Raw genomic sequence first — 72,089 nt, 5'->3', positions numbered from 1 at the left:
TTAGAGTGGCGCGCCACTCTAAGTGAACCTAGATCAACCCAACTTTTTGGATATCTCTCTCACTATGACTCTGTTTGTGTGTCGTGTCTGTGCCTGTCTCGTCTCTATGTGTGTGTGTGTGTCATCTCGGTGGGGGTGGTGTCTAAAAAACCAGTCTGGTTGAAAACGTGGAGGTCTCGTACTGCTCACGTTTCGCAATGTGTAGGAAACAGTGGGGAAGCCCCGCTCATTTTGGAAAGGTGCCAAGGAAAGGCATGCAAATAGCATGTAGTTTCGAAACGTGTTTAATCACGTTTCTTGAATGAAGTATCTGTACTGTATATTCAAGAGGTGAAATCAATAAAGAGATTGTTACTTACTTACAAATACCTTCATAATTTCTTGAATGAAACTTCCGTATTGTGTATCTAAGAGTTGACTTCAAGAAAGAAAATGTTAATTAATTAGAATTTTTTCATAATTTCTTGAATTAAATTTCTACATCATGTAGCTAAGTGAAAATTGTGTGTGATAAAGAGAAAAAAATTTACTTACTTGCGATTTTTTAATAATTTCTTGAATGAAGTATCTGTACTGTATATCCAAGAGGTGGAATCAATAAAGAGTTTGTTACTTACTTACAAATATTTTCATAATTTCTTGAATGAAATTTCCGTACTGTGTATCCGACAGTTGACTTCAAGAAAGAAATGGTTACTTACTGAGAAGTTTTTCATAATTTCTTGAAATTAATTTCTACATCGTTTATCTAACTAGTGAAAACAATAAAGAGTTTGTTAATTACTGATAATTTTGTCATAATTTCTTGATCGAAATGTCTTTTTTTTTATACAACAGGTGAATTAAAGAATAATTTCTTGAATGAAGTATCTGTACTGTATATCCAAGAGGTGGAATCAATAAAGAGTTTGTTACTTACTTACAAATATTTTCATAATTTCTTGAATGAAATTTCCGTACTGTGTATCCAAAAGTTGACTTCAAAAAAAAAATGGTTACTTACTGAGAATTTTTTCATAATTTCTCGAAATTAATTTATATATCGTTTATATAACTCGTGAAAACAATAAAGAGTTTTTTACTTACTTAGAATTTTATCATAATTTCTTGAAAGAAATTGTTTGTTTATTGATCCAACAGGTGAATTCAAGAAAGAATTTGCTACATAGACTGAGAATTTTTTCATAATTTCTTGAATGAAATTTCTTCATCGTATATCTAACTCGTGAAAACAATAAAGATTTTTTTACTTACTTAGAATTTTTTCATAATTTCTTGAATTAAATTTCTCTACATCGTATATCTAACTAGTGAAAACAATAGAGAATTTGTTACTTACTTAGAATTTTGTAATAATTTCTTGAACGAAATGTCTTTTTGTTTATCTAACAGGTGGATTCAAGAAAGAATTTGCTACTGAGACTGATAATTTTTTCGTAATTTCTTTAATTTAATTTATACATCGTATATCTAACTCGTGGAAACAATAAAGAGTTTGTTACTTATTTAGAATTTTGTCATAATTTCTTGAATGAAATTTCTTTTTGTTTATTCAACAAGTGAATTCAAGAAAGAATTTGTCACTTAGTTACAATTTTTTCATAATTGCTTGAATGAAATTCCCGTATTGTGTATCCAGGAGTTGACTTCAAGAAAGAAATTGTTACTTACTGAGAATTTTTTTTCATAATTTCTTGAATTAAATTTCTACACAAGAGTTGACTTCAAGAAGGAAATTGTTACTTGCTGAGAATTTTTTCATAATTTCTCGAATTAAATTTCTACATCGTGTATCTAAGTCATGAAAACAATAAAGAGTTTGTTACTTACTTGGACTTTTGTCATAGTTTCTTGAACTATATGTCTTTTTTGTTTATCCAGCAGGTGATTTCTTAAATGAAATTTCTGCATTGTGTATCCATGAGGTAACTTCAAGTAAGAGTTTGTTACTTACTTAGAATTTTGTCATAATTTCTTGAACGAAATGTCTTTTTGCTTATCCGGCTGGTGAATTCAAGAAAGAATTTGCTATTTACTTACAATTTTTTATAATTTCTTAAATGAAATTTCTGCTTTGTGTATCCATGAGGTAACTTCAAGAAAGTATTTGTTACTTATTTAGAATTTTTTCATAATTTCTTGAATGAAATGACTTTTTTTTGATTATCCAAGAGGCGAATTCAAGAAAGAATTTGCTACTTACTTAAAATTTTTTGATAATTTCTTAAATGAAGTTTCTGCATTGTGTATCCGAGAGGTGACTTCAGGAAAGGGTTCGCGCCACTCTAAGTGAACCTAGATCAACCCAACTTTTTGGATATCTCTCTCACTATGACTCTGTTTGTGTGTCGTGTCTGTGCATGTCTCGTCTCTATGTGTGTGTGTGTCATCTCTGTGGGTGTGTTGTCTAAAAAACCAGTCTGGTTGAAAACGTGGAGTTCTCGTACTGCTCACTTTTCGCAATGTGTAGGAAACAGTTGGGAAGCCCCGCTCATTTTGGAAAAGGTGCCAAGGAAAGGCATGCAAATAGCATGTAGTTTCGAAACGTGTTTAATCACGTTTCTTGAATGAAGTATCTGTACTGTATATTCAAGAGGTGAAATCAATAAAGAGATTGTTACTTACTTACAAATACCTTCATAATTTCTTGAATGAAACTTCCGTATTGTGTATCTAAGAGTTGACTTCAAGAAAGAAATTTTTAATTACTGAGAATGTTTTCATAATTTCTTGAATTGAATTTTTACTTCATGTAGATAAGTGATAAGTGTTTTTGATAAAGAGAAAAAAATTAACTTAAGGGCGATTTTTTTCATAATTTATTTATTGAAGGATATGCACTGTATATCAAAGAGATGGACTCAATACAGAGTTTGTTACTTAATTACAAATATGTTAATAATTTCTTTAATGAAATTTCCGTACTGTGTATCCAACAGTTGACTTCAAGAAAGAAATGGTTACTTACTGAGAAGTTTTTCATAATTTCTTGAAATTAATTTCTACATCGTTTATATAACTCGTGAAAACAATAAAGAGTTTGTTACTTAATTATAATTTTGTCATAATTTCTTGAAAGAATTGTCTTTTTGTTTATACAACAGGTGAATTAAAGAATAATTTCTTGAATGAAGTATCTGTACTGTATATCCAAGAGGTGGAATCAATATAGAGTTTGTTACTTACTTACAAATATTTTCATAATTTATTGAATTAAATTTCCGTACTGTGTATCCAACAGTTGACTTCAAGAAAGAAATGGTTAATTACTGAGAATTTTTTCATAATTTCTTGAAATTAATTTCTATATCTTTTATCTATCTCTTGAAAAAAATAAATAGTTTTTTACTTACTTATAATTTTGTCATAATTTCTTTAAATAAATGTATTTTTTAAAAATAAACAATTTTAATAAAATAATTAATTTTATAAAACTAATTATAATTATTAAATAATTTATTTAATTAAAGTTATAAATAGTATATCTAACTCGTGAAAACAATAAAGAGTTTGTTACTTACTTAGAATATTTTAAGTATGTCTATTATTTTCTATATCTACCTAGATTATATAACTAGATAAAAAAATAAGTTTATTTCTACGTCCTGTGAAGTGTTAAATATTTTCATTCCCGAAAGTTATTAGTTATTATCACACAGGTGAATTAAATTAAGTCTTTAAAAATTAGACTGGGACTTTTTTCATAATTTATTGTATTTAATTTATTTTCAATAAATAAATGGACTTAATTTTCTCCTATGAAACAACAAATTGTATTTTCCATAATTTTCTTACAAAAAAACTAGAGTTTACGGTCAAAAACCCTTATTAGCTTAGATTTTTCACTAGCAACTTGCCATCCACTATAACTTCGCTAATACATCCTTCTGCCAATCAACCCATCTCCTCCAAAACACTTTTCAGACATTTCTTGTTAAAATTTTTTATTTCAACTCATCCACACGGGTTTTTCGCTAGCAACTCGGCCTCCACTATAACTTCGCTAATACATCCTTCTGCCAATTAACCCATCTCCTCCAAAACACTTTTCAGTCATTTCTTGTTAAAAAAATTTCTATTTTAACTCAGTCACACGGGTTTTTCCACATTTGAACCAGAGAATGGATCTAAGTTTCACATTTGAACGAGAGAATTGTATTTTGCATAATTTTCTTACAGGAAACTAGAGTTTATGATCAAAAACCCTTATTATCTCAGATTCTACAGAAAAAGTTTATTTTTTGATCCATACCTGGACTTAAGTTTCACCTATGAACCAACGAATTGTATTTTCCATAATTTTCTTACAGAAAACTAGAGTTTACGGTCAAAAACCCCTATTAGCTTAGATTTTTTTCACTAGCAACTCGCCCTCCACTTTAAATTCGCTAATACATCCTTCTGCCAATCAACCCGTCTCCCCCAAAACACTTTTCAGCCATTTCTTGTTAAAATTTTTTATTTCAACTCATCCACACGGGGTTTTCGCTAGCAACTTTTTTAATGGGCAACAAGTAAAGAAAAATCACACGGAATCAGACAACCGAGTCTCTCAAACCCCGTAAAGCTCTTTTAAAAGATACAAGAATTACTTATTTAACACAAAAATTTCGTTTTTAATGAGCACTAAGTAAAGAAAAATCAAACGGAATCAGGCAACAGAGAGTCTCAAACCCCGTAAAGCTCTTTTAAAAGATATAAGAACTACTGATTTAAAAAAAAAAGTTAGTTTTTAATGTGTACCAAGTAAAGAAAATCCACACGGAAAAAGCCCTTATAATAGCATAGGAAGGAACAGAAGTTCCTGGAATAGCATAGGAAGGGGGGCAGAAACTCTTCTAATCGCATGGGGGGGGGGACATAAGCCCTGAAAAGAGCTTGGGAATTCCTATACATGCAAGCAAATAACCTTGGAATTCCTATACATGCAAGCAAATAACATGGGAATTCCTATACACGCAAGCAAATAACATGGGAATTCCTATACATGCAAGCAAATAACATGGGAATTCCTATACATGCAAGCAAATAACAAGGGAATTCCTATACATGCAAGCACATAACATAGGAATTCCTATACACGCAAGCAAATAACATCGGAATTCCTATACAAGCAATCAAATACCATGGGAATTCCTATACAAGCCAGCAAATAACAAGGGAATTCCTATACAAGCAAGCAAAGAACAAGTGAATTCCTATACAAGCAAGCACATAACATGGGAATTCCTATACAAGCAAGCAAATAACATGTGAATTCCTATACATGCAAGCAAATAACATGGGAATTCCTATACATTCAAGCAAATAACCTGGGACTTCCTATACAAGCAAGTAAATAACATGGGAATTCCTATACACGCAAGCAAATAACATCGGAATTCCTATACATGCAAGCAAATAACCTGGGAATTCCTCTACAAGCAAGCCAATAACATGGGAATTCCTATACACGCAAGCAAATAACATGGGACTTCCTATACATGCAAGCAAATAACAAGGGAATTCCTATACATGCAAGTAAATAACTTGGGAATTCCTATACATGCAAGCAAATAACATGGGAATTCCTATACATGCAAGCAAATAACATGGGAATTCCTATACACGCAAGCAAATAACATAGGAATTCCTATAAAAGCAAGCAAATAACCTTGGATTTCCTATACAAGCAAGCAAATAACATGGGAAGTCCTATACATGCAAGCAAATAACATGGGAATTCCTATACATGCAAGCAAATAACATGGGAATTCCTATACACACAAGCAAATAACTGAGTTATTTTTACGTCACAATTTTTCAACTTAAAATCATTCTAATTATAGCATCCCATTCCTAATACTTTAATTACATGTTACGCTTTCTTAACCATCGGAAGTTTAACCAACGTAAATTAAGTTATAGACAATACTGGTTTTTAGAAAAACTGGAATAAAATAATTGATATAGTTTAAATTGCACGCTACCTTTGAATAGGCAATGTGATTATACCCACCTAACCAGATTGTACCTACCAAACCAGATTATACTTACCAGAAAACAAATCTCTTAAAAGAGCTGGTTTTTTGGGCTTATCACCAAAAAGGCAGTGAACTTTGAAACTGCGTCATTCCTCTTGGCAAAGAGTGTGATGACCCGTAACTACTAGAAAAACCTGTTTGTACGGAGGGGCCATAGAATTCAAAAGACCTAATCTACTTATATGGCTTATATACCTCTGTTAGCGTCACTCTTATTAACACCGGATTACAAAAGACAAATTTATTAATCATTTCTTATATTTGGAAAAAGTATCAAAAAACTCAAATGTCCCTTAATTGGCTTACTTTATGGGAATTAGAGAGACTGAAAAAAAATTTCTAGCCAGAGTGTTAATTTGTAAATTTTAGAGGGAGAATCTGTCTGCTTTTTAATTTTTTCAATGAATACTTTTGCAGTAGGTGCTATTCAAGCAGTAGGGAAGAAAAAATAACTATTTAACAAACACGCTTCTTGCTGAATTTATAAACATTACGCAATATATAATAAACAATAAACACACAGTAAAAGTTTTTAAATATAAGTGCTGGTGCTTTGCTTTCATTTGCTCGTAATTTTGAATAGGTTTTGCCTTTGTCAGATTTAGTTTGTTGTACAAAACTTTCAATATATATGATTTATTGATATATTACTTATCATTTTTTATTAAAGCGGTTTGTTTGTGGGTTTGCTGATTTATTAGGCACTGGTGCATTATATCTACCCACCGCTATACACGAAAGAAGTCAAGTTTGGTTAATACTAATAAAATAAAATAGGATGAAAATGTAATAGTTTAGAAACAAATTTAGGCTATATATTTGCACATTAAAGAGGTGGGGGCATAGCATAACATATATTAAATACGTCAACTATCCTAGATGCCTTTCCCCCCGCCCTAAACCCCAAAAAACAACAGTTTAAATATTGCAAACGCGATAAGAAACCACGCTTTGCCATCGATTTAGATAGCAAATTTCCGTTTGACGGGTTTCAATGTCTGGTTTCCTTGTACAGTCTATAGTGCTGGGTTAGAAATAATACAACAGTACCATTTATTTTAATAAAAAACATTGATATCAGCGGGCCTCAAAGCCCAGACAAAAACCATAGGCAGCGCAATTGTGCTGTCTAAGTAAAGACACAGGATAACTCAAAGCAATACCACAGATTGTGTAAAAGGATTTAGTGACACCTTCCCCACACTTAAATAGCAACCATATTTCAAATTTGAAATTAATCGAAAAATAAAGTTAGAATTATTAACTTATCCATTGGGCATTGTATGGGAAAGAATATCCAGAAAATCTGGACAATTCTTGGCAGCATTGCAGCAGAAACATTAAGTTAATTAAAAATTGCCAGGGATACCAATTGGAACAGAAAATTGACTCTTATAATTTGAAATTTACCCTCCCCTTTGTATCTTTAAAAAAAAAAGAATTCTATAGAAATTACACAAACTTCTAGTTGCGCAGACAAGCCTAGGTCTCAAGGGCGTATCCAGGAGAGTGGTTAGGGAGTTTAACCTCTTCCTCCCAAAATGCTTGTCCGACTCTGTTTGTAAAAACGTAGTAAAAATGCAAATAAGCGCTTTGATGCGTTTTTTTTAACATCCCCCCGAACAAAAATACTGGATATGGACTTGCTAGGCCTTTATGCCCTTCCCTCACTTGAGGGTAAATATATTAGCGGACTATTTATGATTCAAGAGATAAGTTGGTTTCGAGGCTATCATTCAATTCTGACTAAAGAGGTAAGTTTGAACTTTATTCCCATCCCCCACTGTGCAAATATATACCCTGAATTGGGGTATAAATATATAGGGGTGGGGTAAAGATGATTTCCGACACATATAAATGTTAAATTTGCATTCAGGATGCGATACCGACAATAAAGGTGAGTTTATTTCTTAGCTACCTGAACAGTTCGTTAATATAAACATTACCTGGCCTGTGTAACAAAATGGCAGAGATAATACGAATGTCTTTTTTCACTATTCACTTACCTTAAATTTTTCCAAATATCTTCAGAATAGCCTCACAAACAATATAGATTTCCTTTATGAAACAAGTTCACAAATGAATTGTCCGAGACTTGTTTTCGTCTTCTCTTGGTTGAAGAAACGGCAAAACCAGTTTTTTCAGTTTTTCAAAACCATTTCCTTTTGCGTTTCTGAGAAGGGGTTAATTTACAAGAATCTTTAATTTACCTCAATAGACTATAAAATTTATAATTTACATGAATTTACCTGACTTATAAATGTCAATAGACATTTATATGATCTAGCTAGGGAGAAAGTGAATAATCACTTTTTGCCTTTTTACACTCTTTCCAAATTCAATAATTTTTCTGGAACAAATTCTATTTTGAGCCCTTAAATTGACTCAAAACAGTCCATAGTAACCAAAAGTTTAAAAATCTGTTTCCAAAAATAACTGTCTTGCAAAAAAAATTGTCATTCATAGCTGATACAGGATTGATATTATTATTTCTATTAGTCTTGATATTAAAATGTTATTTCAAAACACATTTACAGGAATTTCTTAAAAAGAGCCCGAAACCCAAGGCCGTATCACGGAGAGGCTTTTGGGTTTGAAACCTCCATCCTCGAAATTTTTTCCAACTCGTAATAGAACAGCAAATATTAAGGGGGGAGAAGGATAGTTCTTTAAATGGAAATGAATATTAGATTTGGATTCAGGATGAAAATCTGATTCTAAAGGAAATTGTATGATGAAGTCTAAAATATGACAAAAATTGTTTATTTCGAATTTAGGGTTTTCAGTCTTTAATTGGCTCTATTTTTTGAAAATGTAGTTCCCATTATTTTAGAAGGATATTAATCCATAAGAAGAATTTTCCCTAAATTTGAGAAATAGATTATCAAATCTATAAACTCTTATTGTTCTTGATTGAGCAAAGGTATAAGGCTCAAAGCACTTCCTGTGAATTTATTTTGACAGTGCCAGATATAGGGCTATTGAAGCGATTGGGTCCCCGTGCTGCCATCAAAATGAACAATGAATTGGTTTTCGAAATTGTGAAATGTTCTTAGCAATGCCAGTAAGCTTTGCTTCTAGAGAGAGATCATTTTCCAGGCTAAAACCATTAAAAAAAAATACATGATATCAAAAATAATCAGAACAGACTAAATTGTTAAGCAATTATGTTGATTAAAAGTGAGGAAACGAGGAAAATATATTTTAAAACCGTTTTAGGAGCATTTGTAGAACAAAAATTTAGAAATATATACATTCGCGTGCCTATATTCGGTGATGTAAATTTCACATGTGTTCATTGTTCTCGATATCCACTATGAATGACGACAGAACATGCACGGTAGTGTTCTGATGACAAAGAGACGAAATTACGAACCTATTTTTAGTGGGGGGCTAGGACTATGGAGGGGTCATATCATCACTAAAACCATGGATATTGGACCAATAAACTATGATGAACAAACTGGCTATCTAAAACTGTTAATTGGGGGACTTTGGGGGGCGGGGGCCGGCAGGGACGGGGGCTAGTTGCCCTCCAATCTCTATGGTTTTCCACCATGCTGATTGCAATAGTACACTTTTCAGTTTGATCCGATGCCATTTTGGAGGGGTTTCAGACTTTTTTTCGAAATCACCATAAATTTCTTTTGGCAATAAACTTTAACTTTTAAGACAAACCGTCTCCATTCTTGAATCAGTGCCAGATGACAATTTTTTTCACTAAGTAGCTTTTTTCTAAACGCAGCTTTTAACTTTTAGTTACTATAGGCTAACCTGTGGTTCCCTCTTTACTAAGTTGCAGCTCCCGCTGCAACCATGATTTGGAACTTGCTAATGGTGAAATCTATAGGAAGGAAGGACGTATATATGTGCAATATCTTTTATATGAGCTACTAAAAATGATGATACCAAAACACCACATAACAATACGCCCATACCGATACGCGTGATATCGATATTTCAGATACCAAAACAGCAGTAGAGATGACCCTATAACTCCGATAGGGGCACCAAATATGGGCAAAGCCTCCCTAGGGAGAACACGTGGTTAATGGGGTCAATGACCTCTTTCTCCATAGTCTCTTTCTCCAGGTGTGTTTTGGCACGCTCTCAGCGAATGTTATGATTCAGCAATAGTATTTGTTGTTATTTCCGAGTCATATGTCAAGGTCAATGTTGTTGTTGTTGTTGTAAGTGCACGCTCTCAGCGAATGTTATGATCCAGAAATAACATTGTTGTTTCCGATGCAAATCTTATGAGTTTCCAGGAAACCGTTAGATCACGTGTCTCCTTCTCAGCCAATCAGAGGGCTTGCTTAAATAACAATTTGACCTTGGGATTTTGTATTTAACTGACATGCAATGTGATTAAATTATCAGAAAGTATTTTGACACAGTTGATACAACAATGGATAAATTTGATGAATTAGAAGCCTTGGCAACTTCAATTTACCATGTAAGTGCATTTTTTATTTTCAAAATAAAATTATTTTCCTTGGTCACCCTCCAGTATATTTAGGTAAGTACCCCCCCCCCCCCTCAAACCTAACCACCTTGCAATCTTTATACTCGATGGAAAACGTAAAATATATTCTTTTACCCTCAAAACCTAACCCCACCCCATTGTTTTACAATCAAAATCTCGCAAATAGAATTAATTATCTTTTCGTTAAATTTCTGTTTTTTTATTTTCCTTGGTCACCCTCCAGTATATTCACGTAAATCCCCCCCCCCCAAACAATACAAACATCACTATACAATCTTTATACTCGACGAAAAACGTAAATATATTCTTTTTACCCTCAAAACCTAACCCCCCCCCCCATTTTTTTACAATCAAATTCTCGCAAATAGAATTAATTATCCATTCGTTAAATTCCTGTTTTTTATTTTCAAATAAAATTATTTTCCTTGGTCACCCTCCAGTATATTCAGGTAAATCCCCCCCCCCATACAATACAAACATCACTATACAATCTTTATACTCGATGGAAAACATAAAATATATTCTTTTTACCCTCAAAACCTAACCCCCCCTTACTGTTTTACAACAAAAATTATTGCAAATAGAAATAATTTTCGTTTCGTTAAATTTTAGACTTTCTCTAATGTGATTTAAAGTGTCTTCTGACTTCTATCAATTTTTAAAGAAAATGCCGCTCTGTTTTGACACAAGGTTCCAGCACGAAGCTAAAATTAGCTGTCATCCCTTTTCCTGTTTGTAATTATTAGCTGGCTTTAGGCAAAGGAACTGTTCTTCAGTCAAAATTAAAACGCTATGATGCAATAATTAAGCACAGACGTGATGTTATATTTTGGAGAAGTAAAACAGATTATTTTCAAATTAAGTTCTAACAAAATATTTAGGACATTATGTAAAAGGGGGGAAAGGGGGAAACGCCTTGCTTCTAACAGCTTCATTGTAAGTAAATTATGTAAAAGGGAGGGGGCATTGCCTTCAATTCTACCGCCATCAGTTTAAAATGAAAACAAACTGTGCAGGGCTAGAAGGGTCTTTAAGAGTTGCATGAAGCTTATATTATGTGTAAATTGAATAGCATTTTAACCTATGTTTGCAAATTTAGGTCTATAGGCCGCTGGGTTAACGATCTAATTTAAAGCCTATAGACTGGAACATTTAATATTTTTCTAAATGGTAGAAATAGAAACAATAAATTCCTATCCTATGGCTATAAACTACTGATTGTCTAATAAAAATATTTGATTTCAAAGCCTAATATATTTCTCGCGAAATTTTTACTTTTTGAGCTACTGAAATGAGATAAATGATTTTCTCAACAAAATTATATGGATGATGATACTAATTTTCTTTCTGTAAAAAGGGGAAAATTATTTTGATACTAATTTTTTCTCTTCTTTTTAAGGCAAATTATGAAGAATTTGCAGCCCCTCTAGCTGTAAAGAGAGCTATAGGTACCGCAAATAGCGAAGAATGTACCCCACCTCCATCAAAGAAAGCGAGAGATGACAAGGCCACCCAATCAGTGCCCACCCCAATGCAGTCTGGGCATAAACCGAAAAGACAGTGGGCCACAAAGGGTGGAGAACCCCGCTATACAAGCTAGCGACATCGATACTGCATCTATGCAAGCCCCTCTGAATCGAGCCTCAATGCCACCTCGTCAAGTGCAGCCATCTGTGCCAGCCCTTGGCTCGACTGCACAAGTCACAGGTCCTGTACAAGTCGCAGCCCAACCTGCGCAAGAAATTAATGACATCGCTTGCACATCCGCTCTCCTTGGACCTCTAATAGCTGACCCATCAACCCTAGGTCAGGAGGTTGCCCTCCAACATGTCATGTCAGATCCATCCGATACCAAAGCCCAGACGGACTATGCAAATGTAAGCATTTTTCCCTCACACTATCTCTTTCTTCCAATGTTTTTTCTTTTTCACTATTTTTCAATCAAAATATAAACTTATCGCAGCGATATATTAGCCCCCCCCACCACTATTACATATCTAAATGTAATTTTTTTTGCAAAGAAACCGCTCTTCTTTTTTCTAATCATTGCTATTTTCTCTATTGCCATCGCTTCGATATCTCATAAGTGAATATTTTTATGTAATTTCTAGTCAATTAATAATCACTGCCCTTGAAACTCAAAATGCTATTTTCTATGCTTCTATCTCTTCGTCGCCATCTCATATAGTTTTAGGTACCTTTGAAACTCTGCGAATGCTTTTTTTTCACATAATTTTAAGAGAGCTATTTTTCAATCTGTCACATATCAGCGTCCTAATTTTCACTGAGCCTTACATCGTGCCAAAGATTTCAGCGAGGGGAATTCAAGTTAACGATTCTCGGCATTTTGAAGTTCAGTCTTGGAAATTGGAACACTCACGACGGCTTACAATAATTAAACTCGTGAGTTCACTGAACCTGTATGGAATTAGAGAAAAATAGTTCAACTTTTGACGGGCATTATGTAAAGGGGGCCGGGAAAGCACCGCGGGAATGCGCCGCGGGCCAGGAAAGCGCCACAGGATGCGCTGTGGGCCCGAAAAGTACCGCAAAAAAAGAAAAAAAAAGCATGGTTGATTTGAAAATAAACGAGCAAATTTCCGCCTTCTATGTAAAGCGATGTTTTAGATTGTAAATATCTTAAGTTGGAACTTTCAGTTGAATTAACCAAATGCTATTAAGCAATAATAATCCAAATTTTAACAGTAGGGATGATTTGAACACATTGAAAATAAGCTATTTTTCATTTATAGGTTGGTGCATTGGTCACTTACTCACCATCGAGCGATGAAGAGGAAGAACTCATTGAAGGGGCAATGGAGTTTCAGGATAATGAAAAATGGAACGAAATCATTAACTCTGATGAAATACCTTTTAATATTGATTAGTTTCTATGTAACTATTTCAATGTAGAACCTAGCACATTTGATCAAGGTAATATTCCTGAGATGGACTTGAGTCCAAATACTTTACAAATTTTTGAAGATTTTACAAACGAATTAACTGGGAACCCTCCTCCCACTGATTACCTACTTCAAACAACTGAAGTGGCGCATAGCCCAAATAGTGTTGAACAACTTGGGGGAGGGGGTAATATACAAGAGGAGGTTACAAATTTTTCCGATTTTTAATTGTCCAATACAATTTTAAATACTATAGTTGTTTTCACTATAACGCCTGGGGATCCCTTTAATACTCTAATGGGGGGAAATTTTGTGTTTGATCCTGTAGAGATTGTGTATGCATATGTAGATAAAATTCATGCACTACTGGGGAGCCAAATTCAGTTGTGGGGGGAAGGGATTCAATTAAGGTTTCTATTGTTGTAAAGGTTTTTTATTTGAATGAGGGGAAAAGTGAAGCTTATTATCATTATATACATTCCGAGATGCGCGTAATTTATCCAAATTTAGAAAATTTTGAGGGTGTTTTTAGAGAGTGGGTAGGACAAATTATAGCACATCTCGAGAACTATAACGAAAACGGGAGTGGGTCTGTAGTTTTATTTATTGAAAATTTAAGCGTTAATATCGGTAAATTTAAGAAAGATTTTATTTTAAGAGGGGGGCAGAGGGACACGGGTATAGTTTTAAAATATAATCCAGACCTAGTAGGTTGTCAAGGTGTCCAGAAGATCTGTTTTGAAACAGATCAAAAATGTTTCAGGTATGCTTTCCTCATATCAGCTTTCCGACCATTGAAAGATGAAGCCACCAAAACGAATTTAGATAACTGGGCTCTACATGCGAAGGAATGGTCTAATTTCCCAATTGTAGATTTCTCTTGCTTAGAAGGAAAATACCCAGTAACGCTACGATCTATTGAAATTTTTGAAAGGGCTAATGTCCATTTAAATATCGGCGTTACTGTGGTACAGTACGAAACTGAATTTGAAGATGGGACTCGTTCTAAAAAGAAAGGGGTGGTCTTCCCAGTAAGGGGCCCGTCAATTGATTTGGTTAAACACTGGGTTTGGTTGTTATACACACCACCTAGTGAACCTAATGCAATTGGCAATTTTAACCCGCTCACTTACTTTTGTAGAGTTCGGGGGGAGGTTCAAAGGGGGCGGGGGGTACGTTTCTACTGTCCGATATGCCTCTCTAGATTTCGGACTGAATTAAAGTTGCGAAATCACATGAAACACTGTAGCCGGCATGGATATCAGACAGTTGAAACGTTTTCAGGGGATAGGGCCATTCTACGTTTTAAAAATTTCCAGAATACCCTCCTCCAATGCAAAAAATATCTTTGGACTGTGAAGCTAAGCTGGTGGAGGTGAACGATCCTCAATATCCAAACTGTATCAAAGAACACCAAGGCATTGCAGTGTCCTATGCCCCGGCACAAAGGGACAGTTCTAACACCATGCGGTTGTTAGAAATAGTTGAGACATTGGATGAGAACGAGTTCATGGTCAAGGCTTGACTAAACTAATTGGCACGGCTAATGGCGCTATTTCTCGTTTGAGAAATACCCATTATCCAATGGTGCTGTCTGCAGAGGATCGTCTCGCGATTAAAAATCAAAAAATATGTTGGGTTTGTAAGGGGGAGTTTGTAGAGGAGGATACGGGGACTAAAGGGAAAAGAGGGGGAGGGGGAAAGTCAGAGACCATGATCACTTGTGGCAGGAAATATCATCTGGGGGTAGTATTTTTAGGGGGGTAGTGCATCAATCGTGTAATTTAAATGTTAGCCAACAGTTTTTTATCCCTGTTTTTATTCACAACTCAAATTATGAGTTAAAATTTATTTTACCGCCCCTGGCACGTATGCACAGGGAGGGAGGGGGAGTAGACAGTCTATGGGTAAATAATTCATTTACGTATAACATTATTCCCAAATCGGCCGAGAAGTTATTGCTTCTCGAACTGAAATGGCAGGTAGTGGATAATAGACGTACGTGCTGGAATAGAATTAGGTTTTTAGATTCTTTTAGTTTTTTTCCTAAGGCATTGAGTAACATTATTCAAGTGCAGAAAAGCGACAATATTGATACCTTTCCCTTGCTTAAACAGCACTTTCCAGACAGTGAAATGTATGACCTATTAACCAGCGAAGGGGTATATGCATACGATTACTACTGTTCTGGCGCTCGCTTAAGCGAGGTGAAACTACCTCCAATTGAAGCTTTTTACAATTCACTGACCAATAGTGAATGCACAGCCGAGGAGTATGAGTTTGCCAAGAAGGTGTGGTCCAAGGGGAATTGTAAAAATGGGTGGGATTTTTGTAGACTGTACTTGGCCAGTGACGTTTTTACTCTGTTGGATATAGTCTGTAAGAACACAGACCAAATCTATTCAGTGATCAGGTTAGATATTAGATATTATTTTTCTACACCCCATTTAGTGATGGATTTAATTTTAAAAATTAGCAGGAAGGAAATAGGCCTAATCACAGATGTAGATCAACACCTTTTTGTAGAGCGTTCAATGAGGGGAGGGTATGTTTTTCACGGGGACCGCGTCTTATCAACCGATCCGAGCGGACAAAGCACCGGTGTAAAGTCAAATGCAGTGTTCTTGGACATGAACTTGTTATACCCCTCGGCAATGTCCCACTACTCTTTGCCGTGTGGGAACTATAAATGGCTTGAGAATCCTTGTGAGTTCCCCGACATTAACACCGTCGAGGACAACGGGCCGCAAGGAGGGTTTTTTGAAATTGATGGTCACATTCCGCTGGCGCTTCACGACTCAGTCAAAGATTTTGTTTTTCCCTGTATCAATCGACCAGTGACCAGGGACTCGCTGAGCCCCTACAATCGATCATTGGTTGAGGATATGGGGATGCATTGGACTCCCTCTAAACAGAAACTGATTGCTGATTTGGACCCTAAGGAGAATATCGTTGTTCACCATGTGCTTTTGCACTGGATGGTGAAAAATGGATTCAAGATCACCAAAATACATAGGGTCCTGCAGTTCAATCAGAAACCTTATTTGAAAACGTTTATCGATACTTTTGTTGATAAACGTTCTGGTGCTAACTCTAAGGTAGAGAAGGAATTGTACAAACTTATTCTAAATTCAGTGTTTGGCAAAATGTGTGAAAGCGTACGTAACAGATCTCGCTGCAACGTCGTGACTGACCCTCTAGAGTGTGCACGAATTATTGCCGATCCTAATTTTACATCATTCACGAGCATAGAGGCTAGCATGGTTCTTCTACATAGGAAAAAGCGAAATGTGGTACTGAACAAGAATATATCAGGAGGTAGTTCAGTACTAGAAATCTCAAAAAAACTCATGTTGTCGTTCTTTTACAATGTGTGCAAGGTGCAATGGCCACGGGAGGGGGAGGTTCAAGTTTACTATGGGGATACAGATTCTCTGCTGTTAAAGGTAAATGGGACTGAAGATTTATTGGGTGATTTAGAAAATGGGGTACACATCAGCTCGCGGATGGATTTCGCCAATTGGAATCCGTCCTTCTATCCCGAGATGGTGAAATGTCAAGCCCCCAAACAACTATTAATGTTAAAATCAGAGACGGGGAGTGATTTGATATCCAGAGGGTGTTCCCGGGTCCCAAAGTTTATTGCGTTAAAACACACAGTGGGGATGAAAAGAAGACATGTAAAGGGATGCCTACACATTTTGTAAAGAGTAATTTCAACTTGAGCGTGTACAGAGACTGTGTAGAAAGTTGCCTAGTGCCGAGAGAACAGGTTCTTGCAATTATCTCTCTACAGTATAGAAATTATACTGTGAGAGTGGAAAAAAATGCAATGTCATGTATATCTGACAAAGTCTATGTGCTCGAGAATGGTGTGAGTGTCCTGCCTCATGGCCACTATCGTCTTTCAGACCGAGTTGAATGCATAGACTATCGCAATCAACTTGGTCTGGATAAACTAACCTAACTAACCAACTAATCACCACCACTGACCCAACTAACCCAACCACTAACCTGTAGCAGTGAAGACAACTATTGTTTTTCCAACGCGGCTCCCGGGGGGGTGGGGGACCATTCCCGCGGCCGGTTCCCGGGGGTTGGGGGGCCACCAATCACTGTAATGTTCAACTGTGCTAGTTCATGTTCCAAGTGTTTTTTGTTGTATAGAAAAGTGTTGGTGTACAAAAAGTGCTGTAGATGGACAAAAGTGTTGTACAGAAAAGTGTTTTTTTGTACAGAAAAGTGTTGATGTACAATATAGATGGACAAAAGTGTTGTACAGAAAAGTGTCATCAATGTTCATGTTGAACAAATAGAGTTTTCATGTTGACCATGAAATTTTGTCAGGTTCTTGTTGAACAAGTGTTCATGTTGAACAAATATTTGTTTTCATGTTGCCGTAATAAATGCTGCCATGAAATATTGTTTTTTGTTGTTCTTGAATAGATAGATCTATGGAAAAATTACTACTTATTCATTGGACACATATGATTTACAGTTAGTCATAGTCCGACTGTTGTCAACAGCATGTATCAATTTAAAACACCCTTCAGATCGTTTCTGTGTGGGCCCTCAATGTCGGGGAAAACAACACTTTTAACTAGAATCATTCAAAATTGCGATAAAATGTTTTTGGAAAAACCGAAAAAAATCTACTATTCCTATAGTATTTGGCAGGAGTCCTATGATGAAATAAAAGCTATTGCTAAGACCATACAAATACAATTCATAAGGGGCCTTGATGTTTTCAATAGTATTGAACCGAACTCGTGGCTGATTATTGACGATTTTGGCTGAATCCATTGAACAGTTCTCACAGGAAATGCTACAGCAGCTCACTGTTCGCTCCCACCATGAACACATTTCCATAACCCTAGTTCTACACAATCTGTTTCATCAGAGCAAATGTATGCGAACCCTTGCTTTGAATTGCACTATCTATATTATCTATCGAGTTGTTCGTGATTCTAGCTCACTCATAACTCTCAATAAAAAGATATACCCCGGCGCCCCTAAATTTCTGTTGTCAGCGTACACTCAGGCGACTAACAATCCCAACAGTTACATTTTGCTGGATCTTAATCAGAGCACGCCCGAGGATCTACGTGTAGTCACCGACATTTTCGACAATGAAATTACAGTATATCTTCCGGTGAACAGTAGAAAAGGCTATTAGTTGCCATTATGACACTGAAGAAACTACACGAACAACGGCATTTATTTTCCGTTTTAAGCACTTCAAAACCATAACTAAAAATAAACTAACTAAAACTAAACTAAAATCTAAACTAGAACATTAAAATAAAACTAAACTAAAACTCCAAACTAAACTCTAGCTAAAATTCTAAAGTAAAACGAAAACTCTTAACTGAAAAAACTAAAAGTAAACTAAAACTCAAACTCAAACTCTAGCTAAACTAAAACTTTAATCTAAAACTAAACTAACTAAAACTAAACTAAAAAAAATTCTAAACTCTAAACTACTAAACTATAACTCTAACTAAAACTAAACACTAATCTAAAACTAGGCTAAACTAACTAAAATCTAAACTAAAACTAAACACTAATCTAAAACTAAACTAAAATTAAACTAAAACTGAACTAAGCTGCTAAATTAAAACTCTATATAAACTAAAACTATAATATAAAACTAAACTAACTAAAACTAAACTAAAAATAAATTCTAATCTCTAAACTACTAAACTATAACTCTAACTAAAACTAAACACTAATCTAAAACTAAACTAAACTAACTAAAACTCTAAACTAAGCTGCTAAATTAAAACTCTAACTAAACTAAAACTTTAATCTAAAACTAAACTAACTAAAACTAAACTAAATATAAATTCTAATCTCTAAACTACTAAACTATAACTCTAACTAAAACTAAACACTAATCTAAAACTAAACTAAACTAACTAAAACTCTAAACTAAAACTAAACACTAATCTAAAACTAAACTGTAATTAAACTAAAACTCTTATGTAAAACTCTAGCTAAACTAGAACTCTAATCTAAAACTAAACTAGAACTACACTAAAAATAAAGGTAATGAATAAACTTAAAATAAACTAAAAATCTAAACTAAATAACTAATAAAATAATAAACTAAAAATCTAAACTAAATAACTAATAAAATAATAAACTAAAAATCTAGACTAAACTAAACTAACTAAAATCTAAACTAAAAAACTAAACTACTAAACTAACTAAAATCTAAACTACTAAACTAAAAATCTAAACTACTAAACTAACTAAGATCTAAACTTTTAAACTAGCTAAAATTCTAAACTAAAACTAAACACTCATCTAAAACTAAAATAAATTAAACTGAAAATCTAACTAAAAATCTAAAAGAAAACTAAACATTAAACTAAAACTAAACTAAAATCTAAACTACTAAACTAACTAAAATCTAAACTTTTAAACTAACTAAAATTCTAAACTAAAACTGAACACTAACCTAAAACAAAACTAAATTAAACTGAAAATCTAACTAAAACTGTAAAATAAAACTAAACTTTAAACTATAACTAACTACTAAACTAACTAAAATCTAAACTACTAAACTAACAAAAAATTCTACACTAAAACTAAACACTAATCTAAAACTAAACTAAATTAAACTGAAAATCTAACTAAAACTCTAAAGTAAAAATAAACTTTAAACTAAAACTAAACTTAACTACTAAACTAAAACTAAAACTAAACTAAACTACTAAATTCAAACTTTAACTAAAACTAAACAAAATCTAAACTAAACTAAAACTACACTAAAAATAAACTAAAAAACTAAACTACTAAACTAACTAAAACTCTATACTGTCTAACTAAACTAAAAATATAAGCTACTAAACTAACTAAAAATCTAAACTATAACTCTAGCTAAAATTCTTAACTACTAAACTAACTAAAACTTTAAAATAAAACTAAACATTAATATAAAACTAAACTAAACTAAAACCAAACTAAACTACTAAATTAGAACTCTAACTAAAACTCTTTAGCAAACTGTAGCTAAACTAAAACTCTAATCTAAAACTAAACTAACTAAAACTAAACTAAAAAACTAAACTACTAAATTAACTAAAATCTAAACTACTAAAGTAAAAATCTACACTTCTAAGCTAACTAAGATCTAAACTTTTAAACTAGCTAGAATTCTAAACTAAAACTAAAACTAATCTAAAACTAAAATAAATTAAACTGAAAATCTAAATAGAAAATCTAAAAGAAAACTAAACATTAAACTAAAACTAAACTAAAATCTAAACTACTAAACTAACTAAAATCTAAACTTTTAAACTAACTAAAATTCTAAACTAAAACTGAACACTAACCTAAAACAAAACTAAATTAAACTGAAAATCTAACCGAAACTCTAAAATAAAACTAAACTTTAAACTATAACTAACTACTAAACTAACTAAAATCTAAACTACTAAACTAACAAAAAATTCTACACTAAAACTAAACACTAATCTAAAACTAAACTAAATTAAACTGAAAATCTAACTAAAACTCTAAAATAAAACTAAACGTTAAACTAAAACTAAACTTAACTACTAAACTAAAACTAAACTAAGCTACTAAATTAAAACTCTAACTAAAACTAATCAAAATATAAATTATAACACTAAACTAAAACTAAACTAGAACTAAACTAAAAATCTAAACTATAACTCTAACTAAAACTCTTAACTACTAAACTAACTAAAACTCTAAACTAAAACTAAACATTAATATAAAACTAAATTAAACTAAAACCAAACTAAGCTACTAAATTAAAACTCTAACTAAAACTCTTTAGCAAACTGTTGCTAAACTAAAACTATAATCTAAAGCTAAACTAACTAGAAATAAAATAAAAAAAACTAGACTACTAAACTAACTAAAATCTAAACTACTAAAATAAAAATCTAAACTACTAAACTAACTAAGATCTAAACTTTTGAACTAACTAAAATTCTAAACTAAAACTAAACACTATTCTAAAACTAAAATAAATTAAACTGAAAATCTAACTAAAAATCTAAAAGAAAACTAAATATTAAACTAAAACTAAACTAAAAATCTAAACTACTAAACTAACTAAAATCTAAACTTTTAAACTAACTAAAATTCTAAACTAAAACTGAACACTAACCTAAAACAAAACTAAATTAAACTGAAAATCTTACTAAAAATCTAAATTAAAACTAAACTTTAAACTAAAACTAAACTAAAAATCTAAACTAAACTAAACTAAAACTAAACTAAACTGCTAAATTAAAACTCTAACTAAAAATCTAAACTACTAAACTAACTAAGATCTAAACTTTTAAACTATCTAAAATTCTAAACTAAAACTAAACACTAATCTAAAACTAAAATAAATTAAACTGAAAATCTAACTAAAAATCTAAAAGAAAACTAAACATTAAACTAAAACTACACTAAAAATCTAAAACTACTAAACTAACTAAAATCTAAACTAAACTAAAATTCTAAACTAAACTGCTAAATTAAAACTCTAACTAAAACTCTTTAGTAAAACTCTAGCTAAACTAAAACTCTAAACTAAAACCAAGCTAAAACTAAACTAAAAATAAAGGTAATAAATAAACTTAAAATAAACTAAAAATCTAAACTAAAACTAAACACTAAAATAAAAATAAAATAAAATCTAAACTAAACTAAACTAAAACTAAACTAAACTGCTAAATTAAAACTCTAAATAAAACTATTTATTAAAAATCTAGCTAAACTAAAACTCTAAACTAAAACTAAACTAAAACTAAACTAAAAATAAAGTTAATAAATAAACTTAAAATAGACTAAAAATCTAAACTAACTAAAACTAAACTAAAAATAAACTAAAATCTAAACTAAACTAAACTAAAACTAAACTAAACTTTAGCTAAAATTCTAAAGTAAAACTCTAGCTAAACTAAAACTCTAAACTATAAGTAAACTAGCTAAGACTAAACTAGAAATAAAGGTAATAAATAAACTTAAAATAAACTAAAAATCTAAACTAAAACTCTAAAATAAAATTAAACATTAAACTAAAACTAAACTAAAAATCTAAACCAAACTAAAACTAAACTAAATAACTAATAAAAAAATAAACTAAAAATCTAAACTAAATAGGTAATAAAATAATAAACTAAAAATCTAAACTAACCCAACCTGCAATCCTCTTTTTCTAATATTTCCGCCCCCCTGATTGACTTAGAAGGAGATGTAAACAAGCATTCTGATTGGCTGAGAAGGAAACACGTGATCTAGCTGTTTCCTGGAAACTCATAACATTTGCCTCGGAAACAACAACAAATATTATTTCTGGATCATAACATTCGCTGAGAGCTTGCACTTACAACAACAACAACAACATTAACGTTGACATTTGCCTCGGAAACAACAACAAATACTATTTCTGGATCATAACATTCGCTGAGAGCGTGCCAAAACACACCTGGAGAAAGAGACTATGGAGAAAGAGGTCATTGACCCCATTAACCACGTGTTCTCCCTAGGGAGGCTATGCCCATATTTGGTGCCCCCATCGGAGTTATAGGGTCATCTCTACTAACAGCATACAAACCTTTCCCTAGGGGCTATGGAGGGTCATATCATCACTAAAACCATAGATATTTGACCTTTAAACTATGTTGAACAAAATGGCTATCTCGAATTTTTCTCGAATTTTTGATTGGATGACTTTGGGGGATAGGGGGTCTGTAGGGAGGGGGGGCTAGTTGCCCTCCAATCTTTTTGGTCACGAAAAAAAGGCACTTACAAATTTAATTCCCTTTCAAAGAGCTATTACACATCTCTCTATGATGCTATGGCCACCCCCTAGCCCTGCTAGAAAAAAGAAAAGAAAAAAAGGTAGACAGAACAGGGCTACCGATGCAAAAAGCGATTTTCTTTGTTGTTCAAGAAGGGGGACTATAATTTCACTGTCTAAGGTTTTAGACCATGCTGATTTTAATGGTGCACTTTTCAAGGGGTTTCAGACTTTTTTTTTAAATCACCATAAATTTCTTTTCGCAATTAACTTTTACTTATTGGACGAACCGAAATAATAGTTACTATTCCTGAGTAAGTGTCAGATGGCCATTTTTGTTCATAAGGCAGTTTTTTTCAAAACACGTTTTTCAATTTTTGGTTACTTTGGGCTGTGGTTCATTCTTTTCTAGGTTTCAGCTATCGCTGCAACCATGATACCTTGCCGGGACATGCTTTAAAAATGAGCAAAATGACTGAAAAAAACAACAGCGGATACAAATACCGATATTTCCGATACGATACTTGCGACACTAATACGCGCGATACCGATACGCGCGATATCGATACGCCCGATACCACATACAGCCCTTCCCCAGGGACTATGGAGGGCCATATCATCATCAAAACCATATATATTGAACCTTTGAACTATGTTAAACAAAATGGCTATCTCAAATTTTTTATAGGACTAGTTGGGGGAGAGGGGGCCTGTAGGGAGGGGGGCTAGTTGCCCTCTAATATTTTTGGTCACTTAAAAAGGGCACTTACAAATTTGATTCCCTATCAAATGAGCTATTACACACCCTTTTATGATGCTCTGGCCACCCCCTAGCCCTTCTAGAAAAAAAAAGAAAAAAGGGAGACAGATCAGTGCTACCCATGCAAAAAAGTCATTTTCCTTGGTGTTCAAGGTGGGGGACTGTAATTATCCTAAAAAATGTTTTGTAACATGCTGATTCCAATGGTGCACTTTTTTTCGATTTGACGCTATTTTCAAGGGGTTTCAGGCTCTTTTTCGATTTCATCATAAGTTTCTTTTCACAATAAACTTTTACTTCTAAGATTAACCGAAACAATAGTTACTATTCCTGATTCAGTGTCAGATGCAATTTTTCTTCACTTGACAGTTTTTTTGAAAACACGTTTTTCAACTTTTGATTACCATGGTCTGTGGTTTGCTCTTTACTAGGTTGCAGCTGCCGCTGCAATCATGACTCTTCATTATTCGATTCAACATTGGCTATTATGCAGTAGGGTACTTTCAATTGTTTAACTATATTTTTAAATTCAATTTTAGATCCTGGTTTTGGCATAATGATGTCGGGATCTTCACATTTTTTTGTCATGCTTTTCAATTTTTTCTTGTTTATTAAAGCGTCTCCCACAGAATGTACATAGATGAATTTTTCATTTAGAATATTACAGAATGTACATAGATGAAATTTCCATTTAGTTTATGAAACTTGAAACGAACAGAAACCATACAAAAAACTAAGGGAGCCACTTTCTGCTCAATACCTTACTCTCCACGTCAAAATTTTTTAGTAAATTAAAAAAAAAATTATCTACACAAACGGCCTTCGTATTCCAGAAATCGTTCTGAGAAGCTTTAGACGAAACATAAAACCTTAACGTACAAGGCAAGGTATTGAAAAGAGGAAAGCTGCCCTCATGAATGGAATAATTCCTGTTCTGGATAAGTTTTAATGTTACTCCTTCATTTGTATTGAAAATTATGTTGTTTTTTAAAATTTAATTTTTAATCGCTTATCAAATAATGCCGTGGAATCCACCTGCCCTCACCATGAAAGATTCCCCCCAGAGTTGAAGTGTAGAATAAGAGTTCGCTGAAAATAACAACTTTAATACAAGGAATAACATTTAGCAGTTTGCGGTAACGAACTGTAAGTAAGTAAGTATGAACTGTAAGTAAGTAACGACTTGGCTCAATAGTAACTACAACTACTATAAAACACAGGATTTTGGCAACATTAGATATATCACAAGAATTGATATTTTGTGCTGATTAAAACATTATAAAGATCACTAAGTTTAATGTTTCTCAACGAAACCAAGAGATTGAGGGGAATTGCCTGATTTTCGACAAAGAGGGGAAACACACCCAAAGAGTAATCTTAGCGAAAATCATACCATCAGATTTGGTATATTGGAGAAAACTAATGTCGAGGTTTCAAGCTTCTATCTGCAAAAATAAGGAATTTTGCATTTTTTTGGTAGGAGAAAGATTACAGATGTGTATTTAGTAATTTCTTCCCCATGGGGATACAATCCCTAAGGGTGATGGTATCAGACGAATGATAACATTGGTAGGACCCATCAACAACTAGGTGAACGTTTGCATGAGCACAAAATTTCAATAGATAAGTCCCTGAGATTAAAAAATAACAATGACAACTTTGATTCGGCATTGGCTTCGCATATATTCGTAAATCCGACCCATCTAGTTCTGTTTGACGAGGCAACCTTGATATCATCTGTGAATGGCGTACCACAAACTTTTAAAGAGGTAATTGAGATAAAAAATATATCATCAAAAATTTAGCAATAAATAGAGATACTGGAGATATTTCATTAAGCCCAATTTACGACAGTTTAATCTTGAAGGACTCAATCAATATTTTCACCCGAAATAACGTAAAAAAGGCTATGTGCATATCTAATGAAAAACGAAACTGTAGACCAGCTAAAACTATTGCAAGACGAAAGAGTCTTGCCCAATCATCTTGGTAAATTCATTTTCATTGATTCCTGCCTGGTTTTTATCCAGTGTCTGTTCTGTTTTTGTAGGGTAAACTTCGAAAGGTTAGATTTTCGTGTTTTTTTTCTTTTTTGTTTAGCACTGAGGAAGACTTGGCGAAGGTCCTTGTCGAAATATTTGACTGTATTTTGTCATTTTTATGATTCGCCACTGGCTGACAAAATCCTCGTTTTTTCACCCTTTTTGATTTTATTTTTCATTTTGTTACTTTCTCTCCTCTCTGAGTTTCATTTGTCAGACGAATGATATAAAAATTTGGGGGAGTAGAAAGGCCTCATGAGCTCGTGACAGCACACCATATATGGGCATAGAGTCCCTAAGGAGAACACCTGTGCTGTCAGTCCGACGGGGGCACCCTATATGGGCAAGGAATCCCTAGGGGAATGGATTTCCGATAAATTGATTGCGTAACCTAACATAGCCTCATGAGCTCGTGACGGGGCAGCATATATGGGCATAGCCTCCCTAGGGGAAATGGATTTCTGAGAAATTGATTGCGTAATCGATTGGGAATTTTATTGAACCGATAACGGGAAACAAATCACGTGTCTCCTTCTAAGCCAATCAGAGGGCTGGTTACATATAAGCGGGAGAGGATTGGAGAGAATATAAGGAAAGGATTTTTGCTATAGTTTTTTTATTAGTCTGTGAATAGAATTCAAAGGAGTGAGAAATCACTAAGTTCTTAGTTAGCAGTGTGATAACATGACTGAACAAGTTGAGTTAGAAATATCCTTTTATTGCAATTGTTCTATTTGTAAAGGTCATTTTCATGGTTTTGAACATTCTCTTGAACCTACTGTTTGTTCAGACAGCATAGAGGCAGAGATAGATGAGAAGAATCTAGAGGGAATGAGAAGAAAAATTACTTGTGATATGGAGAGAAATTTATATCGATTGCAAGTAATGAGTTTTATATTATAATCATACAATAAATTTGATTGTACTATATTAATTTTCACATATTAATTATATATATATATATATATATATATATATATATATATATATATATATATATATATATATATATATATATATATATATATATATATATATATATATATATATATATATATATATATATATATATATATATATATATATATATATATATATATATATATATATATATATATATATATATATATATATATATATATATATATATATATATATATATATATATATATATATATATATATATATATGATATATAGAATAAGGAAGTCATCAGAGACTTCTGTGCATGAATAGTTCAGATTGAATAGATCAGCCTTTAGAATGATATCGATCATCAATCAAGTTTTCTATCAAAGATAAAAATAAATCATTCTTCAAATATTTATTCTTTTGCTATATCAATATTTATTACAGTTTTCAAGTATATTATCTCAGGTTCAATTATTTGAACCTCGTCTTCTTCCTCCACTACCACAATATCTATGAGAGAGGGTGTCTCCTGAGATTGAGTGTATACCACCTCCTCAAATAAATCGTCACGTACTCGAAGTGTCGGTAAACTGGTTCTCAGTTGCCCGACATCTTCGACCTGACAAATTTGATTTGAAGGACCACTCCTCAAAAGATCCTCTGATATACATGTGCAGAGAAGCTGATCCTCCTCCTCAAGTGTAATCTCACTTGCATCAATTTCAGTACACGTAGCTAGAAGCTCCTCTTCCTCCTCAAGAGTGAGTCCCCACACACGCCATACATCCTAAAAAAGATTGAGAATACTATGATGGAAATATAAATTAAAATTTAAACAATGTTGCGGGAAAATGGTTCTTGGAAATTTTCAGCGTGTTTCAATTTCTGGAAAATATTTCAACGGAAGAGAGATTTCAAGAGTGACCTGAAAAACGATTAGAAATTTAAGTCTTTTTTCAAATTGAAGAAATTAAATAAAAATAAATTATTTCAGCTGAAAGTAAGGAGTTGCATTAAATTTCAAAACGAACAAAAATTGAGGAAGGGAGCTATTTCTTCATATATTGAATAATATGTGTCCGTTTCAAAATTTTAAACTTATGTCTAATGATAAACTTGTTAGAGTGACAAAAACTTTTTTTTTCACAAGAGAGCATTTTTCAACTAAAACTAAAGAGCTGTTAAACTAAATCAAAGATGAGCAGAAATAATAACGAATAATTGTTCAAACTTAAATTTTCTGTAAACTTATATCTAGTGATAAACATGTTAGAGTGACAAAAACTTTTTTTTCCACAAGAGGACATTTTTCAACTAGAAGTGAAGAGCAGCTAGACTAAATCAAGGACGACCAGAAATAATAACGAATAATTGTTCAAACTTAAATTTTCTGTAAACTTATGTCTAATGATAAACTTGTTAGGGTGACAAAAACTTTTTTTTTCCACAAGAAAGCATTTTTCAACTAAAAGTAAAGAGCTGTTAGACTAAATCAAAGACGAGCAGAAATAATAACGAATAATTTTTCAAACTTAAATATTCTGTAAACTTATGTCTAGCTATAAACTTGATAGAGTGACAAAAACTTTTTGTTTTCCACAGGAGGGCATTTTTTTCAACTAAAAGTAAAGTGATACTATAATAAATCAAAGACGACCAGAAATAATAATGAATAATTGTTCAAACTTAAATTTTCTGTAAACTTATATCTAGTGATAAACTTGTTAGAGTGACAAAAACTTTTTTTCCACAAGAGGTCATTTTTCAACTAAAAGTAAATAGCTATTAGACTAAATCAAAGACGACCAGAAATAATAACGAATAATTTTTAAAACTTAAATTTTCTGTAAACATATGTCCAGTGATAAACTTGTTAGAGTGACAAAAACTTTTTTTTTCCACAAGAGACCATTTTTAAAATAAAATTGAAGTACAGATAGACTAAATCACGGACGAGCAGAAATAATAACGAATAACTTTTAAAAATTAAATTTTTAGTTAAATTGTGTCTTGTTATAAAATTTTTAGAATGAAAAAAACTTTTTTTTCCACAAGAGGGTATTTTTCAAATAAAATTAAAGAGCTTTTAGACTGAATAAAGGACGATCAAAAACAATAACAAATAACTGTTAGAACTTAAATTTTCTGTAAACTTATATCTAGTGATAAACTTGTTAGAGTGACAAAAACTTTTTTTCCACAAGAGGGCATTTTTCAATTAAAAGTAATGAGCAGCTAGACTAAATCAAGGACGACCAGGAATAATAAGGAATAATTGTTCAAACTTAAATTTTCTGTAAACTTATATCCAGTGATAAACTTGTTAGAGTGACAAAAACTTTTTTTTCCACAAGAGGGCATTTTTCAACTAAAAGTAAAGAGCAGCTAGACTAAATCAAGAACAACCAGAAATAATAACGAATAATTGTTCAAACTTAAATTTTCTGTAAAATTGTGTCTTGTGATATAATTGTTATAGTAACAAAAACTTTTTTTTCTACAAGAGAGCATTTTTCAAAGAGAGTTAAAGAGTTGCTAGACAGAACAAAGGACAACCAAAAACAATAACAAATAACTTTTCAAACTTAAATATTATTTAAACTTATGTCCTGATATAAACTTGTTAGAGTGAAAAAAGCTTTTTTCAAAAAAAGGTCATTTTTCATCTAAAATTAAAGAGCTGTTAGACTAAATCAAGGACGATCAGAAACAATTACGAATAATTGTTCAAACTTAAATTTTCTGTAAACTTATATCTAGTGATAAACTTGTTAGAGTGACAAAAACTTTTTTTTTCCACAAGAGGGCATTTTTCAACTAAAAGTAAAGAACAGCTAGACTAAATCAAGGACGACCAGAAATAATAACGAAAAATTGTTCAAACTCAAATTTTAAGTAAATTTATATCTAGTTATAAACTTTTTAGAATGAAAAAAACTTTTTTTTTCCACAAGATGGTATTTTTCAAATAAAATCAAAGAGATTATAGACTGAATAAAGCATGACCAAAAACAATTACAAATAACTATTCGAACTTAAATTTTTTGTAAACTTATGTCTTGGGATAAACTTGTTAGAATGACAAAACTTTTTTTCCACAAGATAGCATTTTTTTCAACTAAAAGCAAAGAGCTGTTAGACTAAATCAAGGACGACCAGAAATAATAACGAATAATTGTTCAAACTTAAATTTTCTGTAAACTTATATCTAGTTATAAACTTGTTAGAGTGACAAAACTTTTTTTTCCACAAGAGGGTATTTTTCAACTAAAAGTAAAGAGCTTTTAGACTAAATCAAGCACGAACAGAAATAATAACGAATAATTGTTCTAACTCATATTTTTAGTAAACTTGTGTCTAGGTATAATCTTTCTAGTGAAAAAAACTTTTTTTTTCCACAAGAGAGTATTTTCCATATAAAATAGAAGAGCATCTAGACTGAATAAAACATAAGCAGAAATAATAGTAAATAATTTTTCGAACTTAAATTTCCTGTAAACTTATGTCTAGAGATAAACTTGTTAGAGTGACAAAACTTTTTTTTCCACAAGAGGGCATTTTTCAACTAAAAGTAAAGAGCAGCTAGACTAAATCAAGGACGACCAGAAATAATAACGAATAATTGTTCAAACTTAAATTTTCTGTAAACTTATATCTAGTGTTAAACTTGATAGTGATAAAAACTTTTTTTCCACACGAGGGCATTTTTCAACTAAAAGTAAAGAGCAGCTATACTAAATCATGGACGACCAGAAATAATAACGAATAATTGTTGAAACTTAAATTTTCTGTAAACTTATATGTAGTGATAAACTTGTTAGAGTGACGAAAACTTTTTTTTTCCACAAGAGGTCATTTTTCAACTAAAAGTAAAGAGCAGCTAGACTAAATCAAGGACGACCAGAAATAATAACGAATAATTGTTCAAAGTTAAATTTTCTGTAAACTTATATCTAGTGATAAACTTGATAGAGTGACAAAAACTTTTTTTCCACAAGAAAAAAAGTGGTTAGAGTGACCTCCGAGCATTCACGCAGAGAGGTTCTCCGTGCCAAGTGAATGAATTCGTATTAAAAAAAATCGCAGTGTTATAGTGAAAGGATACTATACCGAAATTTAACAGTGTTATACTGAAAGGATACTGCAAGCTGGTTTTTGGAGAATTTTCTTTTTGACGAAAGTGGGCCCCGAGTGATAACTGGATTTATTACATAAAAGGGGCCCTTGCGTGTAAGTATCACTCAATGCCTTTCTAGTTTTATTTAGGCAGTGCGGTATTAATTGGTAGCAATATGTCAGTGACGAAAGACCATTTTGACCGCCGTATGGACGAGCTTCAAAGTTTGATTTCAAAGCTTCAAAATGAAAATAAAGTACTGAGAGCAGAAAATAAACTGCTAAGGACTGAGCTGGTTCATGTCAAGACTACTGCCCTGCAATCGGAGATGTACGCTTGAAGAAACAACATTCTTATTCACGGTGTTGAAGCTCCGCAAGGAACAGAAAATCTCCGAGGAACTGTAGTGACATTTTGTCAGTCTAAGCTTGGAATTACAGATGCTGATCAGCTAAGTATGGGTACATTGTATCGTATTTCTAAGAAGACAGCTCCCTCCCAATCTGGAACTGGGCCGAGCCTTCGAATTAATTCACAAAAGCAGAAAGCTATCGAGCCTATCTTTATTAGCCTCTCAGACACTGAACGCTCAGCTATTATGAAAGAATGTGGAAAGCTGAAAAAAACGGGTTTCAGTGTGTCAACAGATTTGCCAGCTGACACCAGTAAACAAAGAAAAGAATTACAAGCGCTCGGGTACAAGCTGAAAAGTTCTAAATTGACAGCAGAAAAGGTTGCAGAAACTCGTGTTGTTCAGCGAGGAATAATAATGTGGTTAGAGGTAAAAAAGACGCGAAATTTACAATGGACCAAATCTCAAGATGACTGCTTTGATCCGCTAAAGTTGGCAGTACCCGCCGAACCGGACGATACCGACTTTGATGCTTCAAATGATTTTAGTGTGATTTGTTTGTTGATGTCTGATAGTTCCGCCTGCTGTAGTCGAAGAGATGAAGGAAAAATATGATAAAATTAGTTAAGATTTTTTTTTTATTTATTTTTTTTTTACTATTTGTTATTGGGGCTACAGCAGCGGAAACGTGAAAGATTGTCATTGATGAATTAGTTTTTTTTTGACGCTTGCCGAAATCAGTGATTTGTTTTCCAGAAATGTTTCATTTTCCAATTTTCTGTGTTTCTTGTGTTAATCCACGTTTGTTTACATCAGTTTTTTGTTGCAGTTTCAATGAAGTTCATTTGGATGTGTACATTTCTCACGGCTCTCCGCTTTGCTCCAAGATGCGACAACAGTCCCTAGAGAGTTTTGGGTAAGTTTTGGGTTCCTTGACTTCATCCCCGATGCCAACTACCTTGCCAGTAGGTCAAAAAAAGTTTGAACAGTTAGAAAAGTCGTTTTTAAATTTGGAAGAAATTTTTGATAGTGTAATTAGTAATGAAAATAATTGTTCTTTTTTTAGTGAAATTTAATTTCCTCGAAGTAAATATATTCAGTTAATGAGTATGCCCCAGGGATGCTCTGAATCTCAGCTCAGTATAGTTCAGCTCAACTGCCAAGGATTATGTTTGTCAGTGACAGATGTAATGACCATGTGCCGACAATTACGACCTGACGTTCTTGGACTGTGTGAAACATTCCTGTCGAGGCAGACTGACATCCTGGTAGATATCCCCGGGTATACATCGAATTTTGTACACAGACAAGAGTCAGCACGAGGAAGATTGGCAATCTACACAAAGAGCGAATACCCAGTCTGTGTTAATGGCAAACTGACTCGAAATATAGAAGGTATTTTTGAGTCACTTTTTCTTGATATGTCCCTTCCTTCACAACGGAAGGTAATCGTTGGAGAAATTTATCGATCACCGTCAGGTTCTGTTTCTTCGTTTACGGAATATTTATTGGAAACACACCAAATGATTGAAAAACAGAATCATGATGTGGTCATCATGGGTGATTTCAACATCAACCTAGCCTATCCCCTAACTAATAGCGCTAATGATATTCTCACTCTTATGTCTGGATTTAATCTTTACCCGTCAACAACTATCCCAACGAGAGTAACTGGGAGTACTCATTCACTAATAGAAAATATTTTTTCTACTCTACCTCCACTCTCGGCTTCAGTAATCCTCAGTGACATGTCAGACCACTTCCCCTTATGTACCGTTTTCAAAACATCAAAGTCAACAAGGTCATTTTCAAAAACTAGAGATGATAGTCCGGTTGTAGATCTGAGTGAAGAAAACTTACGGTTACTTAACGAGGAATTGGAAAAAATGACCTGGAATAGCGTTATGGATAAAGAAGATCTGAATGAAGGATTTGAAAATTTCCACAGTACATTTACAACACTATATGAGGCATGTTGTTTTAAAGAAAAAATAAAGAAACGAGGAAGAAAAAACGCACCAATTTGCCCGTGGGTTACAGAAAGTTTACTCAGGTGCATCAATAAAAAGAATAATCTTTGGGCGAAATACCGTAATCTACCAAATATAGCTAGCCTGCGGAGTTATGAAATTTATAAGAAATGCCTACGGTCTGTTCTCAGAAAAGCTAAAAGGGATTACTTTAATCAAAGGCTAGCCGAAAGTGGGAAGGATGGAAGAAAAATATAGAACACAGTCAATTCAGTTTTATGACAAAAAAACCAACAGCCTGAACTACGATACAAAATTATAGTTGATGGAAGAACCTGGATTGGACCAGCAAAATTTGCTAAAGTTCTGTGTTCCTTCCTCACCAAAGTTGGAAAAGAAAGGCTAACACAGCGCTACCCCCCAGAAAGTCCTACAGGGACTTTTTGGGCCCAGCGTGTGTCAAGTCGATGGCACTCATTCCTGTAACTTCGACGGATGTTTCTATGATTGTCAAAGGCTTGAGGGGAGCATCTGCCTCTGGATTTGACCGCGTCCATACTAAAGTGTTGAAGGCAGTATTGCCCCCCGTAGTAGAACCTTTAACACATTTGGTAAACCTCTCCTTGGAGATGGGCGTGCTTCCATCACTTTTCAATAAGGCAAGAATAATTCCCCTCCACAAAGATGGCCCTCAGGACGACCCGTCTAACTTTCGACCCATCTCTATTCTTTCGGTGTTTTCCAAAGTGTTCGAAAAACCTATGAAGAACCAACTTTACTCTTTTATGGAAGCTAAGGGATTCCTTAACCAACGCCAATTTGGATTCAGACCAGGACACTCGACGGAAGATGCCCTGGCACCACTAAGCCTATTCATTAATAAAGCACTTGACCTGGGACTTGTGCCAGCCGCTATTTTGCTTGACATAAAAAAGGCGTTCGACAGTATGGATCATGGAATTCTATTAGGTAAAATAAAGCACATTGGGGTTAGAGGAGAAGCTCTACGATGGTTCCGGTCTTACCTTAGTAGCTGACGTGTTTTTATAGGAGAAGATCCGCTGAAAGACATCATTGTCAACTTTACTGTTACACAAGACTCAATCTTAGACCCTCTGTTATTCCTGGTTCATGTGAATAACCTAAGTAGCGTTCTGAACCCTAACTCCAGGATTTCAAGGTACTGTAAGTAATGTTACGACCCAGAATTTTCGAGCAACGATGATGAATCGGATGAACTTGTGGCGTTCGCGGATGACACTACAATAGTCTCCTGTGACACCGACATGTCAGCGCTCCAGAGTAAACTTGAGGTCATCTTAGAAGAAACTTACATTTGGATGGATGCCAATCGATTTGTAATAAATGTTGACAAATCTTGCACTCTCTTCTTCTCAAGGATTGGACCTCTTCGCCCAGAGGTATCGGGAATAACGACTTCTCGAGGAACGATCAGACGACCGAAAACTGGCTGTGCCAGGTACCTAGGTGTACTCCTTGACGAAAATTTATCCTTCGTACATCACATCCACGCTGTGGAGCTGAAGCTCTCCCGTAATATTGGCATTATCAGGAAACTGAAACACACATTCCCTCAAAAAACCCTTCGTCTACTTTATAATGGACTTATCAAGCGTCATCTACAGTATTGTGCGTCAATTAGGCAGTCAACATTCACATCCCACGTGAAAAGGCTTGATTCAATCCACAAACATGCCCTGAAAATAATCGTAAATATGGACGATTTTCTTTCCCGTGAATCACTTTATCATTTATCGTGCTCAGTTATCGTTTTCAAATTTTTCTCCGGATTGCTTCCATCACCATTCCATAGTCTATTCCCGTTTGTATCAGAACATCATCCTAGGAACATGATATATGCCTCAAACCTTCTGGTGAGACGAACACCTACAGTACGGTCGGATTTTGCACCGGATGTGGCGTGCGCGAAAGTGTGGAACATGCTTCCACAAGAGCTGAGATGTAGGAACTTTCTTGGGTCTTTTAAAAATAATTTGAAAAAATATCTTATTGAATATTCAATAAATAGAGTTTATTAATAATTGAGATTTTTTTTTTTTATTATTATCATTATTATCTCGGTTTGTCTTTTTTTTGTTTTTTTTTTATTTATCTATTGATTTTTTTGTATGGTTAAGGTAGCTTTGCTTTTGGGGAGGAAGGGGGGAATCTCTTAAATAGTGACTTGTATGGTTGAGGGATGTGGTTGTGTTGAGGAGTAAAGCGAGAGTCGTAAAGCGTGATTAAGAGGAATCGTTATTTTTTTAAGGGACTCAACGTGCATTTTTTTGCATAGAGAAGTTTGTTTATTTTTATTTATTTCTATTTGTTTTAATTAAACCGTTTTAATTTAATTAAACGATTGAATATGAAATCTGAAAAAAGAGGGCATTTTTCAACTAAAAGTAAACAGCAGCTAGACTAAATCAAGGACGACCAGAAATAATAACGAATAATTGTTCAAACTTGACTTTTATGTAAACTTATATCTAGTGATAAACTTGCTAGAGTGACAAAAACTTTCTTCCACAAGAGGGCATTTTTCCACTAAAAGTATAGAGCAGCTAGACTAAAGACATTAAATACATAGGGGTTTGAAAACCAAGTACAAAACTGACGATATTGTTTTACAAAATTAGATCCAACGCTTCGACATTGCTCAATAGAATTAAATGTTGGGAATTTATATCTTAGTTTTTATAGGTAGGATAGTGTTTTGTGTATAGTTTAATCTAAATAAATGCTAGGCAAAAAATGGGTTTATATACACTTAATTTACAGGACAAAGTATTTCTAGCAAAAAATATAGTTAATTCTAAGTAATGATATGCAAAATGGGTTTACAGTTATCTAATTTACAGATCTGGCTATCTCATATTGTCTAAGGACTGCTAAAAATATTTATTTCTAGTAAAAAATATAGTTTATTCTAAACAAATGATATCCACAAATTGGTGCGGGCTCAGGGGAGGGGGGAGAGGGTGTCTCAGGAGACACCCTCTCTCATAGATATTGTGATAGTGGAGGAAGAAGACGAGGTTCAAATAATTGAACCTGAGATAATATACTTGAAAACTGTAATAAATATTGATATAGCAAAAGAATAAATATTTGAAGAATGATTTATTTTTATCTTTGATAGAAAACTTGATTGAGGATCGATATCATTCTAAAGGCTGATCTATTCAATCTGAACTATTCATTCACAGAAGTCTCTGATGACTTCCTTATTCTATATATATATATAATTAACATGTGAAAATTAAAATAGTACAATCTAATTTATTGTATGATTATAATATAAAACTCATTATACATATCAATAATTAGATTTATCGTTAAATCATATATGAGAACTCTTCCACCACGGTTTTTGTTGTTTAAAATCCTTGCCATAGAATAACCTCTTATGTTGTCTCTTAAATGGCCACTTTTTCTCTTCTCTTAGAACATATTCATCATAATATTCAGAGTTATATCTTGCTTTATACACATTTTTCATTGGGCTTTCACTGCTGTCTTTCACGCTACTTAGACATCCCTCTTTTCCCAGTCTCTTCATTTGATCTTCCTTTTCTGTCATATCAAACCTTGTTTTATGTGAGCGTACTTGCGATCGATATATATTTCTCTCCATATTATATGTAATTTTTCTTTTCATTTCGTTTAGATTCTTCTCATCTATCTCTGCCTCTTTGATGTCTGAACAAACAGTAGGTTCATGAGAATGATCAAAACCATGAAAATGACCTTTAAAAATAGAACAGTTGCAATAAAAGGATATTTCTAACTCAACTTGTTCAGTCATGTTATCACACTGCTAACTAAGAACTTAGTGATTTCTCACTCCTTTGAATTCTATTCACAGACTAATAAAAAAACTATAGCAAAAATCCTTTCCTTATATTCTCTGCAATCCTCTCCCGCTAATATGTAACCATCCCTCTGATTGGCTTAGAAGGAGACACGTGATTTGATTCCCGTTATCGGATCAATAAAATTCCCAATCGATTACGCAATCAATTTCTCAGAAATCCATTTCCCCTAGGGAGGCTATGCCCATATATGCTACCCCGTCATGAGCTCATGAGGTTAGGTTACGCAATCAATTTCTCGGAAATCCATTTCCCCTAGGGAGGCTATGCCCATATATGCTGCCCCGTTACGAGCTCATGAGGTTAGGTTAGGTTACGCAACCAATTTCTTGGAAATCCATTCCCCTAGGGATTACTTGCCCATATATGGTGCCCCCGTCGGACTGACAGCACAGGTGTTCTCCCTAGGGACTCTATGCCCATACATGGTGTGCTGTCACGAGCTCATGAGGCCTTTCTACTCCCCCTAATTTTTTATATCATTCGTCTGATACCATCACCCTTAGGGATTGTATCCCCACGGGGAGGAAATTAATAAATACACATCTGTAATCTTTCTCCTACCAAAAAAATACATAATTCCTTATTTTTGCAGATAGGAGCTTGAAACCTCGACATTAGTTTTCTCCAATATACCAAATCTGATGGTATGATTTTCGCTAAGATTGCTCTTTGGGTGTGTTTCCCCTCTTTGTCAAAAATCAGGCAATTCCCCTCAATCTCTTGGTTTCGTTGAGCAATATTAAACTTAGTGATCTTTATAATGTTTTAATTAGCATAAAATATCAATTCTTGTGATATATCTAATGTTGCCAAAATCCTGTGTTTTATAGCAGTTGTAGTTACTATTGAGCCAAGTCGTTACTTACTTACAGTTTATACTTACTTACTTACAGTTCGTTACCGCAAACTGCTAAATGTTATTCCTTGTATTAAAGTTGTTATTTTCAGCGAACTCTTATTCTACACTTCAACTCTGGGGGGAATTTTTCATGGTGAGGGCAGGTGGATTCCACGGCATTATTTGATAAGCGATTAGAAATTAAATTTAAAAAAACAACATAATTTTCAATTCAAATGAAGGAGTAATATTAAAACTTATCCAGAACAGGAATTATTCCATTCATGAGGGCAGCTTTCCTCTTTTCAATACCTTGCCTTGTACGTTAAGGTTTTATGTTTCGTCTAAAGCTTCTCAGAACGATTTCTGGAATACGAAGGCCGTTTATGTAGAATAAAAAAAAATTTAATTTACTAAAAAATTTTGACGTGGAGAGTAAGGTATTGAGCAGAAAGTGGCTCCCTTAGTTTTTTGTATGGTTTCTGTTCGTTTCAAGTTTCATAAACTAAATGGAAATTTCATCTATGTACATTCTGTATATTCTAAATGAAAAATTCATCTATGTACATTCTGTGGAAGACGCTTTAATAAACAAGAAAAAATTGAAAATCATGAAAAAAAAAATGTGAAGATCCCGACATCATTATGCCAAAACCAGGATCTAAAATTAAATTTAAAAATATAGTTAAACAATTGAAAGTACCCTACTGCATAATAGCCAATGTTGAATCGAATAATGAAGAGTCATGGTTGGAGCGGCAGCTGAAACCTAGTAAAGAGCAAACCACAGACCATGGTAATCAAAAGTTGAAAAACGTGTTTTCAAAAAAACTGTCAAGTGAAGAAAAATTGCCATCTGACACTGAATCAGGAATAGTAACTATTGTTTCGGTTAATCTTAGAAGTAAAAGTTTATTGTGAAAAGAAACTTATGGTGAAATCGAAAAAGAGCCTGAAACCCCTTGAAAATAGCGTCAAATCGAAAAAAAGTGTACCATTGGAACCAGCATGTTCCAAAACCTTTTGTAGGATAATTACAGTCCCCCACCTTGAACACCAAGGAAAATGACTTTTTTGCATGGGTAGCACTGATCTGTCTCCCTTTTTTTCTTTTTTTTTTCTAGAAAGGTTAGGGGGTGGCCAGAGCATCATAAAAGGGTGTGTAATAGCTCATTCGAAAGGGAATCAAATTTGTAAATGCCCTTTTTAAGTGACCAAAAATATTAGAGGGCAAATATCCCCCCTACTTACGGGCCCCCTCCCCCACAACAAGTTCAATACAAATCACTAGACGGCAATTTCATTTCGCATAATTCCGTGGTTCAATATACATGACTCTGATAATGATAAAACTCTCTGGACTCCCTGGGGATGGGCGTTAATTGATGATAGTTGACTCGACATCGTACGGACTTTTATCGTGCGTATTAGTGTCGCAAGTATCGTATCGGAAATATCGGTATTTGTATCCGCTGTTGTTTTTTTCAGTCATTTTGCTCATTTTTAAAGCATGTCCCGGCAAGGTATCATGGTTGCAGCGATAGCTGCAACCTAGAAAAGAGCGAACCACAGCCCAAAGTAACCAAAAGTTGAAAAACGTGTTTTGAAAAAAACTGCCTTATGAACAAAAATGGCCATCTGACACTTACTCAGGAATAGTAACTATTATTTCGGTTTGTCCAATAAGTAAAAGTTAATTGCGAAAAGAAATTTATGGTGATTTCAAAAAAAAAGTCTGAAACCCCTTGAAAAGTGCACCATTAAAATCAGCATGGTCTAAAACCTTAGACAGGGAAATTATAGTCCCCCTTCTTGAACAACAAAGGAAATCGCTTTCTGCATCGGTAGCCCTGTTCTGTCTACCTTTTTTTTCTTTTCCTTTTTCTAGCAGGGCTAGGGGATGGCCAGAGCGTCATAGAGAGATGTGTAATAGCTCTTTGAAAGAAAATTAAGTTTGTAAGTGTCATTTTTAAGTGGCCAAAAATATTGGAGGGCAACTAGAGCCCCCCCGCCCTACCGACCCCCTATCCCCCAAAGTCATCCAATCAAAAATTCGAGAAAAATTCGAGATAGCCATTTTGTTCAACATAGTTTAAAGGTCAAATATCTATGGTTTTAGTGATGATATGACCCTCCATAGCCCCTAGGGAAAGGTTTGTACGCTGTTTTGGTATCTGAAATATTGAGATCACGCGTATCGGTATGGGCGTATTGTTATGTGGTGTTTTGGTATCATCATTTTTAGTAGCTCATATAAAAGATATTGCACATATATACGTCCTTCCTTCCTATAAATTCCACCATTAGCAAGTTCCAAATCCTGGTTGCAACGGGAGCTGCAACCTAGTAAAGAGCGAACCACAGCCCATAGCAACCAAAAGTTAAAAACCGCGTTTAGAAAAAAGCTACCTAGTGAAACAAAATTGCCATTTGGCACTGATTCAAGAATGGAGACGGTTTGTCTTAAAAGTTAAAGTTTATTGCCAAAAGAAATTTATGGTGATTTCGAAAAAAGTCTGAAACCTCTCCAAAATGGCATCGGATCAAAATGAAAAGTGTACTATTGCAATCAGCATGGTGGAAAACCAAAGAGATTGGAGGGTAACTAGCCCCCGTCCCTGCAGGCCCCCTCCCCCCAAAGTCACCCAGTCAACATTTTTAGATAGCCATTTTGTTCATCATAGTTTATTGGTCCAATATCCATGGTTTTAGTGATGATATGACCCCTCCATAGTCCTAGCCCCCCACTAAAAATAGGGGCGTAATTTCGTCTCTTTGTCATCAGAACAGTACCGTGCATGTTCTGTCGTCATTCATAGTGGATATCGAGAACAATGAACACATGTGAAATTTACATCACCGAATATAGGCACGCGAATGTATATATTTCTAAATTTTTGTTCTGCAAATGCTCCTAAAACGGTTTTAAAATATATTTTCCTCGTTTCCTCACTTTTAATCAACATAATTGCTTAATAATTTAGTCTGTTCTGATTATTTTTTATATCATATATATTTTTTTAATGGTTTTAGCCTAGAAAATGATCTCTCTCTAGAAGCAACGCTTACTGGCATTGCTAAGAACATTTCACAATTTCGAAAACCAATGCATTGTTCATTTTGATGGCAGCACGGGGACCCAATCGCTTCAATAGCCCTATATCTGGCACTGTCAAAATAAATTCACAGGAAGTGCTTTGAGCCTTATACCTTTGCTCAATCAAGAACAATAAGAGTTTATAGATTTGATAATCTATTTCTCAAATTTAGGGAAAATTCTTCTTATGAATTAATATCCTTCTAAAATAATGGGAACTGCATTTTCAAAAAATGGAGCCAATTAAAGACTGAAAACCCTAAATTCGAAATAAACAATTTTTGTCATATTTTAGACTTCATCATACAATTTCCTTTAGAATCAGATTTTCATCCTGAATCCAAATCTAATATTCATTTGTATTTAAAGAACTATCCTTCTCCCCCCTTAATTTTTGCTGTTCTATTACGAGTTGGAAAAAATTTCGAGGATGGAGGTTTCAAACCCAGTAGCCTCTCCGTGATACGGCCTTGGGTTTCGGGCTCTTTTTAAGAAATTCCTACAAATGTGTTTTGAAATAACATTTAAATATCAAGACTAATAGAAATAATAATATCAATCCTGTATCGGCTACAAATGATAATTTTTTCACCAGACAGTTATTTTTGGAAACACATTTTTAAACTTTTGGTTACTATGGGCTGTTTTGAGTTAATTTAAAGGCTCAAAATAGAATTTGTTCCAGAAAAATTATTGAATTTGGAAAGAGCGCAAAAAAGCAAAAAGTGATTATCCACTTTCTCCCTAGCTAGATCATATAAATGTCTATTGACATTTATAAGTCAGGTAAATTCATGTAAATTATAAATTTTATAGTCTATTGAGGTAAATTAAAGATCTTGTAAATGAACCCCTTCTCAGAAACGCAAAAGGAAATGCTTGAAAAAACTGGTTTTGCCGTTTCTTCAACCAACAGTAGACGAAAACAAGTCTCGGACAATTCATTTGCGAACTTGTTTCATAAAGGAAATCTATATTGTTTGTGAGGCTATTCTGAAGATATTTGGAAAAATTTAAGGTAAGTGAATAGTGAAAAAAGACATTCGTATTATCTCTGCCATTTTGTTACACAGGCCAGGTAATGTTTATATTAACGAACTGTTCAGGTAGCTAAGAAATAAACTCACCTTTATTGTCGGTATCGCATCCTGAATGCAAATTTAACATTTATGTGTGTCGGAAATCATCTTTACCCCACCCCTATATATATATATATATATACCCCAATTCAGGGTATATATTTGCACAGTGGGGGATGGGAATAAAGTTCAAACTTACCTCTTTAGTCAGAATTGAATGATAGCCTCGAAACCAACTTATCTCTTGAATCATAAATAGTCCGCTAATATATTTACCCTCAAGTGAGGGAAGGGCAGAAAGGCCTAGCAAGTCCATATCCAGGATTTTTGTTTGGGGCATGTTAAAAAAACGCATCAAAGCACTTATTTGCATTTTTATTAAGTTTTTACAAACAGAATCGGACAAGCATTTTGGGAGGAAGAGGTTAAACTCCCTAACCACTCTCCTGGATACGCCCTTGAGACCTAGGCTTGTCTGCGCAACCAGAAGTTTGTGTAATTTCTATAGAATTCTTTTTTTTTTTAAAAAGATACAAAGGGGAGGGTAAATTTCAAATTATAAGAGTCAATTTTCTGTTCCAATTGGTATCCCTGACAATTTTTAATTAATTTAATGTTTCTGCTGCAATGCTGCCAAGAATTGTCCAGATTTTCTGGATATTCTTTCCCAAACAATGCCGAATGGATAAGTTAATAATTCTAACTTTATTTTTCGATTAATTTCAAATTTGAAATATGGTTGCTATTTAAGTGTGGGGAATGTTTCACTAAATCATTTTACACAATCTGTGGTATTGCTTTCTTTTTTTTTTTTTCTTTTTTTTTTTAATTTTTTTAACTTTACATTATCATAACAATTAAACTATAAATTTGAGCAGTTAATACTTTAAAGATTTCATTTGGGGGCATTCTACAACCAATTAACCAACATTAATACAACATCTGCCTAGCCGCTTTGCAGGGTGCCCTTCCGATATAGGGAACCCCTTCCACGGTGGCACCAACTATCAAACTCCAAGAAAAAACTTTAATTTGCCTCCAAAATCCCTCTGTTTAACTTATAATCCCATCCTCCCAAATTACTCTCTCTTACCTCAAAAACGCCCAAATAAAAAACTTTGTCTGAACATAATCTTACACAAACATACCCTCAACACTTAGACAAAGTTTTTTATTTTAATTTTTTCCTTTATTTTCTCATTTTCTAAAAACCCTTTTCAACTGCTCAAATTCCAAAAAAAAAAAAAAATTAAAATATATAAAACATAATTTAATAAATATTCATTTCAAAATCAAAAAAATTTTTAAACAAGAAAAACGGGTTTTAATTTTCTATGAAGCAGTGAAATACAAAACAATTAATTATGCACAAAAGCTCCGAATATTTCGGCCCCTCATCCGGGAGCCTTTCTCAACGGAAAAAAAAAAAAAATAAAAAAAAACTTAACTTACATCACAATAAAACATACTAAACACATAAAGAGAAAAAAAACAAAAGAAAAAATATAAATAAATAAGAAACAAAACTCACATAATTAATTGTTTTGTATTTCACTGCTTCATAGAAAATTAAAACCCGTTTTTCTTGTTTAAAATTTTTTTTGTTTTTAATGGAAAAGCAATGTGGTCTAAGAAATTATTCATTTCAAAATATTTCTCAAATCTATTACTTATTCTCAAAAAATCTACTTCTTTATCCAAAAACTTTTTAAAAATATCGGTATTTATTTTTTCCTTCCTTTTTCTTCTACTCCATACATACCGGCATAAATTTCCTACTATAAAAAACACCATATTTTTCTTTTTATCCTCCATTTTTCCCCTTATATCTAACTTTATAATCCTTTTTTTATCCTCCTAACTTTCTATACTCACACCTAATTTTCTTACTATCTCAAAAACAAAATAAAAAATATTTTCGTTTTTCTGGCACTCCAAAAATTCATGAGATAGTCCATCTAGTACCACCTCTGAACAGAGGTGACACCTTGGGTTTTCACTTCTAATAAAACGCGCAATTCTATCTCTAGATCGCATAATCCTATATATTATCATAAATATAACTTCTCTCACCTCTGTTTCCATGGGGAAGGCGTGGAGGTTACTAAATGCTGTTTCAAAATTTAAAAAAGGTTCTTTTTCCTTTACGTGATAAATTGGTTCATTTTCTGTCAATTTCAGCAAATTTCAAATTTCATGTTTTTTCATTTTTTCCTCTACTTCTAACAGGCCAGTTTCTTTTGCCTGTTGTATAACTTTAAAAATGTTTCGTGCATACATTGGGATCTTTGTTTCTGGAAAATCTTCTTCATTCAGTGCTTTTATTAGCCACTCTCTTGTTAAAATAGAATGATTTCCTCCATTTAGGGAGTCATTGGTATTTCTTATTAGGAGGTTCTTGCAGGCTGACCGAAAATACAAAACTCCATTTCCACCTTTATCTTTAGGTTGATAGAGCATTCCCTTGTTTAGTTTCTCAACCTTACCATGCCATACAAACCTCCAAATATGTTTCTCAATTTCTGTCGCCAGGGAATCCGGGAGGGGGGTTATGGGTGCAAGATAGAGGAGTCGGGGGATGCAATACATGTTGATGTATGTTGCTCTTTGAAATACTGTTAAAGACCGATTTTTTTCATTGCCATTTAGCACGTAGTGAATTTCTGCTACCTTCTTAGACCATGCCTTCTGCCACATGTTTCCTTCTGTGCTAATATTAACTCCAAGTATTATCGTCGACGTCACGACTGGTAACCAAGAAAAATTTTCCAAGCTCTTTTTCCATTTTTCATTATCACTTAGAGGTAGCATGTTGCTCTTTTTCTTGTGGATCTTTAACTTATAATGTTGTTCATACCATCTCAGGGCTCGAGTTACTTCCAGTACATCTTGAGATCCATTCGCTAAGAAAGTTGTGTCGTCTACATAAGCCGCTGACTTGAGTACCTTTGCCTCGCGACTGGGTATACCTGTAATACGTGCTTCAATATATTTTATTAAAGGATCAAGGTATATCTCAAAAAGATACGACGAGCTCGGGTCTCCTTGTCTTAAACCAATTTCAAAGGGGAATGGTCTCGTCTTTTCTCCATTCAAAACAATCTGGCCTGTAGCATTTATATATAGGTTCTTAAAAAAATGTATAAACTCTTTCCAAATAGACAATTTCTCTTTCATCAAAGACCATAAAATTTCTCTCTCTACCGAGTCAAATGCTTTAATTAAATCTATGCAGATTAATATCTACGAAAATTCACGTTTTAAAAGCTCTTCTTATTTTTCAAGGAATAGATCTCTCAGCATTCTAAGTATATGCTGTATTTTCCGGTCTTTTATCCCACCGTATTGAGTCTCTCCTAATAGCTTCCCAATAATCTTCTTTAGACGATTAGTCAATATTTTTTAAACTAATCGAGTATTACAGGGCAGTAGCGAAATCGGTCTCAAATTTTCCAGTTTCTCTAGGTCTCCTTTTTTTGGGACCAAAGTATTCACTGCTAGTGTTTGGGTTTTCTCTGCTCCTTTTTATATCATTTCATTCATCGCCCCTAAAAGCGTTTCACATATTTCACTATAAAAGAGTTTGTAAAACTGATATCCGAGGCCATCCTTCCCTGGTGCTATCCTGCTCTTTGCTTCTTTCAGAGCTTGATTTAGTTCTTGTTCCGTGATATTCTCACATAAAAGTACATTTTCATGGTCGGCTACTTCATTAGTAACGCAAAAACCTTGTAAAAAAACCCTCCAATGTCCAGATTCTTTTTCTTTTATATATCTTTTGGTAGTAGTCCCGGACTTGCACATGGATTTGTGTCTCTTCTTCGAGTATTTTTCCATCATCTTGTTTCAAACGTTTCATTATATTTTCTTCTCTTTTTGTTTTTGCTTTCTGGATTATAGCTAGATTAATTTGTTCCCCTACATATATTTCGCTTAGTCAATTGTTTTTTTTTTTCCAATGTTCAAAACGCTCATTTTCCAGTTTTTTTAGTTCATTTTTAATTTCCTGATGCTCGATAATAGTGCTGTTTTCATTCCCATCTATTTCCGCTTTAAGTTGTGTGAGAACTCTTTTCAAGTGACGCTCATGTGTCGTTTTTTCTGATTTTCTTTTTCTTTCTAATTTTTGTATGAAATTTGCTATCTCCCTTTTCATCTTCAACCACTTCTCCAGTTGACTTTTTGATTTTTTTTCTTTTTCCATAAAATCCAGGATTTTTCCTTTGATTTGATTCCTTACCCACTTATCTTTAAGCGAGTCTGGGTGCAGCTTCCAAAAACAGGCTTTATTATTTGATCTTTTGTTTGTTTTCCAACAATCATTCGTACAGCATAGTGATCAGAAAAAGTTACATGCTCGTGTATTACTTGACTAATTAATTTTTCCATCCCGGATGCTACATAAATTCTGTCAATACGGCTTGCGCTGCGAGTTCCCACTCTTGTAAAAGATATGCTATTATTTTTTTCTATCCATACATCTAGTAAACTGCAAGTCCGAATAAATTTTTTAAGCGTTTCATTTATACGTCTACATGCAAGTTTCTTATTTTTTACCGAAATGTCGTCTTCTCTTAATACGCAGTTAAAATCTCCCAGTAAGACTATTTTTTCATTTGGTGGTGTGTACTTTGGTAGTATTGTTTCAGTTACAAAAACTCTCTCCTTTGCATTATTGGTGCCTGATGGCATGTGTACATTTACAAGGGTCATTCCACTAAGTTTCATAGAACATATTTTACCATCTTCCTCGTATGCAAAATCCTCTTGATTCACTTTTAATTCCTCTTTTATAATAAAGCCAATGTCATGTGTTGTACCTGTGGTGAAAAGTATGTATCGTAACTTTTGTAAGTTTTTTATTTTCGGAGTGTCTAGTTCTTGTATGGCTAGGATGTCCCAGCTTGATCTCTTTAGATAATCTAAAAACATTTCTTGCCGCTTCAACTGCTTTAAACCATTTAAGTTCAATGTTCTAACGTTCAAGTTCATTTCTTTGCAGGTATATTTGCCCCTTTTTTCTTTTCAGGCCTCTCACTTTCTTCTATTAGTGAAGAATTTCTTAGTTGTCTTTTGGGAGTTTCCTTTTTCTTTTCTGGGGCAGGAAGGACTGATGCCCTGCATTAAGTCTTCTGTGCCTTTTCTTTTTGCTATCAGTCTTTGGATTTCTCTTTTTGGTTTCTCTTTAGTTACTTCCCCATTAGGCTCTGCTATCCTGTTTTCTGTACTTTCGGGGCTTTTTCTGTTTGGTTTGTGGTCTGTTCGTTGGTTAAGTTTCCTACAGCTTGTAGGACCTTATCTACTGCCTGTGACGGGGTAAGCTTTTGGATCTCTGGAGTTCGAAAGTCAGGCGTTTTTGAAACTACTGGAGTGATTCCTCGCAAGTTTTGCTGCTTTTGGTGATTCGTGGGGTTTGGTGGTAGTGGGGGGAAATCGGGGTGATCTGTTAATGATCTACTGTTCTCTTGGTTCCAAACCACTGATCCAGTTCGAGTTTTTCTTTTTTTTGGGCAGTGCTCAGCTTCGTGGCTAGCCTCATGGCAGATAAAGCACAATTTGGGTTGCGTTTCGTAACGAACAAATATTTTCTCATTTTTCCACATGATTGATGGAGGAATATCTTTTGTTATATCAAGGAGGCACACTTGTGCCTCTATAAAGAGGTGACCCACCACAATGTTAAGCAATTTCAGGTCCTAGAGGTCACAGAGAGACGGCGGCAATCGCATTTTGTAGCCCAAGCTCAAACTAAAAACTTGCAAAATTTCATCCTCCTCCGACTTTATCTTCATGGGGTAAACTGGGCCGGAAGTTTGGACCCTCCCACCACAGCCCCCCATTAACGTTGTCCGATTGGGCTGAAATTTAGAGGTTAAGCTTTCCTGGGCCCGGGAGCTTATCCTCGAAATTTCAGCTCAATCCGATCACTCCTTCCCTGTTTTCCAAAAAACAAATATAGCCACTTAAAATTCATTTTTTTTTCTTAGCCACGCCTACAGGCCACAATTGGCAACGGATCCGGTTGAATGAGGACTCATTCGAAGCAAAATTCGACCTGTTAGGGTCTTTTGATACTTTCAGACCGAAAAAATTATCCCCCGAATTTACATTTACGAAAAACCTTGTTTTCCTATATTAGCCCATGTTAATTTTTCCCACCACAACCCCCCTGTAACGTTGTTTGATCTGGCTGAAATTCAGAGAATCAGCTTTCCTGGGGCCTGGGAGATTATCCTCGAAATTTCAGCTCAATCTGATTACTCCTTCCCTGTTTTCCAAAAACCAAATATCAAGTTTCGTGGGAATTTGCTTGCGTCGAAATTAGCTTCGATTTACTAAAAAACAATTACAATTGTGTCTGTTTAGTCTAGCGGTCGATACTCCAGACTGTCAGGCGGAAAACCCGGGTTCGATTCCCTGTCAGAGCAAATTTTTTATATACTGAATTTAAACTTTAAAAAGAAACTCAGTTTCTTTTTTAAATTATTTGAAAAAAATTACGTTTTTCAAAGAGTTAAAGAGGCTGAGTTACAAGGTCGACCCTTGAGTAATAAACTGTACAAAAACGTGCAGAAATTATTTGAAAAAAACTACGTTTTCTAAAGAGTTAAAGAGGCTGAGTTACAAGGTCGAACCTTAAAAACGTACAGGGATTAGGAGGAACAGTTGGGGGGCTGCCGCCCCCCAAGCCCCCCGCTACCGCAGCCTGTAAATAAATAAAAAAAGTTTTGTAAAGTGAAAGTAAGGAGCGACATTAAATCTTAAAACGATCAGAAATTATTCCGTATATGAAAGGGGCTGTGCCCTCCTCAACGCCTCGCTCTTTACGCTAAAGTTTATATTGTTTAAAAAAAGAGTTGTGAGAAAGTCAAACTTTAGCGTAAAGAGCGAGGCGTTGAGGAGGGCACAGCCCCTTTCATATACGGAATAATTTCTGATCGTCTTAAGATTTAATGTCGCTCCTTACTTTCACTTTAAAAAACTTTTTTTATTTATTTACAGGCTGCGAAAGCGGGGGGTTTGGGGGGCGGCAGCCCCCCAACTGTGCCTCCTAATCCCTGTACGTTTTCAGGTTCGACCTTGTAACTCAGCCTCTTTAACTCTTTAGAAAACGTAGTTTTTTTCAAATAATTCATCAAAGCTGTGGCTCGGCCAGTGAAAACTTCAATTAGTCCTATTCCTTCGTATTTTTTCCTCCGGATATTTAAAACTTCTCCATAGCCTGCAAGGACCGCTGCGATATCCTGCTCTGTTGCCTCGCCCGGTACGCGCCTCAGAGTAGCCACAACTGGTCTTTTCCCTACTCTGTCGCACGTAACAGGATATCTTTCGTTATTGAAATTAAATTTTAGGTCTTCATCTTTCCATTGTTCGCACATTATGTCTGCAATAACTGGGGACGCCAGCGTGACACAGACTATACTAAGCTTTCTAAAATCATCAGAATCTATCACTCACACATTTTCAGGATTCCGTCTTAGAGGCTTTAGCCATCGATGTATTTAAGCTCTAAAATCTCTTGGGCTATATTTTCTGGTACTGCTCTAAAACTGAAACACACTGTTGCCTTCCCCATATTACATATCCCTTAAACAAAAAAAAAAATCCCCTTTTTCCGGTCTCTTCCTTTCCTTCCTTCCCCATTTTTTCTTCCTCTTTTTCCCTTTCCTTCTTTCCCTTTTCACCCCTTTCTTTCTTCCTCACTAAAACAATTCCCTACTTAACAAAACACAAGAAGAACAACTTATCGCTTATTGACAGTCTCTTTCGCTGCAATTACGGTATGGGTTAAATATATCCAAATTGGAATGAATCGCACTGCATTGAACAGACGCCAAAACGGTACTGATACTGTGGTATTGCTTTGAGTTATCCTGTGTCTTTACTTGGACAGCACAATTGCGCTGCCTATGGTTTTTGTTTGGGCTTTGAGGCCCGCTGATATCAATGTTTTTTATTAAAATAAATAGTACTGTTGTATTATATCTAACCCAGCACTATAGACTGTACAAGGAAACCAGACATTGAAACCCGTCAAACGGAAATTTGCTATCTAAATCGATGGCAAAGCGTGGTTTCTTATCGCGTTTGCAATATTTAAACTGTTGGTTTTTGGGGTTTAGGGCGGGGGGAAAGGTACCTAGGTTAGGTGACGTATTTAATATAGGCTATGCTATGCCCCCACCCCTTTAATTTGCAAATATATAGCCTAAATTTGTTTCTAAACTATTACATTTTCACCCTATTTTATTTTATTTTATTAGTATTAACCAAACTTGACTTCTTTCGTGTATAGCGGTGGGTTAGATATAATGCACCAGTGCCTAATAAATCAGCAAACCCACAAACAAATCACTTTAATAAAAAATGATATCTAAAGTAGGACAAAAAAGGTATCATCTCTGATTGTCCATAAGGGGTTTAAAATTTATTTTCGCCAAAATCAATCATTTTATTCGGAAGAAACAAAAAAAAAGCATTGAGTGGTATGCTCACTTTAATTTTAGGCCATTTTGGTGAATTATTCAATATTTACCAATTGAAATATAAAAATACAAGATTTAACAGGAAAAAAAGACAATAAAAAGATTTCAGATAAGGCGGGGGGGGGATCATATGGTGTTATTACCTTGACAATTATTCAAATTTTATTCTTAATATCACTGTAGGCCTACTTTCTTAGAGCGAAACTTGGCACTTGTGTATTATACCGACCAAACTGTTGCTTTTGATCCGTTCAAAACTGGTTTCTCTGTGCGCAATAGGAGGTAATTGGCTTAGCTTGAGTGAGATAAACTACTATGCAGGTATATTTTAGTTAGATATTTAATAGAGTTGGTTAGGTATTTAATATAATGCTTACTGGGAGGCCTGCTTTTCATAATTTTATGTTGTAGTTTCCGAAATTTTATTACTGCAGTATTATATTTTCATCATACTTGGTATATTTTATTGAATACCCTAACTAATTGTTATGATTAACCTAACTTCACTTCTTGAGTGTGGTCGGTATAATAAACAAGTACCCAAAACTTAAAGAGCATTTTCTCTTTATTTCCAGCTCTGGAAGGTAATTTTCAATATTGATTTTAGGGCCATTTTCATCATTATACCATTAAAAAATTGGTACTTTCCCATTACATAGGCCTTTCTAAAAAGTCAAGTTTGGTTAAAGCTGATGAATAAAATAAAATAGGTTGAATATATAATAGTTTATAAACAAATTTGGGCTATATATTTGCACATTAGGGGGGTGGGGGTAAAGCATAGCATATATCAAACACGTAACCTAACCTAGGTACCTCCCCCCCCGAAACCCCAAAATACAACAGTTTAAATATCGTATACGTAATGAAAACCAGGCTATCATTGTATTACTCTATAGTGGTTAACCCGTCAAAAACGGGTTTATCGTAACTGGTTTCCTTGTAAATACCCATATAATGGGAAAGTGCCAAAAAATCTACGAATCTCAACCAAAAAAAATCCAACCAAGCTTCAGTCTGGGACCCTGTATTTATTACCCTCTTTCCTCTGTGATTCCCTCTCGGGGGCATTTGCATATATATTCTATTAAGTTTATCAGCTTCTTGTGCTGATGTAGCCTATACCGTCTGGCAACATGTGATTTGCACTTTTTACAAGTAGGTTGTCAAACGGGCGCATCAGAAATAGTGGCTGGCGTTTACCCCCGCGGAAAAATACCCCTCTCCCCAGAAAATACCCCCCCCCCCTCGAGGAAAATACCCCCTTCCCCCGAAAAATAACCCCTTGTAAATACAACCCTCCCCCGGTGCAAAATGAGGCTTTTAAAATTTTTATTTAAGTTTTGTTTTTTTAATTTCCGTAGGGGGAAGGAATTTTCGTACTTGTGTATTATGCGCCACTCACTCAAGTTTACGCGGCGTAAAACTCAAGAACAAACTGTTTTTTCGTTAGTTTCTTCGTTACTTTAGAAACAAATTGGGGCTATAGATTGGCACATTAGGAGGCGGGGGGGGGGGGTGGCAAAGTATAGCGGGTCTGCATGAAAAATGTGTTAGATGCAACTATTCTGCTTTTTAGATAGATAGATAAATAAGTATATTTTAAAGCCAAACATGCGGCCATGAACACAGTAAAATAACATAATGAAAGGCACAGGTAACATAAACTTTGATCAGTGATCATCATAAAACACTTAAATGAAACACTACATTAACCTAACAATAGTACTTAATGCTTGGAAATACGGTCACTGAAGAAAAAACACTTAACACTTGGAAAAAACACTTAAATGAAACATTAAATTTGCTTTATGCTGCGATTTTTTTTTTAGTTAACAACATTTTCAGATACCTCGCTATTCTAAAAATAACCTGAGGTGACAATCAACTCATTTTTTTTTAAATATTTCTTCCCTTATCGTAGAGAGCCCCTGGCACCGGTTCAATCAATGCACCAAATAATCTTCTTTAACTCTGAAAAGCGGCCACTGTCTTCATTGGAAAATTTTTCTTTAGAATATATTTTAAATCTTGCACTAATTGGCAGGCAATTAGCATCCGCAACGTCAAATATCTAGCTGGTAAATTCAGCTTAAGGTAGAACTCCTGCCTATAAACCATCTTAATATCTTTATAAAACTTCAATGTTTCTGATTCTTTTTGTTTTATCTGCTCACTCCATTTTTGGATTATTTGATTTTCGAGTATTACCTTAATCTCATTCTCCCATTTTGTATTTATATCCATTGGTCCTCTACCTTCATTGCAAACAAAAGAAAGCTCTGTTTTGTCTAAAATGTCTTTTATTTTTAGTAGCCTTGATCTTTTTCCCCTACGAAAGTAAATCTTCATAAGCTGCCTTAAACAACCTGTCCCTCGGTAGCTGGACGACTCTCAATCAAAACTTAATCATTGAGACTAGTCTGTAATTTTCTAGTGGCCCTATACCTAGAAAGAATTGTTTTCTGACTTCAAACTGTCCAAAAACTTTACACCCTCCCTTTATGTACAAATATATAACCCAAATTATGTATTTCCCATATATTTTGTCACTTATCTTTGTCTTGTCTCACGCTAGGTCGAAAAAACTAACGAAGAAACCAGTTTGTTCTCGAGTTCTACACCGCGTAAACTTGAGTGAGTTGCATATAATTCACAAATACCAAAATTCTTTTCCCCTACAAAAATTAAAAAAAAATTCAAATCAAATTAAAAGAAGTTGGAAAGCCTTATTTTCCACGGGGGTATTTTCCAGGGGGAGGGGTTTGTACCGGGAGGTATTTTCCACGCAGGGGGGTATATACCGGGGATATTTTCGACGGGGGAAGGATTAATCGCCGGGGAGGGGTGGTAAATTCCTAGAACCATCATTAATATCCCAGGAAATGTTTTGGGCATTAAGTTGAAACTTGTAGCCTTTGATGGGCAAGACTGAATAGTTCAATAATGATGAATAGTTCAAATGTAGGTGATGTTTTTCCAATGGTTGATGTGAGTTTAAATAACTTTTTAAGACATGATTGAATTTTTGTATAATGAAGATGGACACTTGCTAATTTTCAATGAATTGAAACTGACTTGGTTTTCCGTAAATTTGAGTTTTTTCTTAGGAAAATGGCCCATTTTTAACAAATTTAGCGTTAGCTAGTTAGAACTGTGCATGAATTACAATCACTTTAATTTTTCGCACAAAAAAATCGATATAACCGCATTTTTCTTCTAAAATTTATTGTTCTCGTTAAGGTCCCCTTGGTCCAGTGTACAAACCCTAAAAATTTTAATGCGATAGGAGAAAAACTATTTTTTGTCCGTTTAATGATTCTATGAGTTGATACATTCCCAATGGTCCTAATTTTTGAACTATTAAAAAAAAAAAAAAATGGGGCTGTTTTTGAGCGTAAACTAATCAGGATAGCATTCCCCCCTCGCCATCACTCTATCTTAATTGAGGTCCCCTTGTCTCTCTCTCCGTCTAATTACCCCGTAAGTCTAAGCCAATCAGAGATGCAGGACCCACACCCCCCCCCCCCGAGCCCACACCCATTTGTGGATTTCATTTGTTTAGAATAAACTATATTTTTTGCTAGAAATAAATATTTTTAGCAGTCCTTAGACATTACGAGATAGCCAGATCTGTAAATTAGATAACTGTAAACCCATTTTGCATATCATTAATTAGAATTAACTATATTTTTTGCTAGAAATACCCTGTTCTGTAAATTAAGTGTATATAAACCCATTTTTTGCCTAGCATTTATTTAGATTAAACTATACACAAAACACTATCCTACCTATAAAAACTAAGATATAAATTCCCAACATTTAATTCTATTGAGCAATGTCGAAGCGTTGGATCTAATTTTGTAAAACAATATCGTCAGTTTTGAACTTGGTTTTCAAACACCTATATATTTAATGTCTTTAGTCTAGCTGCTCTATATTTTTAATTGAAAAATGCCCTCTTGTGGAAAAAAGTTTTTGTCACTCTAACATATTTATCACTAGATATAAGTTTACAGAAAATTTAAGTTTCAACAATTATTCGTTACTATTTCTGTTCGACCGTGATTTAGTCTATCTGCACTTAACTTTTTAATGAAAAATACCCTCTTGTGGAAAAAAAAAGTTTTTGTCATTCTAACAATTTTATAACTATACATAATTTTACAGAAAATTTAAGTTCTAACAATTATTCGTTATTATTTCTGGTCGTTCTTTATTCAGTCTAGCAGTTCTTTACTTTTAGTTGCAAAATGCCCTCTTGTGGAAAAAAAAGTTTTTGTCACTAACAAGTTTATCACTAGATACAAGTTTACTGAAAATTTAAGTTTGAACAATTATTCGTTATTATTTCTGGTCGTGCATGATTTAGTCTAACAGTTCTTTACTGTTAATTGAAAAATGCCCTCGTGTGGAAAAAAAGTTTTTGTCACTCTATCAAGTTTATCACTAGACATAAGTTTACATAATATTTAAGTTATAAAAATTATTAGTTACTTTTTCTGCTTGTACTTTGTTTTGTCTATCTACTCTTTACCTCTCTTTGAAAAAAATAATCTCTTGTGGAAAAAAAAGTTTTTATTACTCTAACAAGTTTATATAAGTACAAAATTATAAAGAAAATTTAATTTCTAACAGTTATTTGTTATTGTTTTTGATCGTCCTTTATTCAGTCTAAAAGCTCTTTACTTTTAGTTGGAAAATGCCCTCTTGTGGAAAAAAAAAGTTTTTGTCACTAACAAGTTTATCACTAGATATAAGTTTACAAAAAATATAAGTTTGAACAATTATTCGTTATTATTTCTGTTCGTGATTGATTTAGTCTAGATGCTCTTTACTTTTAGTTGAAAAATGCCCTCTTGTGGAAAAAAAGTTTTTGTCACTAACAAGTTTATCACTAGATATAAGTTTACAGAAAATTTAAGTTTGACCAATTATTTGTTATTATTTTTGGTCGTCCTTGATTTAGTCTAGCTGTTCTTTACTTTTAGTTGAAAAATGCCCTCTTGTGAAAAAAAAAAGTTTTTGTCGCTCTAACAAGTTTATCACTAGATATAAGTTTAAAGAAAATTTAAGTTTGAACAATTATTCGTTATTATTTCTGGTCGTCCTTGATTTAGTCTAGCTGCTCTTTACTTTTAGATGAAAAATGCCCTCTTGTGGAAAAAAGTTTTTGTCACTCTAACAAGTTTATCACTAGATATAAGTTTACAGAAAATTTAAGTTTGAACAATTATTCGTTATTATTTCTGGTCGTCCTTGATTTAGTCTAGCTGCTCATTACTTTTAAATGAAAAATGCCCTCTTGTGGAAAAAAAAAGTTTTTGTCACTCTAAAGAGTTTATCACTAGATATAAGTTTACAGAAAATTTAACTTTGAACAATTATTCGTTATTATTCCTGCTCGTCCTTGATTTTGTCTAGCTGCACTTTACTTTTAGTTGAAAAAAATGCCTTCTTGTGGAAAAAAAAGTTTTTGTAACTCTAAAAAGTTTATCTCTAGATATAAGTTTACAGAAAATTTAAGTTTGAACAATTATTTGTTATTATTTCTGGTCGTCCTTGATTTAGTCTACCAGCTCTTTTCTTTTAGTTGAAAAATGCCCTCTTGTGGAAAAAAAAGTTTTTGTCACTCTAACAAGTTTATCACTATATATAAGTTTAAAGAAAATTTAAGTTTGAACAATTATTCGTTATTATTTCTGGTTGTCCTTGATTCAGTCTAGCTGCTCTTTACTTTTAGTTGAAAAATGCTCTCTTATGGATAAAAAAAATTTTGTCACTCTAACAAGTTTATGACTTGATATAAGTTTACAGAAAATTTAATTTTGAACAATTATTTGTTATTACTTCTGGTCGTCCTTGATTTAGTCTAGCTGCTCTTTACTTTTAGTTGAAAAATGCTCTCTTGTGGAAAAAAAGTTTTTGTCACTAACAAGTTTATCACCAGATATAAGTTTACAGAAAATTTAAGTTTGAACAATTATTTGTTATTATTTCTGGTCGTCCTTGATTTAGTCTACCAGCTCTTTTCTTTTAGTTGAAAAATGCCCTCGTGTGGAAAAAAAAGTTTTTGTCACTCTATCGAGTTTATCACTGGATACAAGTTTACTGAAAGTTTAACTTTGAACAGTTATTCCTTATTATTCTTGTTAGTCCGTGATTTAGTCTAACAGTACTTTACTTATAAATGAAAAATGATCTCTTGTGGAAAAAAAAGTTTTTGTCACTAACAAGTTTATCACTAGATATAAGTTTACAGAAAATATAAGTTTGAACAATTATTCGTTATTATTCCTGGTCGTCCTTGGTTTAGTCTAGCTGCTCTTCACCTCTCGTTGAAAAATGCTCTCTTGTGGAAAAAAAGGTTTTATTACTCTAACAAGTTTATCACAAGACATAAGTTTACAGAAAATTTAAGTTTGAATAATTATTCGTTATTGTTTCTGATCGTCCTTGGTTTAGTCTAACAGCTCTTTACTTCTAGTTGAAAAATGACCTCGTTTGTGAAAAAAGTTCTTTTTGACTATATCAAGCTTATCACTAGACATAAATTTACATAAAATTTAAGTTTGAACAATTATTTGTTATTATTTATGCTCATATTTGATTTTGTCTAATAGCTCTTTACTTTTAGCTGAAAAATGACCTCTAGTGGAAAAAAAAATTTTTGTCACTCTAACAAGTTTATCATTAGATATAAGTTTACAGAAAATTTAAGTTTGAACAATTATTCGTTATTATTTCTGGTCGTCCTTGATTTAGTCTAGCTGCTCTTCACTTCTAGTTGAAAAATGCTCTCTTGTAGAAAAAAAAGTTTTTGTTACTCTAACAAGTTTATCACTAGATATAAGTTTACAGAAAATTTAAGTTTGAACAATTATTCGTTATTATTTCTGGTCGTCCTTGATTTAGTCTAGCTGCTCTTTACTTTTAGTTGAAAAATGATCTCTTGTGGAAAAAAAAGTTTTTTTGTCACTAACAAGTTTATCATTAGACATAAGTTTACAGAAAATTTAAGTTTGAACAATTATTCGTTATTATTTCTGGTCGTCCTTGATTTAGTCTAGCATCTCTTTAATTTTTGATGAAAAAAAAATGCCCTCTTTTGGAAAAAAGTTTTTTTCACTCTAGCAATTTTATCAATGGATACAAGTTTACTGAAAATTTAACTTTGAAAAGTTATTCGTTATTATTTCTGGTCGTCCGTGATTTAGTCTAGCTGTACTTTACTTTTAGTTGAAAAATGCCCTCTTGTGGAAAAAAAAGTTTTTGTCACTCTAACAAGTTTATCACTAGATACAAGTTTACTGAAAATTTAAGTTTGAACAATTATTCGTTATTATTTCTGGTCGTCCATGATTTAGTCTAGCTGTTCTTTACTTTTAATTGAAAAATGACCTCGTGTGTAAAAAAAGTTTTTGTCACTCTATCAAGTTTATCACTAGATATAAGTTTACAGAAAATTTAACTTTGAACAATTATTTCTTATTGTTCCTGATCTTCCTTGGTTTAGTCTAACAGCTCTTCACCTCTCGTTGAAAAAAATGATCTCTTGTGGAAAAAAAGGTTTTATTATTCTAACAAGTTTATCACTAGATATAAGTTTACAGAAAATTTAAGTTTGAATAATTATTCGTAATTGTTTCTGATCGTCCTTGATTTAGTCTAGCTGCACTTTACTTTTAGTTGAAAAATGCTCTCTTGTGGAAAAAAGCTTTTGTCACTCTAGCAAGTTTATCACTAGACATAAGTTTACAGAATGTTTAAGTTTCAACAGTTATTCTTTATTATTTCTGGTTGTCCTTGATTTATTCTAACTGTTCTTTACTTTTAGATGAAAAATGCTCTCTTGTGGAAAAAAAAAGTTTTTGTCACTAACAAGTTTATCACTAGATATAAGTTTACAGAAAATTTAAGTTTCAACAATTATTCGTTATTATTTCTGGTTGACCTTGATTTAGTCTAGCTGTTCTTTACTTTTAGTTGAAAAATGCCCTCTTGTGAAAAAAAAAGTTTTTGTCACTCTAACAAGTTTATCACTAGATATAAGTTTACAGAAAATTTAAGTTTGAATAATTATTCGTTATTATTTCTGGTCGTCCTTGATTTAGTCTAGCTGCTCTTTACTTTTAGATGAAAAATGCCCTCTTGCGGAAAAAAGTTTTTGTCACTCTAACAAGTTTATCACTAGATATAAGTTTACAGAAAATTTAAGTTTGAACAATTATTCGTTATTATTTCTGGTTGTCCTTGATTTAGTCTAGCTGCTCTTTACTTTTAGTTGAAAAATGCCCTCTTGTGGAAAAAAAAAGTTTTTGTCACTCTAAAGAGTATATCACTGGATATAAGTTTACAGAAAATTTAATTTTGAACAATTATTCGATATTATGCCTGGTCGTCCTTGATTTAGTCTAGCTGTACTACAATTCTTGATGAAAAATGATCTCTTTTGGAAAGAAAGTTTTTGTTACTCTAGCAAGTTTATCTCTAGATATAAGTTTACAGAAAATTTAAGTTTGAAAAATTATTCGTTATTATTTCTGGTCGTCCTTGATTTAGTCTAACTGCTCTTTTCTTTTAGTTGAAAAATGCTCTCTTGTGGAAAAAAAAGTTTTTGTCACTCTAACAAGTTTATCACTAGATATAAGTTTACAGAAAATTTAAGTTTGAAAAATTATTCATTGTTATTTCTGGTCGTCCTTGATTTAGTCTAGCTGCTCTTTACTTTTAGTTGAAAAATGCTCTCTTATGGATAAAAAAAATTTTGTCACTCTAACAAGTTTATCACTGGATATAAGTTTACAGAAAATTTAAGTTTGAACAATTATTCGTTATTACTTCTGGTCGTCCTTGATTTAGTCTAGCTGCACTTTACTTTTAGTTGAAAAATGATCTCTTGTGGAAAAAAAGTTTTTGTCACTAACAAGTTTATCACTAGATATAAGTTTACAGAAAATTTAAGTTTGAACAGTTATTCGTTATTATTTATGGTCGTCCTTGATTTAGTCTAACAGCTCTTTAATTTTAGTTGAAAAATGCCCTCTTGTGGAAAAAAAAAGTTTTTTTCACTCTAACAAGTTTATCAATAGATACAAGTTTACTGAAAATTTAAGTTTGAACAGTTATTCGTTATTATTTTTGGTCGTCCTTGATTTAGTCTAACAGTTCTTTACTCTTAGATGAAAAATGCCCTCTTGTGGAAAAAAAAGTTTTTGTCACTCTAACAAGTTTATCACTGGATATAAGTTTACAGAAAATTTAAGTTTGAACAATTATTCGTTATTATTTCTGGTCGTCCTTGATTTAGTCTAGCTGCTCTTCACTTCTAGTTGAAAAATGCTCTCTTGTAGAAAAAAAAGTTTTATTACTCTAACAAGTTTATCACTGGACATAAGTTTACAGAATATTTAAGTTTGAACAATTATTCGTTATTATTTCTGGTCGTCCTTGATTTAGTCTAGCTGCTCTTTACTTTTAGTTGAAAAATGACCTCTTGTGGAAAAAAAAGTTTTTTTGTCACTAACAAGTTTATCACTAGACATAAGTTTACAGAAAATTTAAGTTTGAACAATTATTCATTATTATTTCTGGTCGTCTTTGATTTAGTCTAGTAGCTCTTTACTTTTAGTTGAAAAAAAAATGCCCTCTTGTGGAAAAAAAAGTTTTTGTCACTCTAACAAGTTTATCATTAGATATAAGTTTACAGAAAATTTAAGTTTGAAAAATTATTAGTTATTATTTCTGCTCGTCCTTGATTTTGTCTAGCTGCTCTTCACTTCTAGTTGAAAAATGCCTTCTTGTGGAAAAAAAAGTTTTTGTCACTCTAACAAGTTTATCACTAGATATAAGTTTACAGAAAATTTAAGTTTGAACAATTATTCGTTATTATTTCTGGTCGTCCTTGATTTAGTCTAGCTGCTCTTCACCTCTCGTTGAAAAAAATGCCCTCTTGTGGAAAAAAAGTTTTTTTGTCACTAACAAGTTTATCATTAGACATAAGTTTACAGAAAATTTAAGTTTGAACAATTATTCATTATTATTTCTGGTCGTCTTTGATTTAGTCTAGTAGCTCTTTACTTTTAGTTGAAAAAAAAATGCCCTCTTGTGGAAAAAAAAGTTTTTGTCACTCTAACAAGTTTATCAATAGATATATGTTTACAGAAAATTTAAGTTTGAACAATTATTAGTTATTATTTCTGGTCGTCCTTGATTTAGTCTAGCTGACTAAATATTATTTCTGGTCATCCTTGATTTAGTCTAACAGCTCTTTACTTTTAGTTGAAAAATGCTCTCTTGTAAAAAAAATGTTTTTGTCACTCTAACAAGTTTATCATTAGACATATGTTTACAGAAAATTTAAGTTTGAACAATTATTCGTTATTATTTCTGGTTGTCCTTGATTTAGTCTAGCAGCTCTTTACTTTTAGATGGAAAATGCCCTCTTGTGGAAAAAAAAGTTTTTTTCACTCTAACAAGTTTATCACTAGATATGAGTTTACAGAAAATTTAAGTTTGAACAATTATTCGTTATTATTTCTGCTCATCTTTGATTTAGTCTAACAGCTCTTTACTTTTAGTTGAAAAATGCTCTCTTGTGAAAAAAAAGTTTTTGTCACTCTAACAAGTTGATCATCAGACATAAGTTTAAAATTTTGAAACGGGCACATATTATTCAATATATGAAGAAATAGCTCCCTTCCTCAATTTTTGTTCGTTTTGAAATTGAATGCAACTCCTTACTTTCACCTGAAATAATTTATTTTTATTTAATTTCTTCAATTTGAAAAAAGACTTAAATTTCTAATCGTTTTTCAAATCACTCTTGAAATCTCTTCCGTTGAAATTTTTTCCAGAAATTGAAACGCGCTGAAAATTTCCAAGAACCATTCTCCCACAACATTGTTTAAATTTTAATTTATATTTCCATCATAGTGTTCTCAATCTTTTTAGGATGTGTGGCGTGTGTGGGGGCTCACTCTTGAGGAGGAAGAGGAGCTTCTAGCTACGTGTACTGAAGTTGATGCAAGTAAGATTACACTTGAGGAGGAGGATCAGCTTCTCTCCACATGTATATCAGAGGATCTTTTGAGGAGTGGTCCTTCAAATCGAATGTGTCAGGTCGAAGATGTCGGGCAACTGAGAACCAGTTTACCGACACTTCGAGTACGTGACGATTTATTTGAGGAGGTGGTATACACTCAATCTCAGGCGACACCCTCTCTCATAGATATTATGATAGTGGAGGAACAAGACGAGGTTCACATAATTGAACTTGAGATAATATACTTGAAAACTGTAATAAATATTGATATAGCAAAAGAATAAATATTTGAAGAATGATTTATTTTTATCTTTGATAGAAAACTTGATTGAGGATCGATATCATTCTAAAGGCTGATCTATTCAATCTGAACTATTCATGCACAGAAGTCTCTGATGACTTCCTTATTCTATATATATATATAATTAATATGTGAAATTAAAATTGTATAATCAAATTTATTGTATGATTATAATATAAAACTCATTATACATATCAATAATTAGATTTATCGTTAAATCATATATGAGAACTCTTCCACCACGGGTTTCGTTGTTTAAAATCCTTTTCATAGAATGACCTCTTATTTTGTCTCTTAAATGGCCACTTTTTCTCTTCTCTTAGAACATATTCATCATAATATTCAGAGTTATATCTTGCTTTATACACATTTTTCATTGGGTTTTCACTGCTGTCTTTCACGCTATATAGACATCCCTCTTTTCCCAGTCTTTTCATTTGATCTTCCTTTTCTGTCATATCAAACCATGTTTTATGTGAGCTTACTTGCAATCGATATAAATTTCTCTCCATATCATATGTAATTTTTCTTCTCATTTCCTCTAGATTCTTCTCATCTATCTCTGCCTCTATGATGTCTGAACAAACAGTAGGTTCATGAGAATGTTCAAAATCATAAAATAACCTTTACAAATAGAACAGTTGCAATAAAAGGATATTTCTAACTCAACTTGTTCACTCATGTTATCACGTTGCTAACTAAGAACTTAGTGATTTCTCACTCCTTTGAATTCTATTCACAGACTAATAAAAAAACTATAGCAAAAATCCTTTCCTTATATTCTCTGCAATCCTCTCCCGCTAATATGTAACCATCCCTCTGATTGGCTTAGAAGGAGACACGTGATTTGTTTCCCGTTATCAGATCTATAAAATTCCCAATCGATTATGCAATCAATTTCTCAGAAATCCATTTCCCCTAGGGAGGCTGTGCGCATATATGCTGCCCCGTCACGAGCTCTTGAGGTTAGGTTAGGTTACGCAATCAATTTCTCGGAAAATCCATTTCCCCTAGGGAGGCTATGCCCATATATGGTGCCCCGTCACAAGCTCAAGAGGTTAGGTTAGGTTAGGTTACGCAATCAATTTCTCGGAAATCCATTCCCCAAGGGATTCCATGCCCATATATGGTGCCCCGGTCGGACTGACAGCACAGGTGTTCTCCCTAGGGACTCTATGCCCATATATGGTGTGCTGTCACGAGCTCATGAGGCCTTTCTACTTGGGGGATAGCTCATTCAAATGGAAAACCAAAGTTCTAGTACCCTTTCTAACTGACCAAATAGATTGGAGGGCCCAGTCCCCTCCCATGTCCATTTTTCCCAAAAGACTTCCGATCAACATTTAAGGTATATGTTTAATTCAGCACATTCAAAAGGTCTAATAACTATGCTTTTATTGATGATGTGACCTTCCAAAGTCCCTGGAGAAAGGGCTGTAAGTTACGCAACTTGCCTATGTTATTTACAAATAGTATTTGTTTTTGGGAAACATACTGAAATTTTTCGGGGTAATTTTCTGCAGGGAGGAGGAGATTTTCAACGTGGATAATTTTCTTTGGGGTGGAAAGTTTCCGGGGGAGTTTTCTAGGATAAATTTTACATGGGGAGGATGGAAAGGGAAGAAGATTTCCTAAAATAGTTTGAGAAATAGTCAGAAATTAATTAAAAAAAAATTATTTTTTCAACTGAAAGTAAGGAGCAACAATAAAACTTAACCCGAACAAAAATTAGTTTGTATATGAGGGGAACCGCTCCTTCCTTAACCCTCGCTCTTTACGCTAAGGTTTGAATTTTTGTCCTAATTCCTTAGGAAAGATTACTCAAACACAAGAGTTGTTGATTTTGAATGAGAAGCATTTTTAAAGAGCCTTGAGACTTTAGAGAAAAGAGCGAGGGTTGAGGAAGATACATCCCCCCTCATATTAGAATAATTTCTTTTCGTTTTAAGTTTGAATATAGCTTCTTACTTTCAGTTGAAAAAACTTGTCTTTATAATTAATACGAGAAAGAACTAACCTTGTATCATACCGGCAGATCGTATTCTAGAACTCGCATCAAAGAAATAATAACGATTCTTTATCCATGTGAAAATGAAAAAAACAAAAAAAACCCATCAAAATCTATCCTGCATTTTCTTCTTATGGTCGCTACCAGAGAAATGCGCATAGTCAGGGGTGGGGAAGGGTCTTTGGCTCCATCTCTTTCCAAAATACATTTATTTCTATTACTGTCTTCATGGGCGTACGTAGCTTCTTGTCTGGGGGGTGGGAAGCCAGTTCTATGATGAAGGGTGGGGGGAGGGGGGAAGCTGAAGTTATATTGTCAGTTCACAAAACCTTACATTACCAGCAAGTTCTATCATACCTATAAAATCTTTTTATTAATAAGTAATCACCAAAAATCATCAATAAGCTTCAGCATTAATTTTCTTGGATTAGAGCCAAATTTTTCCAAGACATAGTGGATAATTGCTTCTTGTTTGACTTTTATTCTGTCATTTCACCTATTTATTGCCAACTTTTTCAATCATCTAAGTATTATCAACTTCTTTTTTAGCCATCTACCTTTTTTCAACTGCTTTTTCAACCTTCTGCTTTTTCACCCATGTGCTTTTTCAGCCACGACTAGTGTAAATTTGAAGTTCTAAAGGGAGCAGAAGCCGCCCTGCCCCTCCCTCTGTAAGCCCATGACTGGGTTTACTACGTTTTTAAATTTACCCCCCTCTTTCCCAAACAAATTAACTTTATCTATTTTCTTGAGCTCCAAATTAAGAAGTAGGACCCTTGACTTTAGGTATAATATTTGCACTTGCGATTATTTTCATGTCGACTTTTCAAGCCAATTTTTTTCAATTTTGGTATTGGGGTTTTGTTATATATATGTGACATCAAATTGAGAAAAAGCACAAATATTAATTTCAGTCGCTGTTTTTTTTGTTTTTTTTAAAATCTCTTCTGTAGATATAGTGTGGCTCGGGCAAAAGAAGAAAAAGAAAAAAGAAGAAAAAATGCCAAAAAAAGGAAAGTCAGTTAAGATGCAAAAATTAAGTCTACATTAAAGAACAAAATTTTTTTAAAACTGTAATTGAACACAATGGCTATTTTGTTCGCTTATTAGGAGTAGTTTGAAAGGAATGTTGAAATTTAGTAGCTATTTTCAACTACTGAATAGTCTCAAAGGAGATAAAAGAGGTTAGAAGTAAAGAGTTGAGAGGGTGGAATGCTCAAAATTCAGTTTGGATAATTCATTCAAGATTGTGAGACCAAGTTTCTGGGAAACTATTTTGTTTGAATGTTCTCAAACAGTTCGTGGTAACAAACTGTAAGTAAGGAGCGACCCGGCTCAATGGTAACTGAAACTCTAAAAAACGGAATTTTGATACCAATAGATAAATCAAATTGAATCAGATTTTAATTCTGATTTCAAATATATAAGTTTCATCAAGTTTAATCTTACTCATCAAAAGTTGCGCGCCTGAGAAAATTGGGCTGATTTTCGAAAAAAGGGGGAAATACCCCCTTTATAGAACCTTAATAAAAATCACACCATTATATTCAGCGTATCAGAAAACCCCACTGTAGAGGTTTCAAGCTCCTATCTACAAAAATGTGGAATTTTCCCTTTTTTGCCAGAAGAAAGATCACGGATGGGTGTTTATTTATTTTTTTTTCTAGGGGTAATCGTATTGACCCAGTGGTCCTAGAATATCTTAGGAGGGTTCATTAGAACGGAAATTAAAAGTTCTAGTGCCCTTTTTAAGTGAAAAAAAAAAAAATGGAGGGCAACTAGGCCCCCTCCCACGCTCATTTTTTTCCCAAAGTCACCCGATCAAAATATTAAGATAGCTATTTTTTTCAGTATATTTGAAAATCCAATAAATATGTCTTTTATGATGACTTAATCCCCTACAATTCCCAGGGAAAGGGCTGCAAGTTATGAACTTTGCCCATTGTTTACATATAGTATTGGTTATTGGGAACTATACAGACATTTTCAGGAAGGATTTTTTTCTGGGGGGGGGGGTGCTGGAGGCGGGGGTTACTTGGGATAATCTTTCCGTGGAGAATGTTTCCTTGGGATAAGGGACATTTCTATGAAGAGGGCACCGGATTTCCCAGCATTATTTAAAAAACGATCATAAATTAAATAAAAAAAAACAAGTTTTTTCAACTGAAAGTAAGGAGCAACATTAAAACTTAAAACGAACAGAAATTATTACGTATATGAGGGGGTTAGCCCCCAAGTCAATACCTCGCTCTTTACGCTACAGTTTTTTTAGTGATTTGAAAAGAGCTATCTATTCTAGTTAAACAGCCTTTGTGATTCAGGGGTTTGTGATTTAAACAAAATTTTAACTTTAGCGTAAAGAGCGTGGTGTTGACTAAGGGGAGAACCCTCTCATATACGTTAAAACATATACATAATAAATAAACCTTAAAAAAAGCGATACGGATCAATAGTAATAGAAACTTTATAAAACGGAATTTTCATGTCAGTAAATGGGCGAAAGAATGGGCGTATGTTGCTGATTCTAAATATATAAATTTTTATTAAGTTTAGTATAACTCATCAGAGGCTCCCCTACAAGTGAAAGAATTTTAATGAAAATCACACCGTCAGATTCAGCGTATCAGAAAACCCTATTACATTGGTTTCAAGCTCATATCTGCAAAAATGTGCAACTTTGTGTTATTTGCCAGGCACGGGTGCGTGTTTATTATTTTTTTTTTAAGGGGTAATCGTACCGACCCCGTGGTCCTACAACATCAAGAGAGAGCTCATTCGAACGTAAATTAAAAGTTATAGTGCCCTTTTCAGAGACCAAAAATGCTGGAGGGTAACTTGGCCCCCTCCCACGCCCCCTTTTTCCCAATTTCGTCGGATTCACAAGGGAACAAATGTTTTTGCACTTTCATCAGAGATATTTATTATAATTAACGGCCTTTGTGATTAAGGAGTCATTCTTAAAGAATTGGAACACGATTTGAATTGAACATAAAGAGCGAAGTATTGAATAGGGGGCGAACCCCATAATTACGTAATAAAAATATACGAATATAGAAATTCGTTACGTAAGTTAATTTGTAAATTACGTCAGAACCAAATTTAGAGAAAGCCATTTTGCAAAAGAAAAGTAAAATTAATATAAAAATTTTTTTTTACTTATTCAATGACGGTGAGCCAAAATAAAGGCTGCATTAACTAAAAAACAATTGGAAATTAAATAAAAAAAAAACAACTTTTTTAAACTGAAAGTAAGGAGCGACATTAAAACTTAAAACGAACAGAAATTATTCCGTATATGAAAGGGGATGTCCCCTCCTCAACGCCTCGCTCTTTACGCTAATGTTTTTTATTGTTTAAAAAAATAAAGTTATGGGAAAGTCAAACTTTAGCGTAAAGAGCGAGGCGTTGAGGAGGGGACAACGCCTTTCATATACGGAATAATTTCTGTTCGTTTTAAGTTTTAATGTCGCTCCTTCCTTTCAGTTTAAAAAACTTGTTTTTCTATTTAATCTCAATCAGAATCCACCGCGTCACTATCAACCTTTAAGTAGTTGATAAAGGCTATTATTGCAAAGTTGTTTACTTAGGTCACTTGTCTGGTCTTGTTCTTAACCAAGGAAAAAATTAAATTTTTCCCAAGGCACTATTTATCCCCTTATCAGTCTCTTATCTTTTTAATATATATTTGAACCTTGTCTAAATAATCAACAATTGTACGAGAAAAGGAGTTACAAAAAAATGTGAAGAAAATGTGTTCAAGTAAAAAAACTTAGTTTGCTGTAAGTTAAGAATGTTTTTTGGTTAACATTTTATTGCTATAATGTGTTCACCTAAATACTAAGAATCCTGACTATTCTTGTGTCTAGTGGTTGGCCCCAGGCATGACTCTTCTGTGTTGCACCATATGGTCAGTATTGCTTTGTATCGCTGACTTTTCCATGGCTTCCAGTTTGTTTTATTTTCAAAGTTTTCTATATAATTTTCATAGATTTTAACTCAATATATATTTGTCTGTTCTCAAGATTTATTTTCCCATGCTCCAGAATAACCTATCTTTCCACCTCTGTAATATATAGTTCCAGATTTTTTAGACAATTACCTAAAAAACAATATAAAGACCTAACAAAAAAGACTAAAACTAGAAGAGTATGATAAAATTCTTAAGGCTTAAAATGAAGCAAATTGTGAATGAATGACAAGAATTTCTGAAAACGGGAGTTAAAACAACTAATCAAGTGAAATTTTAATTCATCAGCCGTTATAAGAAAATGATAATACGAAAGTTACAAATGACTAAATTTTAAAGAAACAGTCAAAGCAAAATACTATGCAATAAATACATAAAACGTAAGGCAAACAGAATAGAAAAATCCAATTAAATTAAAACCAACATCCAGTCTAACTTAACACCCACAATCAACAAAACTTGGTAAAAACCTTACTCGATTTTAATTAAAAGTTATAATACACTTTCTAAGAGCTTGTACCGTTGGCTGAAGGGACAACTGGCTCTGTCCTAATCCTCTTATGGTATGAAATAGCAAATAAACCCTATCTTCTAATTGATAAAACTCCTCCAAATAGTCGTATCCCTATCCACATTTTGATTAAATTAAATATTTAATGAATATAAATGTGTTTACTTTAGATAAAAATTGCTCTCTTACTCTCTCCGACACTCTCCTCCCATCACCTTCATTTTCGGAGAAAGGGAGACATGCCGCGTATGTTCAAAGTAAAATCATAAACAAAAAGCAACGCAACCTTAGTTTGTAGATAGTACGATTTTAGAAAGAGTAAAGAAGATTTTGCCATGTTTTACATTATTCACTGTGAACAATTGAATAAAACCTAAAAAAAGCAAAAAAATACTTAAAAAATGACAAAAGTCATCCAAGAACATGGGTGACACTACACTCATTGATACGGTCCGACTTGTTCAATGATCATAGTTGATTTCTAAAGTGATGTGCTTATTATTTGGATCATATACCATTTTTTTCCTTCTTATTTTATCCGTAGTTTGTTTCTCTCCTTTGTGTATTTTGTTTATCTCTCGTAGATTTTGTGTTTACCTCTCATTTCGTTTTTGTACCAATTGACATTTTTTTTTTGGAAGTTACAGATGTGAAATACCGTGCTACCAATTCAGTCACTAAACAAAAACAAAAACATACAAACAAATTTCCGTTGATTGTCAGTTAAATTGACATATACTGACATTTCTTCGTTAAGGTTTTGATAATTTTTCATTTATGAAAGTAAGAAAGATGAAAACATTTCAAACATATTTTGTTTTCAGTAAAGCGCAAATTGTGTTCTGGTCTTGAGAAGGCATAGGGGTTATTAGCCGTGTTTTTGCCCTTCCATGCTCACAACCCTTGCCCTGAGGGCTCTACGGGGGTTGTTATCCTAAAAGACATAATTTCGGGACCTTTCAATTACGTTGAAAAAAATGGCTATCTTAAAATTTAGATTGAATGGGTTTTTGGTAATGTTAGGCATGGGAAGGGGGCTAGTTGCCTTCCGGTCACTTTCTACTATTCAAAAGGGCACTAGCCCTTTCAATTTCTGAAAGAATGAGCTCTTTCTAAAGTTTCCAAGACAACAAATGGCTATCTCAAAATTTCTATCATATGTATTTCGGTAAAATACGAGGTGGGGGTGGGATCCACCCTCCGATCACTGAATCATTTAAAAATCGCTAGAACTTCTGATCGCCAATCCAATGAGCCCCTTCCGAAGTTTATACGATCATTCTTTCTATAAATACCTTACATGCCCCAAGAGCATAACTTACAACCTTTGCCCTGATGACTATGCTGGGTTGTTATCCTCAAAGACATAATTTCCAAAACCTTTCAACTACGTCAAAAAAAATGGCCATCTCAAACTTTTTACAGAATGTGTTTGAGGAAATGGTGGGCGTGGGAGGGGGTTTGTTGCCCTCTAATCGCTTTTGACTATTAAAACAGAACTAGCCCTTTCAATTTCCAATTGAATGAGCATTTTTTGAAGTTTCTACGACAACAAATTGCCATCTCAAAATTTCTATCAGGTGCCTTTTGGGAAGATACGAGGTGTGGGAGGGTTTACACCCTCCGATCGCACTGTTTCTTAAAAGGGACACTAGAACATCTGATTTCCAATAAATTGAGCCCATTCCGGAGTTACAATACCTGTTCTTACTAAACCCGTTCTTACTAAAAAATATGACAAATCCCTGTTAGGGTTATCAACTTTTTGGTCCATGAATAGGTTCCAAGATCATTTAAAAAATGTGTCATTTTTAGCTAAAATTGTCATTTTAAACAATGTTCATTTCTTAGGGTTTTTAGGACGAGAAAAGAGAATTCTTTTTATCCAGTCTGCAATCCTTTTAAGTTCAAAGTAATAAGATAATACAGATTTTCTGTCCATTTCATGGCTTCTCAAATCGATGCTCATTTTATGCTCATTTTAATTTAATGGCTCATTTTAAAGAAAATTGCTAAATCTAGTACATTGTGTAAATAAAAACAAAATAGTTTTAAAATGTCAAACAGTTCGTGGTAACGAACTGTAAGTAGGGAGCGATCTGGCTCAATGATAACCGAAACTCTAAAAAACGGAATTTTGACACCAATAGATACATCAAAAGAATCAAATTTTAATTCTGATTTCAAATATATAAGTTTCATCAAGTTTAATTATACCCATCAAAAGTTACGTGCCTGAGAAAATTTGGCTGATTTTCGAAAAAAGAGGGAAAGACCCCCTAAAAGCTAAAAAACCTTAATGAAAATCACGCAATCATATTCAGCGTATCAGAAAACCCTACTGTAGAGGTTTCAAGCTCCTATCTACAAAAATGTGGAATTTTCAATTTTTTGCCAGAATAAAGATCACGGATGCGTGTTTATTTTTTTGTTTTTTTTTTCTTTTTGTTTTTCCCAGGGGTGATCGCATCGATGCAGTGGTCCTAGAATATCGTGGAGGGCTCATTGGAACGGAAATTAAAAGTTCTAGTTCCCTTTCTAAGTGAGCAAAAAATGGAGGGTAACTAGGCCCCCTCCCACGCTCATTTTTTTTCCCAAAGTCACCGGATCAAAATTTTGAGATAGCCATTTTGTTCAGCATGGTCAAAAATATTATAACTATGTCATTTAGGATGACTTAATCCCTCGAAGCCCCCAGGGGGAGGGCTGAAAGCTATGAACTTTACCCAATGTTAACAAATAGTATGGGTTATTGGGAAGTATACAGACGTTTTCAGGGGGAGTTTTTTCTGGTAGTGGGGGTTGGGGGTGGGTCGGGGGTTATATGGGAGGATCTTTTCATCAAGAAAGTTTTCATGGGGGATGGGACATGGCTATGAAGGGGGCGCCGGATTTCCCATCATTATTTAAAACAAAATCAGAAATTAAATATAAAAAACAAGTTTTTCAACTGAAAGTAAGGAGCAACATCAAAACTTAAAACAAGCAAAAACTATTAGCTATATGATTGGGTTCACCTTCTAGTCAATGCCTCGCTCTTTAAGCCAAAGATTTTTTAGTACTTTCATAATAGCTATTTATTCTAATTAACGGCCTTTGTCATTAAGGGTCATTTTTAAAGAATTGGAACTAAGTTCGAACTTTAGCGTAAAGAGCAAGGTATTGGCTAGGGTTACGTAAGTTAATTTGTAAATTATGTCAGAACCAAACTTAGAGACAGCCATTTAGCAAAAGAAGAGTAAAATTTTTATTTAAATTTTGTGTACTTATTCAATGACGGTGAGCCAAAATAAAAGCTGCATTAACTAAAAAACGATCAGAAATTAAATAAAAAAACAAGTTTTTTAAACTGAAAGTAAGGAGCAACATTAGAACTTAAAAAGAACATAAATTATTCTGTACACTAAAGGGACTGTCCCCTCCTCAACGCCTCGCTCTTTACGCTAAAGTTTGACTCTGTCTCACAACTTTATTTTTCAAAAAAATAAAAATCTTTAGCGTAAAGAGCAAGGCGTTGAGGAG

The 72,089-nt window shown here is 33.6% G+C and overlaps 3 protein-coding genes across 4 annotated transcripts in view; all 3 read left to right on the top strand.

The window, feature by feature from the left end:
• The first annotated feature begins 32,476 nt into the window (after positions 1 to 32,476).
• Positions 32,477 to 33,595, top strand: LOC148943984 (uncharacterized). The gene has a single exon (XM_089101313.1). It carries the CDS (start codon positions 32,477 to 32,479, stop codon positions 33,593 to 33,595), a length of 1,119 nt encoding a protein of 372 aa, XP_088957439.1.
• A 1,028-nt stretch (positions 33,596 to 34,623) lies between these two features.
• LOC148943983 (uncharacterized) lies at positions 34,624 to 35,397 on the top strand. The gene has a single exon (XM_089101312.1). It carries the CDS (start codon positions 34,624 to 34,626, stop codon positions 35,395 to 35,397), a length of 774 nt encoding a protein of 257 aa, XP_088957438.1.
• Positions 35,398 to 67,821: 32,424 nt separating this feature from the next.
• The window catches only part of LOC148943982 (uncharacterized), a 254,608-nt gene continuing 250,340 nt past the window's right edge, over positions 67,822 to 72,089 (top strand). Inside the window, exon 1 of one of the 2 annotated variants that reach the window (XM_089101051.1) lies at positions 67,822 to 67,868. The gene's annotated coding sequence lies outside the window, so the exon portion shown is untranslated. Of the gene's footprint in view, positions 67,997 to 72,089 lie in introns of both variants that reach the window. The other variant, XM_089101050.1, reaches the window with a different exon arrangement.

The sequence above is a fragment of the Artemia sp. Qi Xiang Cuo genome, chromosome 15, assembly GCF_049724085.1.
Source record: "Artemia sp. Qi Xiang Cuo chromosome 15, ASM4972408v1, whole genome shotgun sequence".
Lineage (NCBI taxonomy): Eukaryota > Metazoa > Arthropoda > Branchiopoda > Anostraca > Artemiidae > Artemia > Artemia sp. Qi Xiang Cuo.
Note: the sequence above shows the minus strand (reverse complement) of the source record. Positions and strands in the feature narration are given on the sequence as shown.

Excerpts from the sequence above, each read along its gene's own strand:
- LOC148943984 (XM_089101313.1), top strand. The coding sequence starts at position 32,477 with ATGCCCCAGGGATGCTCTGAATCTCAGCTCAGTATAGTTCAGCTCAAC.
- LOC148943983 (XM_089101312.1), top strand. The coding sequence starts at position 34,624 with ATGTCAGCGCTCCAGAGTAAACTTGAGGTCATCTTAGAAGAAACTTAC.